Source organism: Bos indicus x Bos taurus, chromosome 10 (assembly GCF_003369695.1).
Source record: "Bos indicus x Bos taurus breed Angus x Brahman F1 hybrid chromosome 10, Bos_hybrid_MaternalHap_v2.0, whole genome shotgun sequence".
NCBI classification, from domain to species: Eukaryota; Metazoa; Chordata; class Mammalia; order Artiodactyla; family Bovidae; genus Bos; species Bos indicus x Bos taurus.
Genome location: NC_040085.1, coordinates 97038369 through 97101432, shown reverse-complemented (window position 1 = coordinate 97101432; position 63064 = coordinate 97038369). Strand labels below are relative to the sequence as shown.

General features: G+C 38.6%; 1 protein-coding gene and 1 pseudogene across 3 annotated transcripts; both read left to right on the top strand.

Annotated features, from left to right (window-relative positions):
- Positions 1 to 2628: 2628 nt before the first annotated feature.
- PGGT1B (protein geranylgeranyltransferase type I subunit beta) lies at positions 2629 to 58894 on the top strand. 2 transcript variants are annotated; one of them, XM_027552624.1, is made up of 9 exons: positions 2629 to 2788; positions 13285 to 13403; positions 29034 to 29101; positions 33046 to 33197; positions 35118 to 35250; positions 43040 to 43085; positions 48051 to 48235; positions 53410 to 53518; positions 56598 to 58894. In XM_027552624.1, exons 1-9 carry the CDS (start codon positions 2649 to 2651, stop codon positions 56777 to 56779), a joined length of 1134 nt encoding a protein of 377 aa, XP_027408425.1. In that variant the 5' UTR covers positions 2629 to 2648; the 3' UTR covers positions 56780 to 58894. The 2 variants fall into 2 exon arrangements, with proteins under 2 accessions (XP_027408425.1, XP_027408426.1); XM_027552625.1 differs by lacking the exons at positions 2629 to 2788; positions 13285 to 13403 and adding an exon at positions 15724 to 16138 and having other exon boundaries at positions 56598 to 57066.
- On the top strand, positions 18403 to 18957 carry LOC113899218 (annotated as a pseudogene). Its single transcript, XR_003512872.1, has one exon. The product of XR_003512872.1 is annotated as a 40S ribosomal protein S20 pseudogene (transcript).
- Positions 58895 to 63064: the final 4170 nt, after the last annotated feature.

Below are 63064 nucleotides of genomic sequence, written 5' to 3'. Positions count from 1 at the left end.
ACAGGTCTTACACTGGATTAAGAAATTGAGGAAAAAACACTAAAGGAAAAATGTTATAAAGCACCCACAGTTCTACTACTCTGAAGGTAACTTCTTCTGAAAATATACCTACATATTTTAAATAGCTATTCTTAGAGTACATTTTAGATACTATACTATTATCACTTAGCATTACAGCACGTACAATTTTTCTATGTTTCTATATAATTCAAACATTATCATTTAATAGCTAAATATTCAATTTTATACATACTCTGTCATTCCTATACTTTGAAGACTTGTGGTCTACATTTTTTAGCTAATAATGTGCAGTAACATTCTATGTGAAGGGTTAGATTCTGTCATATGTATGTCAGAATTCTTGTATGGTCAGAATCACCCATGAAAAAGTGGGTGATTACTTACCTAGGAAGTATATTCTCTCTCAGTGAGTCCACCATAGAAATATTTTCTCCATTTGGATCATATTAGTGGTTCTTGAGCTGAGAATCAGATGAAATATTTGGCTTCCCGCTAAGAGCCAGGTTGAATAGATTGTCTTTCTGTCTGAGCTTTGAATAGCTTCAGCCATTTGGTGGTGTATCTGTGCAAGTGAGAAAAATCTTCATTGTAATCATGGAATGAAAACTCCTTTAGACTGGACATACCTATGGACAATGTCTCTTGGCCTCCATATTTGTGCAGAAGCACCAAGGACAGCCCTCTGCCCATACCTGGCAGTTTGTTAATGTAGTATTTGTTAAAGACATGTAGGAATACCTGAATAATTAGTTACTAGTACCTAACATTATTCAGGGTGCTTTGGATTGGTGAAAACTCCAGCCCACATGGTATGCTTTTTAAGAAATACATTTTCTAAGAAGGCTAACAAAATTATGCTCAAACTTGTATTCAGATCAGATCAGTCGCTCAGTCGTGTCCGACTCTTTGCGACCCCATGAATCGCAGCACTCCAGGCCTCCCTGTCCATCACCAACTCCTGGAGTTCACTCACACTCACATCCATCAAGTCAGTGATGCCATCCAGCCATCTCATCCTCTGTCGTCCCCTTGTCCTCCTGCCCCCAATCCCTCCCAGCATCAGAGTCTTTTCCAGTGAGTCAACTCTTCGCATGAGGTGGCCAAAGTACTGGAGTTTCAGCTTTAGCATCATTCCTTCCAAAGAAATCCCAGGGCTGATCTCCTTCAGAATGGACTGGTTGGATCCCCTTGCAGTCCAAGGGACTCTCTCTCCAACACCACAGTTCAAAGGCATCAATTCTTCGGCGCTCAGCCTTCTTCACAGTCCAAATTTCACATCCATACATGACCACAGGAAAAACCATAGCCTTGAGTAGACGGACCTTTGTTGGCAAAGTAATGTCTCTGCTTTTGAATATGCTATCTAGGTTGGTCATAACTTTCCTTCCAAGGAGTAAGCGTCTTTTAATTTCATGGCTGCAGTCACCATCTGCAGTGATTTTGGAGCCCAGAAAAATAAAGTCTGACACTGTTTCCACTGTTTCCCCATCTATTTCCCATGAAGTGATGGGAACGGATGCCATGATCTTCGTTTTCTGAATGTTGAGCTTTAAGCCAACTTTTTCACTCTCCACTTTCACTTTCATCAAGAGGCTTTTTAGTAAACTTGTATTAGCTGACTGTAAAAACCCGAGTTCAGACCGGATCCTTGTGTGGATATTTTCCCCTAAGACTACCTCATAAACTTTTAAAGGGAAGAATGTATGGCTGAAGCAACTGAAATCCCTCTTTTTGAAGAAAATTAAAAAGAAGCTTATGCTGTTTCATTTTCTAGCATATGCCTATTTGTAGAACACCTAGCATTTATTTGCTGTTGCATATTGATGCATTATTGATGCTGGATTACACACTGACTTAAAGAGTACAATCTCTAGTCTCCTAAAAGAAAATGATACAAACCCTCGTATGCGAATCAGCAGTGGTGTGTGTGCGATACAAACCCTCGTATGCGAATCAACAGTGGTGTGTGTGTGTGCGCGCGCGGGCGCATGCACATGCAATTCCTGGTATTCTAGAGGAGTAGAAACATCTCTTGTGTAGCGCCGATAATGATTTAATGAGCATTTAGTTATCTCTGTATTAGTTTTGTAGATTTTCCCCATTCAGCTTAAAACTGTGGCCCTTCAAAAATGAATCTGTTGGCAACTCTATACTGACCTATTTCGGTTTTCGTATATACCCTCTTCATGTTGTTTAGGGCCCTAATTTTTTCAAAACGACTTTGAAGCTATTGACCTTGCACTTCTTCCCAAAAATCGAACGAAGATAAAAGTTCTGGAAGGATTTGTTGGCTGAATCTTACAGGGTTTAAAAGGTGTTTCCAAAGCTTTGGGCTTAGAGTACAAAAAGGAAAGATCGTGCCCCACCAAAGGGGAAATCTGAGGGAGAAATTGCCGCGTAAGGCCTTCGGTTGACAGCGTGTGGTTTCAATCGCCAGCTGGGGTGGGGGCGGACGCACGCCCCCTCCCCACGCACGCCCCCTCCCCACGCACGCCCCCTCCCCACGCACGCCCCCTCCCCACGCACGCCCCCTCCCCACGCACGCCACCCAGGTGTCGCCCCTCGGTTCCCTTAGAGCCGCGCGCCAACTGCTTCCGGGTCGCCGCAGACGTCGTTTCCGTAGCAGTATGGCGGCTACAGAGGATGAGCGGCCGACGGGGAGCGGAGAGGGAGAGCGGTTGGATTTCCTACGAGACCGGCACGTGCGGTTCTTCCAGCGCTGCCTCCAGGTTTTGCCTGAGCGCTACTCTTCGCTCGAGACCAGCAGGTAATTGGTAGCTCACAGTCAGCGGGGCCGACACGGGGCCCGGCCCCCCGAAAGACGCTGCGGAGCTTGGCGGCTTAGTGGGCGCCCGCAGGGGGCTGCGCCGCCGCCCACTGGGTACTGCCTCGCCTCCCGGGCCGTGGTGCGGTCCCCATTGCTCCCGCGAGCTAAGGCGAGAGGGCTGGGACGAGCTGGAAGTCGCGGGCTTTTGGAATCTTCAGGTTCCGCCCTTTTTCACTTCCCAAACATTTTTTCGTATCAACTCTGAGCTGCTTCCCCGAGCCTGTGAGTCACTTGGCCTCACTTCGGAGTATAAAAAGAGTATTTGTTATCGTATTTTAACTAATAATCTCCAGTGCTTCCCTTGCCTCCGTAAGGTCATTAACTCTTCATTGAATGTCTGTAAGGCATTCAATGTATAGGAGCGGCAGAGAGCCTCTAAGGTTTCCGTAGATAAGAACTTCCAGGATTATAAGTCTGAGGATTGGCGTAAAAGGTGCAGTGTTGGTTGGAGCAGCCTGTTAAAGTTTGATTTGCAGTAGTATTGTGAGTTAGGGTTGTCTGAGGACTGTGATCTGGCAGAGGCTAAGAAACTGAATTAGCCATTCAGAGTAGAAGTCGGGATGAGAAGAACGAGAGGAGGAGGCGATCTTTGCTCTGCATTGCTGTATTTCAAAGTAAGATTCCAAAGATGCCTTGCACTGGCTTGGAAGAGAAGGCAGATTGGTTTTGCTCTGATCTCTTTCCGTGTTTTCTTAACTGAGCCTGGGGTTAAACGGTTTGACCGTTTCATGACTGGGTCAGTTTGGGAAGTTTTATAGATTACTTCTGCATACACGGTCAAGAAATATTGTATAGGTGCTGGAGGACAGCTGAACAAGACACGCAGGCAGTTTCAATAGGGCTTTCAATAGGTTCCTAAACCAGATTTCCTTAGACTTTCCCTAATCACCCTTTCCAAAAGAGACTACTTCCAGTCACCACCTGAAATTATATATTGATTGATTGATTTGTTTAATATCTTTCACACAGGATTGTAGACTTCAGGAAGGCACAGTTTTTGTCTTTCTTGTTTACTTCTATAACACCTGGACTGCTTCATCCAATTTGGTAGCCACATTTGGATATTTAAATTTGAATTAAAGTTAAATAAAACTTAAAAATCACTTCCTCTGTTTGCAGTAGCTACCACACTTCAAGTGCTCAGTCACCACATTGGCATGTGGTTTTTGTGTTTCAATATTTCCGTCATCTCAAAAAGTCCTGCTGGACAGCATTGCACTAGATCCTTGACTAATCTGGCCTAAAGGCAGGCAATAAGTACATAATTTTGTTCAGTAGTCATTCTGAGCTTAGCCCTGAAAGATGAGCAGATTTTTGCTAAAGAAGGAGTGAAGCATCATTTATATTCCTTTCTCCATCCATGTGCATTGACTGACTAGTAGAGCCTATGTTTTGACCTAAATTAAATTAGCATTTCCAAAACTCAGTCAATTGATTGGGATGTTTAGAAATATACTGGTAAATCACAGTTTATGATGATTAATTTTATGTGAATTTAAGGCATTTGAATTAAAAATGTCATCCTGTTTTGACTGTTGAACAGTTGAACTTTGCTTGTAGCTACCACAGGTCTGTGTTGCTTTTTCAAAATGCCACTGTGTTTGATCTCTCTAAAATTCAGCAAGGACAAAACCATATAGACTAATGTATATTGGCAGTAAACTCTAATCTTGCTCGTAGCATAAGTAAAGCAGCAAAAATTATCTTATTAAACAATTAACTTCAATTGATTTAATAACCATATAATCTTAGAATTTACACCAGGCATTGTGTATTAGATAACAGATATGTAATATACTGTGCTAGTAAAGAAATATTAATTATATTCTTTTTATGCTTCATGTTTGTTACCTAATGACTTTGGATTTTTTTAATGGCTCAGTTAATAACCACATTTAAGATACCCTGCACATACTGGTTTTTGTAGTGATTTTTTAGCAGTTTTTCAGTATTTCTTGATTCAAACTTTTTACTCTCCTTAGTTCAGCATTAAATCCTTTTGTGGTGTATGTGATTCATAATTGACTTTAAGATGCTTGTGAAAGAAGCTTCAACTTTTTAAGCAAAGGTACCCAGTCACAAAATTTTTACTTAAGATAAAACAGCGTGTTAACTAAGTCATAACTGTTAGCTGGTATTGTAGTTAAATTTCACAAGCATTTATTGAGGGGCTGCCATATGGCTGGGTATGAGGATATGGTGTAAAGCAGCAGTACCCGAGCTATTTGGCACCAGGGACCAGGTTCGTGGAAGACGATTTTCCGTGGACGGAGAGAAGTGGGGAGGGCGGTGCAGGATTCGAGCACATTACATTTATTGTGCAGTTTATTCCCATTATGATATCAGCTTCAACTCACATCATCAGGCGTTAGATCCTAGAGGTTGGGGACCCCTGGAACCTACGATTCAGGTATTCCTGTGTTCACTTCTTTTTACTGATAGATAGGAAGCAGCTGACTCCTGGGAAGGCTACTATTGAACTAGACATTTAGACTCTCATTTTCTGACACATCATTTTAATAAAATCATTTCTCTCTCTCTTTTAGCCTGACCAATAGAATACTTTTATTTTTATTTTATTTTTCTAATAGTGGCTTTATGAAAATTAAAAGGTTCACTCAGGTTTTTCTTTTATCTTCTGAAAAGTGGTAGTTACTAGTTAACTCAGGTGAATATAGGCCTTGGATTGTGAGCTTTATCAGTGAGCAGGTTTCTTTTCATGAATGGTTTAGAGAGCTTTTTGGTTATGTGATATTGTTGTCATTTGTATTTGGGCAGTGGGCATTAAAATAGGTCTTTTTAAATTGAGAAGCAAAATATTGACCATAGTCTGTTATTTTTACAGATCCAGCTCTTCTAGAAGGGTTTAGACAATTCGTTTTGTTTCTAAGACATTTACAAAGTCTTTCTATCCTGGTGTCCTCCATATCCCCTGTGTATCCTGTGATGTCACCACTTAGCCACCTACAAACTTCTTTGTCCTTTGGTTCCCTCCCTTATCTGAAGTACATCACAGTCTGACAGTGTGTCTCTCAATCAGTGATAATGGGGTGCTTATAAAAAGACATATACCTGAGGCCCCTCCCCAGATCTGCTTCGTCGGACTTTCTTATGGGCTTGGGAGTCTAGCAGCATAGTAAGCATCCCAGGTGGCTCTCATGCCCACTAAAATTTGAGACAGTTTGCCTAATAGAAGAAAGAAAAGTACAAACAGGTGGTTACAGCAGTGCGCCCCAGCTCTAACGTGCATGTGACTCACCTGGGGGTCTTGTCAAAATGCAGATTCTCAGGGTGTAGGTCTGGGCGGGGTCTAAGATGCTGCGGTTGCAACAGGCTCCCAGGTGAGGCTGAGGCTGCCGACCCCTGCTGCCCCTCTGTGAGTTTGTTCACACAAAGGTTGTGATCGTCACAGGGCATTCTGGAAGCACCTGTGTAATTCCACCCAAAGAGAGACTCAGAGAAGAGTCTAGTCTGAGGCTTCTTGGAAAAAGGTAACCCTGGGGCTAAATATTAAATGTGTTGAGTTTTCATGTAGGTGGGTGGATAATAGGCAAAAGGACGATAAAGACAATAAAGATAGATAGGCGAGTGTTGACCAGAGTGTCATCAGTCAGTTCTCTTAATAGTGGTTCAAAATGTTAGGCAGGTATGGTCAGAATTGAGTATGGAGGGGTAGGTATGGACTTTGCCATGTCAAGAAACTGGGAACTAAATATCATGTGAGTAATGGGAAGTTGCCAAGCAGTGGGTCTTCTGGTTAGATAAGCATTTCAGAGTGATCGCTAGACTTTAGATAGGTTATTATGTTAAGTGGGACAAGACCAGAACCAGAGTCATCAATAGTGACTGAAGCTGTTGCAGTCATCCAGGAGCCAGGTCCTGGGATAGCAGAAATAGGAATAGAAAGGAGAGGATGAAGAAGGAAGGAGGAATCCCAGAATTCTAGGGTTGAAACTGCCAACTAGAGAACAAGAGGCAGAAGGATATAGGTACTTTGTAATTTTCCCCACAAATTTAACCTGCTTAAGTTTAGGATGTTTGTCTTATTTATTTTTGTCATGACATCTAGTCTGTAGTGGCAAAGAATCTGACTGCAATGCGGGAGACCTGGGTTCAATCCCTGGGTTAGGAATATCCCCCTGGAGAAGGGAATAGCTACCCATTCCAGTATTCTGGCCTGGAGAATTTCATGGACTGTATATATAGTCCATGGAGTCGCAGAGTCAGACATGAATTTCACTTCTAGTCTGTAGTGGATATTCAGTAAACACTTCTTATTAAAAATTAGTTTGCAGGAGAAATTTTATTTTGCATGTTAATTCCAAAAATGTGTGACTGTTCTTGAAAATATTTATAGGCTGAGCTATTATAGTTATAGGCTATATATCTATAGGCTATATATTTATAGCTATTATATTTATAGGCTGAGCTATTATAGTTATAATAGCTAACTATTATAATTTGTAGTTATAAATTGACCAATATTGACTATAAATAGTCAATTTATAGGCCTATATTTCAGCATAAAATATAGGCTGAAATATTTTAATACCTTGAAAATATTTCAAGATATTTTCAATATCTTGAAAATTACTGTTTCAAGATATTATGAATGAAGAATCAGCTTAAAATTCTGGAAATCACAAATCTTTCTACCATTCATTCATAATTATTTATTGGTGCTTCTATGTACTATGTATTTTAACTTCATGATTCTTTCTAATGTATACTACCAGACTCTCCATTTCCACTGTTAATTTTATCAGCAGTGGTGCTTCTGTTTCTTAATGTAACTGTTCGTTTATAATTAAGAGCTCTTCGGCAGCATGATTTTGGCCATGTTGTTGTCCTCACTAATTTGTGTCTGACTCTTTTGTGACCCCATGGACTCCTGCCTGCCAGGTGCCTCTGTCCATGGGGTTTCCCAGCAAGAGCACTGGAAGGGGTTGCCATTTCCTTCTCCGAGGGATCTTCCCCGACTCAGGGATCGAACCTGAGTCTCCTGCATTGGCAGGCAGGTTCTTTACCACTGAGCCACCAGGAAAGCCCTGGTTTGGCCATAGCCCCACCTTAGATCTAGCCAGGAATGCAGTCTATTGTTGAAGATGCTGGTAGACGTCAGTAAAGAAATTTGTACTATAAAGTAGCAGAGCAAGTGACCCAAAATTTGAGAATCTAGTCAACTCCCGTGAAAAGAAAGTGAAAGTCGCTCGGTCGTGTCCAACTCTTTGCGAACCTGTGGACTATATAGTCCATGAGATTCTCCAGGCCAGAATAATGGAGTAGGTAGCCTTTCCCTCCTCCAGGAGATCTTTCCCAACCCAGGGATCCAATCCAGATCTTCCAGCATTGCAGGTGGATTCTTTACCAGCTGAGCCACAAGGAAAGCCCAAGAATACTGGAGTGGGTAGTCGATCCCTTGTCCAGCAGATCTTCCTGACCCAGGAATAGAACCAGGGTCTCCTGCATTGCAGGCGGATTCTTTACCAACTGAGTTATTAGGGAAGCCCTGATCCATAACTCCCATAAGTGAGTGTTCCTGGTATACCCCAAATGATCGTTCACTTGCTCTGACCTGATGGTACAATACTCAGATAGTAGCATAAGAAAATCATATCACAGCTGATCCTTGAGCAACTTTGGGCTTGGGGCCCAGGGTGTGCAGTGGAATATCAGAGGTCAGGCTCTCCTTACCAGAGGTTCCACAACTTCAGATTGTGTGTAGTACACTGTAGTACGTATTTACTGGGAAAAAAATCAGCATATAAGTGGACCCGTGCAGTTCAAGCTTGTATTCAAGAGTCAAATTATAGTATGGCTAGAATTTTTTTCCCCCCACTGCACAGAATGTTTTTCCTTTTTTCTTTTGGTTTTATTTAATTCTTACTTCTTTTGTGCTGTTTTCTAAGCCTGAAAACAGTTGTTCTTAAGTCTAAAAAATGTGAGGCCTTTTGGAAGCATCATTTAGTTCATGTCTCTTACCTGCAAATTGATCTGCTGGTGAAGGAACTTGATCAGGCTCAGGGGGAGTGGGGTGGAGATGTTACTTCTTCATCCATGTAAGATTAAACTTTTTATATGTAATGTTCAGAGTAGGAGAACGGGCAGGAAGACATGGCTTACTTTGGTTTTTCAGGCTACAGTCTCAGAGTTCAATTCTGGGGGAAAGAAGAAAGGAAGAAAACAGACAGATGCACTCTGAAGAAGTAATAAAGTAAAAAGCACTTTGCTGGCCTCATCTTAGGAACATGTACTGGCACAGTCACCCCTCTAGATGCCTGCACCAAGACAGGTTGCCTGATGGTCTCTACCCCAGGCACCATAAGACCTCACATTATTTCTCCCAGAGGCCCCCAGCCCAGAATTCCTTTTTATTCCCTAGGAATTATTTAATTATCTCGCTCTCAGAGTTTTAGGACTACTTGAGAACTTTAGTATGGTCCCCAAAAGAATATTTTCTTATTATCTTATCTTAGAGGAAGGCTGGATGTTTGCTCCAAAGGCTTCTTGGTTCTATTCTGCCAGCCACTGCTGGATGCTAAATTTGATAAACAGTCTTTTCACTATAGTGCTGTTAATCCTATAAACCTTAGTCTAAAGTGCTATGGGTTGAAAATGCTGGACTTTAAGAAGCCTTTAATAAGTATACAAGGTTTTAAAATAGTTTACCATCAGATGACTGATTTCCATATCATAGTACCAGTATAATTTTAAAAAAGACTCAGTTAACACTTGCATGCAGATAACCGTAAGACTTGAGGGCAGAGTTTCTAGACCTCAGCACTTTTGACATTTTGGTCCAGATAGTTCTTTTCTGAATGGTCCTGTCTTGTGCATCATAGCAGCGTACCCCACTGTACCAACTGGGTAGCAGGAGCACCCTTCTCTAGTGATGAGAACCAAACTGTCTTCAGAATGGCCGCTGGGGAGCAGTGTTGACCCAGTGCACATCACTGTGCTTCTGTAAGCCTTGCTGCCCACTAGAGTCACCTGAGAAGCTCACTGCTTCCCATCCCCACTCACCCAAGCCCCAGGTGCCAGACCCTGCCTTCCGTCTAGGATTTCTGATTTCTTTGCTGTGTAGTGAGGTCTCGGCCTCCAGGTTTTGCTGCTGGTGTGGTGTTTGTCTTTACGCCGATTCCAGTTGCGCCATACTTGAGAAACACGCCTTTGACTCAGAGCCCCTCAGCAGTTTCTGTTGGTGATCCAGCACTGAAATCTGAAGTAAGTTACTTGAGTTCTTTGGATTTTATTATCTTGAGCTAGAAAACGAAAGAGATGGACTGGATGACTTCTGCTTTTAATTTAAAAAATAATACCTACTTATTTTTACAGCCCCTTGTTTACATTTTTCTGTAACATATTTTAGTAACGGGAAGATCATTGTTCTCTCAACGTCTTCACGTTGTCTCTCACTTACATCTCTCTTCATTTTGCTTAAAGACTCCGCCAGCAATGCGGGCTAGGCAGGATCAGTTCCTGGGTCAGGAAGATCCCCTGGAGGAGAGTACGGCAGCCCACTCCAGGAGCCTGGCGGGCTAGATAGTCCATGGGGTCACAAAGAGTTGGACACGACTGAAGTGACTGAGCACATAGTAATGATTTAATAAACTGAATTATTAGATGCCTTATTTTACCTGACTGTAGTCATTCACTTTATAGATTTCAGCAAAACTGAACCCAATGATAGCTCTCCAGGAGGGTCAGATGTAATATTGCAGGTCCTTTATTTGTTAGTTAATTCTGTAAATTATTTGACTGCATATCATGCACAAGGCAGACCTTATCTCATGAAATATAACTTTCATCAAGTGAAGTGACTTTGAAATGTGGGTACTGTTAGGTAGAAATTTTCCCCACGTTTAAAGCATTTGGTTTTAGAGAAGAGTGGTTGGGGGTGGGGGTGGTGGAGATTGCCAACCAGTGAAAAGGCCTGTAGTGTTAAGACCGTGAATGTTAGCGCTGTCCCTTCAGATCAGGAAATACCAATAGCAGTAGCTTCCATTTATTTAGTGCTTGCTTGTGAGCAGGTAAGCACAATAACTGTGTGAAGTACAATGATTTACAGGTAAGGAAGCTGACTTAGAAAAGACTTAGAAAGGGTTAGGTAACTTAACCACATTACAGATGGATGGAAATTGGCCAACCGAGGATTTGAAGCTAGCTCATTTGACTGCAGATCTGAGCTCTCAACTACTGCTTCCCACATAAAGGGGTTCTACTCCCCTTCATGTATTCCTGATCTTACTCAGATAAATCACCTCTCTAATTCAAGTGGATCTCAGTGACTTGTTGGAATTAAACTGAGATAATAATGAGAAATTTTCTAGGTCAGTGCCTGCTGCTGCTGCTAAGTCGCTTTATTCGTGTCTGACTCTGTGCGACCCCATAGACGGCAGCCCACCAGACTCCTCGGTCCCTGGGATTCTCCAGGCAAGAATACTGGAGTGGGTTGCCATTTCCTTCTCCAGGTCAGTGCCTAATACATAATAATAATCTCTCAATGGGCTTCCCTTGTGGCTCAGCTGGTAAAGAATCCACCTGCAATGTGGGAGACCTGGGTTCAAGTCTGGGTTGGGAAGATCCCCTGGAGAAGGGATAAACTACCCACTCCAGTAGTCTGGCCTGGAGAAGTCCATGGACTATATAGTCCATGGGTTCGCAAAGAGTCAGATGCAACTGAGTGGCTTTTACTTTCCACTTTCCAATCTCTAGATAATGTAAGTCTCCCAGAGTGTCTTCTTGAGTATACCAGTATCTCACTAGTTTTAATTTTTTGGTTGGAATTAAAGCTTTGGTTGGAATTAAATTGCTCTCTGATTTCTCCTCCTGTTATCTAATGGATGCCAGCCTTTTCAACCAGGGATTAGAGAGAGAATTATACCCTTTAAAAAAATGAGTGACTGTTTTTCCATTTCTCCTAAAATTAGTAATACCATTCTAAATGCAGAGGAGAGAAGTTAATTATATATAGTGATTGCCTTAGTGCGTTAAGGCTTAATTTTCCCTTGGAATCTCTATAAAAGGTTATAGAATGCATGGAGTGGCTCTGCGAGAAGACTTTAGACCAGATAATTTGAAGTCCTAGTTTGTCAGTGTTAGTCATAGGAATTATTAGAATGTGGAAATGAGATAACCATGTTCAATCAGACAATACCATAGAATGCATCTCAACAGGAAAGGAACTATATATGTAACAAACTATTCATGTAAAAAGCAGCCACTGCGGGGACCAGTTTTTATGTGAGAGTACGGGCTTAGCTTTCTGAGTTAGTGCACAATCTTGGAGGGGAAGGATTTTGCTTTAGAGTGTTGCATTTCTCAAAGACTGTTCATTTCTAGGAAATGGGAGTTACAGTGCATTTGCATTTTTAGTGTTCCTTGTTCCCCCTTTTTTCGCAAGGGGTCACATTATTTATAAACAAATTTGAATAATGATAGATTTATTCTAACATCCTTAAAAATTAAGCACCAGGTATAAGCATAACTGCAGATGGTGACTGCAGCCATGAAATTAAAAGACGCTTGCTCCTTGGAAGGAAAGTTATGACCAACCTAGACAGCATGTTGAAAAGCAGAGACATTACTTTGCCAACAAAGGTCCATCTGGTCAAAGCTATGGTTTTTCCAGTAGTCATGTATGGATATGAGAGCAGGACTATAAAGAAAGCTGAGCACCGAAGAATTGATGCTTTTGAACTGTGGTGTTGGAGAAAACTCTTGAGAGTCCCTTGGACTTCAAGGAGATCAAACCAGTCAATCCTAAAGGAAATCAGTCCTGAATATTCATTGGAAGGACTGATGCTGAAGCTGAAACTCCAATACTTTGGCCACCTTATGTGAAAAACTGACTCCTTGGCAAAGACCCTGATGCTGGGAAAGATTGAAGGCAGGAGGAGAAGGGGATGACAGAGGATGAAATGGTTGGATGGCATCATCAACTCAATGGACATGAATTGAGTAAGCTCCGGGAGTGATGGACAGGGAAGCCTGGCATGCTGCAGCCCATGGGGTGGCGAAGAGTCAGACATGACTGAGCAACTGAACTGATAAATTGCTGTTAGCGAATCAGTGAAAATTGAGATTTGTATATATTTTCCATCCTTTTGGCCTTATATATACTGACTAGGTGCATGGAATTCTTTCTCAATTCTACTTCTAGCCTTTAGGTTGCTCATAACCTGGCTTCAGTGAATTCATGTATACTTCAGATGAGTAGCACTGAGTTCTTAAGCCTTAAACATCCCTTTATTAGAAATTAAAACAAAGATTTGATTGATATTATTAAATTATAAAACTAAATTGGGTTTTTCTGTTTTCACAAGTTGGGGCTATCATTTAAATTATTGTAAAGTTAGAATGAGTTTATTATTTTTCTGAAACAGAAAGACTTCATTGGTTTGATAAGATGGAATTTTATATTTTTTTCTTTTTAGGTTGACTATTGCATTTTTCGCACTCTCTGGGCTGGATATGTTGGACTCCTTAGATGTGGTGAACAAGGATGATATAATAGAGTGGATTTACTCCCTGCAGGTCCTTCCCACAGAAGACAGTGAGTGAGTTTTTAGCATTTTATTTTTAGTGTGACTAGCTGTACCTAGCGTAACACGTGTGTTGGACTCGGAAATCTTCGTGTATTCACAAACCATTATCATATTGGGTTGGCTGAAAAGTTCGTTCGGGTTTTTCGTGACATCCTGCAGAAAAACACGAACAAACTTTTCGGCCAACCCAGTATTTTATTCATCTGCGTTTTCCTTGTAATACGACACTCCCTTTCTGTTTGAGCAAGGTGCTGACCAAGGTAGGCATCGTGCCTTGCGAAGACTGCTCAGAGGTTGAATGGGGATTCGCAGTTGTGCACCATCCTGCTGTGCACGTCCACCCTGACAGCTGCTGCTCGACGACTTGTATTCCACATTTATGTTTGGTTAGTTTTGTAGCATTCACTCTGTTTTTCATTCTCAGCCATTCTTTTTGTCTCTTCACTGAAAAAAAACTTGCCATCAAAAAGTTTCATTCCAGCCTCTTAACCATTTTCCCTGCTAATGTTCCATTAGTGTTTCTTTAATGGTTTCTTAGAACTCTTGGTTATACTTCAGTCATTTTTATGGTTCTTAAAACTTTATGTATTTGATCAATTAGTTATCAGAATTCATAAATTACTGATCAGCTAAATACACACAAGTTTTATAAATTCTGTTGTTCACTCCGTTAAGTTTAAAGTATCGAATATTGATTTAACTTACAAATGTTAGAAATGCTAACATTGAGCTGGATTAGATCAAGCCCAAATAAACTCCCAGAAAGTCATGTACTTCTTATGTATGATCACTGCTTACCTTTCTTTTATAAGTCAGCATTTATAATTTAATGATGTGGTTCATTGGTTGGAATAATCTCACCCAGGTAAGCTTTGGGGAAATAATAAACCAAAGCTTTATTTAGAAAGAAAGAGCTTTGATCTATTAGCAGATGCCATTGGACATAGTTTGAGCTTTCTACTTTATTATTCTTGAAGTTTGTAGTATTTGTTTATAATTTTAAAAAGTCTTTGCCTATTAATGAATTCTTGTTAAAAAATGATTAGGCAGTTTTAGATCTTTCAGAATTCTGATATAAATATCTAATCATTTTTCACCAATGACATAAAGCAGCATATGTGATATCCTGAAGAGTATAGATTCTAACATCTTGCTGAGTAGTATTTATTGAATGTTCTGCTAAGAATACTCTGCTAAACTTGTACAGAGGGACTGTTGTAAACTATGAGATATGGTTCTTGTTCTCTAGGAGCTTGTGGCTAAGGTGAGGTTAATTTCTAGTCACCTGCAAAATGGAAGTAATTTGTATTTTCCTTTTTAATCAGAATTTTTTTTTCACTAGTCTGAGTGAAAGTCTGAAATTTTTTAAAGAGTTAGATATTAATATTAAACAGATGTAAGGTAGTTTTGTTACAGATTATGTGTAATTTTTGTTTGTTTATTAACAGTGCATGTCCTAATTATAAATTGGTGTTTCCTAAATATATTTCACATAATACAGATAGGAAATTATACACTGTGGTATATAGCAAAGCTATTCTATAAGAAGTTTTTGCTAAAATATATTACTTTTAGACATTACTTATGATACTTAATTTTCTTGGAGTAAAATAGCTATGGTTCCTCTAGAAATGTAGGAAACCCATGCTATAGGTTACAATCATCAGAACAGTAGTCATTTTTTTCATTGTGCTTCCTACTTTCTTTTATATTTTTATCTGCCTTTAAAGACTGTTTGCTGGCTTCATGATTGAGCTAATTAATACTATATTCTTTTTGAAGGCTTCTTACTTTTCTCATTATTTGATCTTCTATTGCAAGAGCCTTGCCAACTGTCATCTGAAACTGTCACGTTATCTCTGATAATTATGTTAGCTGTGCACTCACTAGAATGACCAAAATGAGAGAGGTGGAAAATAACAAATGTTGATGAGAATGTTGCACAACTGTAACTATTTTATAGTTACTGTTTGGCAGTATTTACTAAAACACAACAAAGTTACTAAATTTACAAATTTACTAATACGCAACAAATGTGCATTCTGTGACAGCAGTTCTGCTCCCTAGTATGTACCCCAGAGAAGGCAACGGCACCCCACTCCAGTACTCTTGCCTGGAAAATCCCATGGACGGAGGAGCCTGGTGGGCTGCAGTCCATGGGGTCGCTAAGAGTCGGACACGACTGAGTGACTTCACTTTCACTTTTCACTTTCATGCATTGGAGAAGGAAATGGCAACCCACTCCAGTGTTCTTGCCTGGAGAATCCCAGGGACGGGGGAGCCTGGTGGGCTGCTGTCTGTGGGGTCACACAGAGTTGGACACGACTGAAGTGACTTAGCAGCAATAGCAGCAGTATGTACCCAACCAGAAATGAAAAAATGTGTTCTCCAAAAGATATGTACTAGAATGGTCATTCATAGCAGTATTTTTCACAGGAGCCCAGAGTAGGAATATGCAAACTACCCGTCATTGGTGTTGCAGATCAGTGATGTATCGGAATTCACACGCTGGATCACTGTACAGTCATGGGAAAGGACAGTTTAGACCTACATACAAAAATTTGGATGAATGTCGCAAACATATTTTGTGATAAAGAAATATATAGTATATTATTCTATTAATACAAAGTAAAAATGTCAGTAAAGCCAACCTGAGCCTTTGGGGAGTGCCAAGAAGGAAGCAGGATGGGCTTCTTGGGTGCTGGTCATGTACTTTTTCCTGAGCAGAGAGCTGGTTATACAGGTAAGTTTACTTTGAAGAAGTTCATTAAACTGTTTATTATACTTTGATGAAAGTTTAAAAATTTTTTGAATTTGTGTGTATTTACCATCTCTTTTGACATCTGTCAGAATTCTCTTTCCCATTGTACTTTCAACTCCATGTACTTCATAAATTGAAGCCCATTGCTAATTTTTTACTTTTTCAATCATTGCTGCTTAACTGTTGCTTAAAATATTTTTGCTTATGTCTGAATTGTAGACTTCTGGAGGGCAATGAATGAACCTGTCTTAGATTTTTTTTTCTCTTCTCATGTGTAGTGCATCACTGCATATCAGCAATTGTTGGACTGTAAATGACTTATACCTTTTCCTATTTTTTTTCTTTTCTGTATTTTCACATTTAGCCTACAGCATCCTGTAGCTCCTCAAATATTTTCACATTTATAGGGCATTTGCAAGCTGAATAGAATGCTTTCTATAACTCATAACTCTCTATTGGTTCTACTTTGTGATATCACATAAAATCCTAGGGGACTCAAAAATCTTAAAAGTGTTAAACAGAACCCAGAGACCATAAAGGAAAATTTTGGCAGATTTGATTAAATAAATATTTTTAAATGTGACATAGGGAAAGATAAAGTTGGATAAATAACAGACTTGGAGGAAATTGTGCCACTGTATATACTAGACAAAATATTCATACCAAAACTGTAAGAAGTTGTTAAAAGATTGAGGAAAAGATGACACACTGCCACTTAGAAAATGACAAAATTTGTGAATAGGTGCTTCACAAAAGAAGTACATATAGTCATTAAATACATGAAAAGAGGATCGACTGATACTAGAAATTAGGGAGATGCAGTAGAAACAAGAATATTAACATTATTTTTTACCTAACACATCAATTTACTGAAAAGGTTTTAAAAGTTGGTAAGAATGTGGGGAAAGGAGCACTTTAATACTCTGTTGGTGGAAGTAAAAATTGTAACCTTTGGAAGGGCATTTTAGGAGTGTGACTCTTTGCCCTCACCTGTCCTTGTGTGTGTTGTATCTAATTAAATAATGGTCCCCCAAAGGCATATGCACCCAGAACCTCAGAGGGTGACTGCATTTGGAAGCATAATTGGGAAGCATAATTAGGGTAAGGAGCTCAAGAAGAGTGACTGGTGTCCTTCAGAGAGAACGGAAGGGAGCTACTCACGGAGGACGACAGGCCATGTGAAGACAGACGCAGAGCTCAGGGTGGGTCCACCAGAAACTCAGAGCGGGTATACACCGGGCTTTGCCTCAGAGCCCTCGGAAGGAGCCAACCTGCTGACAACTTGATTTTGAACTCCTGGGCTATACGAGAGAATACATTTCTGTTGTTAATACATTTCTGTTGTTTAAAGCCTCCAGGTTAGTGGTAAGTTGTTGCTAACCTCAGGAACCTAGTACATGTGCACAGAACTCTGTGTAGACGGATGTGTTGGCATTGTTTGTTATAGTAATACGTCAGAAACAGTAAGTATCCACCGAAAATGAAACAGTTAAATCAGCTGTAGGCCAGTAAAGAGTACTCCCCCGCAGTACGGTGACTGAGGTAGATCTGTGTATGTTCTTACATGACACTGTTCATCAGATGCAGTTAAATGATAAATACCGGCATGTACAGGGGTGTTTTGTTTTAATAATCTATTAACATCAGTGTATAGGAAAAGCTCCAAAAGCATGCATAGACAGCCTTTGTGGAGGGGGAAGGAGATGAGAACAGAGGTAGGGGATGGCTGGATAAGGTACTTTTGTTTGATTCTATATTTCTGCATTGTTTGAATGCTGACAATAAAAATTCTGTATTTTAAAAATTTGAGTTAAGAAATCTTTATCTCAGCCTCTTTAAAACACAACACAAATAAAAACTAAGCCAATTTATATGACTGTACACAAATATTGACATTTTGCTACTGGCAGGAACAATTCAGTGCATTATTTAATACTTTGTAGTTTTCAAATACACCATCACATTGTTCTTCCCTCAGTCTGCCTTTCCCAGAAGTCGGGCAGACATTGAAAGGAAAAGTGAGTGAGAGGCCTGCCCGAGGTCACACACAGATGTCAGTGACAGAGTCAGACTGGAATCCCTGGCTTCTGACTCCAGGTCCCCATGCTGCTATACTGGGAAAATATATAGTCCCTTGTGGAAACTGTCCTGTGTGGCAATTAAGTACCTTGTAAATATTTAATCACAATTACCCCTGGCCTTCCATTTAATCCTAGGAGTGTAAAGATCCCAGTGGTATCCTAGTAATAAGTGTGCGGTCAGCTCTCTTTGAGGAAGACGCGGTCGCGGCTGCAGCGGACTTGTGTGCCGCCCTCTCCTGCTCCTGACTCACCGCTGTTCGCTCTCGCCGAGGAACAAGTCGGTCAGGAAGCCACGCCGCAGCCATGGCCTTTAAAGACACCGGCAAGACTCCCGTGGAGCCAGAGGTGGCCATTCACCGGATTAGGATCACCCTCACCAGCCGCAACGTGAAGTCTCTGGAGAAGGTGTGTGCTGACCTGATCAGAGGTGCGAAGGAAAAGAATCTCAAAGTGAAAGGACCAGTTCGGATGCCTACCAAGACTCTGAGAATAACTACGAGGAAAACTCCTTGTGGTGAAGGTTCTAAGACTTGGGATCGATTCCAAATGAGGATCCACAAGCAACTCATTGACCTGCACAGTCCTTCTGAAATTGTCAAGCAGATCACTTCCATCAGTATTGAGCCGGGAGTCGAGGTGGAAGTCACCATTGCTGATGCCTAAATCAACCTTTTTAATAAATCGATAATCAGTTGTTAAAAAAAAAAAAAAAAAAAAAAATAAGTGTGCGGTCAGACCATTGGAGGGTTGGGGCCCTTCTCATCAATGTCAGGAAGTATTTAGGAAACACCAGGGATCAGCCTGGCGACTTCGTTACCCTCTCTGACCAGGGGCACAACCAGACAATTTTGGAGCTAGAACAAAACAAGGAATATTATAGTCCATCAGTTTACAAGTAGATGTTAAGATCCAGAGAGAGTATCCAGAGAGAGTAGTCATCTGTCCACGGTAATATAACTAGTTAATGTTAGAAACAAAGTTAGAATACAGCTTTCTGTTTCTCATTTTCAGTTTTCCCTATACTGATCCCATGCGTCGAGTGCTCTTTTTATCATGTGTATTTTTCTGTGAGATAAGAATTTTTTCATGAGAACTCTGAGGCTGTCTTATGTGTTTAAAGGAAAATAAATCTGATACCTCTTCCTTAATAGAGCTCATAAAAATTAGAATTAAGTATTTGGAAATGTAGATAAAGTGGTTTAATATTAAAATGTAAAATGTTCAATGATTTCAATTTTTTAGTAGACTTTCAGTGAGTTTGCTTCCTTTTTTTATTTTAAACAACATGCTGGAAATATAAGTATAGTTTCATGTGGCTAAACTGAGCGTTAGAAATTTTAGAAATTATAGAACAGTTGTTTGGGAGGCATTGTAGATCAAGAATTTTATGTAAAGGTAGTGTCCCAGTCATGGGTTGGTTTATGTCCGCAGCAGCCCTTAGTCACTATCTGGTATGCTATGTCACAGGTCTTTTCACAGCCCACCTGCAGTTCCAAATTCTCAGCTTACTGTTTTGTTGGATGAAATGCTATTAAGTTTCAAATCTCTATGAAAGAAAATCCCCCACCTGCCTTCTCTTTAACTGGTCTAGGTCCTATTCTAAAACTAATCTGTGGAATTTAGGAAATAGATACAAAAAACATTTTTTAAGCTATATAATATTTTATTTACCTTGTGTGGATCTTTCTTGACATCCTGAAACAGGAGTCATATAAGATATGTTCTTTTACTAGGAAATCTTGTGTTTCTTGAGACCTGTGAGAAATTATTTCTATAGCCATACAATGTAAATGTCTACTTTTACGTTAAAAAAATCACCACATTCACTTGAATTCTTTTTGCATAGTGCAATAACATAACTTTGAAAATGAAAATTAGAAAGTTACGAACATAACCAAAACAAGTTTTGGATTATATAAGCAGCGTAACACCACTAGTAATTTGGTGATATTTTAGCTTGAGTTATCTATTATTGGAAGCATTTAAATATAATATTTTATGTATTTTTATTTTGTCTCAATAAAATTTTCTCTTTAAAAGAGGGCAAATGCACTTTCTTATGAAAAGCAAAGTAACTCTCCTGACTAAAATCTTTTTAAACTCTCATTAAAGTTTTACATTCTATGAGTTTCTTTGCTTTTTAGAGAATATCTAAATACATTGTCTTTATGATGCTTGGCATGGCTGGTGTTTCTTTGAGTTTAGTAGTCAAATCCTAAGTTGTAAGTCAGATATGACCCAGTCATCAAGCAGAAGTCAGCTTTGTAGCTGAATACTTATCTTTAATGTGCAAGCATGCAGATAAAGGGATTGTTTTTCTTTATGGTTGATAGCTAAACATGTTTTATTCTTTAATACATCTCTCTACATACTTGGCCTTCCTTGGTGACCAAGTGGTAAAGAACCTACCTGCCAATGCAGGAGACATGGGTTTGATCCCTGGCTCAGGAAGATTCCCTGAAGGAAGAAATGGCAACCCACTCCAATATTCTCACCTGGAGAATCCCAGGGACGGAGGAGCCTGGTGGGCTACAATCCATGGGGTTGCAAAAGAGGTGGACATGACTTAGTGACTAGACAACAACTACATACTCACACATAAATACCCATGTGTATATTACACCCATTCATATGCCCATTTTTGTTGCTGCTCCTTTTTCTTTCTGTTGACCCAGTTTCATTTGTTAAGTAATCTGGGTTTTTATGATGCATAGCTGTCTAAGCTACTTCCATATAACATGGTAAACTAGTCTGACTTTATGGATGTATTCACCAAATCAGTGGTTCTCAATTCTGACTGTGTAATAAGGCAGGGATTATTTTTCTTTCTTATATGTATTATAATGTTCAGGTCCTACTCTGAGGGTTTTGATGTGGGCCGAGGTTATGACCCAAAAGCATCTACATTTTTCCGAACTAGACTTGATAATGTTCATCCGCCAGACCACATTTTATTTGCTAGTACTGAATAGGAACACTGGAGGGCGCTATCTAAAACCCTCCGAAGAAGTTTAAACTTTATCCTGAATATGCACTCAGTTGTAAATTCGGAATAAATTGCATGTTTGTACTTGAATAGTTATCATAAATAAGTAAGCTTACTAGTATTATAAAAGAATTCACAGTAGCAGACAAATCTTGACAGGAGCCAGACAGAATGGCCTGATGAATTTTTTAAGATGATGATGTGTACTCTCTTTTGAAAATGGAAGAAAAGATATTTTTATTTTAAAGAAACGTTGCTTTATTAAGCCCCTACTATACATCAGCCTTGATATGAAACTGACTTAGTGGGGGCTCCAGAAGGTTTCTTAAGGGAAGTATGAACTCTGACCTGAAACATGGAATCAGCTTTCTTTCATCAAAAGTAGAAATAGGATTTGATTTTCATAGAGAACTGTCAGTGGATCAGTAGCTTGAAAAGAACTTTTAAAAAGGCAGTCCAAAGGGAAAAAAGGAAAAGCTGATTGAAAAAGTTTAAATAATAATAGTAAAACATTTTAGGGTTCAGATAAAATATAGGACCTAGGAAAATACATCGTTTGACATTACCCCTCACCCAATTCAAGATGGATTAAAACAAATGACCCTAAAAGGATAAAGGCACTCGTAGCTTGGTAAGGAAGGGATAATTTATTTTTAATTTAAAAAATACAATGTTATATCCAGTTTGGAGTATGGAAAGAGTGTTAGGCAGAATTCTGAAGATGTCACCTCCTCTCCCCCCATAATTCCTGTTCCCTGGTTATTCAGTCAAGCACTAACCTAGGTACTACAGATGCTGCAGATGAAGTTAAGGTTGCTGCTGCCGCTGCTGCTAAGTTGCTTCAGTCGTGTCCAACTCTGTGCGACCCCACAGACGGCAGCCCACCAGGCTCCCCCATCCCTGGGATTCTCCAGGCAAGATTTCTGGAGTGGCTTGCCATTTCCTCCTCCAATGCATGAAAGTGAAAAGTGAAAGTGAAAATGAAGTCGTGTCTGACTTGTAGCGACCCCGTGGACTGCAGCCCACCAGGCTCCTCCGTCCATAGGATTTTCCAGGCAAGAGTACTGGAGTGGGGTGCCATTGCCTTCTCCGGAAGTTAAGGTTACTAATTAGCTAATCTTAAAATATGGAGATTGTCTATGGTTGTTATACATACAGTCACAGTATAATCACATAAACCTTTATTACAGAAGACAAAAGAGAAAAATGCAGGAAAGGAGGACAAGAGAGAGATGCTGCAGAAGGGGAAACTAGAGAGAGTCTAAGCATGAGAAGGATTTGGGCCCCATTGCTGTATTCTGAGATACAGGGGCCCAGATGCGGGAAATGGCAGGAGTGCCCTCTGGGAGGTAAGGGCATGCCCTAGCTGACATCTGGCAAGGGAGTAGAGACCTTAGTCTTACAACTGCAAGGAACTTGCTTCTGCCAAACAACCTTAAATGAACTCAGAGGCAGACTGTTCCCCAGAACCTCCAATAAGGAATGTAGCCCTACAACATAAAACAAGTATTTTAGCCTGGTGAAACCTATCTTGGACTTCTGACCTTACAGAACTGTGGGACAATAAATGAGTGTTGTTTTAAGTTACTAAGTTTGTGGTAATTTGTGACAAAGACAAAATTCAACTTTATTCATGTCCCACAAAATGTTTATTGCCTTTGAAGCCTTGATCATAAGTACAGTTCACCTAATTATAAACATAATACACATATATTTTTGTATCCTGCTTTTCTCTTAACTTGATCATATATATTTCTCTGTGTTACTATTAAGTTTTCCCAAATAATTGCTTTTAATAGAGTAGTAGATGCTTTTAATAGAGTAGAGTAGAGTAGATACATTGCTTTTCTTTGAGTAGCTAAAATACGTTACACATTTAACGCATTGGACTTCTGTGTCACTTCAAAATTTTTATCATCAAAATACTATCTTGAGTGTTTCTGCGCATATAATCATCTCATTTTCGAAGTTACTGGAGTGGATATTCATGTCCATCATTCCCAAGTCAAAGGGTACGAGCCTTTTTATGACTCACGATGTATTCAGTTCAGTTCAGTTCAGTCGCTCAGTCGTGTCCGACTCTTTGCGACCCCATGAATCGCAGCACGCCAGGCCTCCCTGTCCATCACCAACTCCCGGAGTTCACTCACACTCACGTCCATCGAGTCAGTGATGCCATCCGGCCATCTCATCCTCTGTCGTCCCCTTGTCCTCCTGCCCCCAATCCCTCCCAGCATCAGAGTCTTTTCCAATGAGTCAGCTCTTCGCATGAGGTGGCCAAAGTACTGCAGTTTCAGCTTTAGCATCATTCCTTCCAAAGAAATCCCAGGGCTGATCTCCTTCAGAATGGACTGGTTGGATCTCCTTGCAGTCCCAGGGACTCTCAAGAGTCTTCTCCAACATCACAGTTCAAAAGCATCAGTTCTTCGATGCTCAACCTTCTTCACAGTCCAACTCTCACATCCATACATGACCACAGGAAAAACCATGGCCTTGACTAGATGGACCTTTGTTGGCAAAGTAATGTCTCTGCTTTTGAATATGCTATCTATGTTGGTCATAACTTTCCTTCCAAGGGGTAAGCGTCTTTTAATTTCATGGCTGCAGTCACCATCTGCAGTGATTTTGGAGCCCCAAAAAATAAAGTCTGACACTGTTTCCCCATCTATTTGCCATGAAGTGATGGGACCAGATGCCGTGATCTTCGTTTTATGAATGTTGAGTTTTAAGCCAACTTTTTCACTCTCCTCTTTCACCTTCATCAAGAGGCTTTTGAGTTCCTCTTCACTTTGTGCCATAAGGGTGGTGTCATCTGCATAACTGAGGTTATTGATATTTCTCCCGGCAATCTTGATTCCAGCTTGTGCTTCTTCCAGCCCAGCGTTTCTCATGATGTACTCTGCATATAAGATAAATAAGCAGGGTGACAATATACAGCCTTGATGTACTCCTTTTCCTATTTGGAATCAGTCTGTTGTTCCATGTCCAGTTCTAACTGTTGATTCCTGACCTGCATACAAATTTCTCAAGAGGCAGTTCAGGTGGTCTGGTATTCCCATCTTTTTCAGGATTTTCCACAGTTTATTGTGATCCACACAGTCAAAGACTTTGGCATAGTCAATAAAGCAGAATAGATGTTTTTCTGGAACTCTCTTGATTTTTCCATGATCTAGCAGATGTTGGCAATTTGATCTCTGGTTCCTCTGCCTTTTCTAAAACCAGCTTGAACATCAGGAAGTTCACGGTTCACATATTGCTGAAGCCTGGCTTGGAGAATTTTGAGCATTACTTTACTAGCGTGTGAGATGAGTGCAATTGTGCAGTAGTTTGAGCATTCTTTGGCATTGTCTTTCTTTGGGATTGGAATGAAAACTGACCTTTTCCAGTCCTCTGGCCACTGCTGAGTTTTCCAAATTTGCTGGCGTATTGAGGGCTGCACTTTCACAGCATCATCTTTCAAGACTTGAAATCGCTCAACTGGAATTCCATCACCTCCACTAGCTTTGTTCATAGTGATGCTTTCTAAGGCCCACTTGACTTCACATTCCAGGATGTCTGGCTCTAGGTCAGTGATTACACTATCGTGATTATCTGGGTTGTGAAGATCTTTTTTGTACAGTTCTTCTGTGTATTCTTGCCATCTCTTCTTAATATCTTCTGCTTCTGTTAGGTCCATACCATTTCTGTCCTTTATCAACCCATCTTTGCATGAAATCTTCCCTTGGTATCTCTAATTTTCTTGAAGAGATCTCTAGTCTTTCCCATCGTGTTCTTTTCCTCTATTTCTTTGCACTGACCGCCGAGGAAGGCTTTCTTATCACTTCTTGCTATTCTTTGGAACTCTGCATTCAGATACCTATGTCTTTCCTTTTCTCCTTTGCTTTTCACTTCTCTTCTTTTCACAGCTATTTGTAAGGCCTCCCCAGACAGCCATTTTGCTTTTTTGCATTTCTCTTCCATGGGGATGGTCTTGATCCCTGTTTCCTGTACAGCGTCAAGAACTTCATTCCATAGTTCATCAGGCACTCTATCTATCAGATCTAGGCCCTTAAATCTATTTCTCACTTCCACTGTATAATCATAAGGGATTTGATTTAGGTCGTACCTGAATGGTCTAGCAGTTTTCCCTACTTGCTTCAATTTCAGTCACAATGTATTAGCAAGTCTTAAATGGCTTACCAATTTAAAGTGAAAATGAAAATCGCTCAGTCATGTCCACATGGACTGTCCATAGAATTCTCCAAGGCCGAATACTGGGGTGGGTAGCCTTTCCATTCTCCAGGGGGTCTTCCCAACCCAGTGATCAAACCCAGGTCTCCCTCATTGCAGGCGGATTCTTTACCAGCTGAGCCACAAGGGAAGCCTTACCAATTTAAAAGTCTTTAGCAAAAGTAAGAGAACCATGGTCATCAAAATCATTATCACCATTAGATAGTATTCATTTTTAAGTAATTTTTTTTGTTGTTAATGGGGGAAGATTCTTCATGCAGAGTTTTAAGTTTAGGGAAGAAGTTTCCTAGATTACTCAGAGAATTAATGTATAAGCTACTATTCTAAGTATTTCAGGAGATACAAAACTGAATAGTGTGAAAGGTAGAGTCGCTCAGTCGTGTTTGACTCTTTTTGATCCCATGGACTGTATAGTCCATGGAATTCTCCAGGCCAGAATACTGGAGTGGGTAGCCTTTCCCTTCTCCAGGGTTTCAAACCCAGGTCTCCCACATTGCAGGTGGATTCTTCACCCTCTGAGCCACAAGGGAAGCCCAAGAATACTGAAGTGGGCAGCCTATCCCTTCTCCAGCAGATCTTCCCAACCCAGGAATGGGACCGGGGTCTCCTACACTGTAGGTGGATCCTTTACCAGCTGAGCCACAAGGGAAGCCCTGTTACAGTGTCTAGTGCCTGAAGCCAATTATGATTACTCGTGCACCAGTCAGAAGGGGTGTGAAACTAGGTCCTCACCTCAGAACCAGTTTTTAAGTCAGCTTGATTTTTTTCCCGAAACTTATTTTTTTTTAAACTAACTTATTTTTAATTGAAGGAAAATTGCTTCACAATATTGTGTTGGTTTCTGCCATACATCAGCATGAATCAGCCATAGGTATGCATGTGTCCCCTCCCTCTGGAACCTTCCTCCCACCTCCCCACCCTTTCCCACCAGTGTCACAGAGCCCCGGTTTGAGTTCCCTGAGTCATACAGCACATTCCCGTTGGTTATCTACTTTACACGTGGTACTGTATGTGTTTCCACGTTATTCTCTCCATTCGTTTCTCCCTCTCCTCCTCCCCCCAGCCCATGTCCATGAGTCTCTTCTCTGTGTCTGCATCTCCATTGTTGCCCGGTAAATAGGTTCATCAGTGCCATCTTTCTAGACTCCATACATATACATTAATACACGATATTTGTTTTTCTCTATAATAGACTCCAGATTCAGCCACCTCATTAGAACTGACTCAAATGTGTTCCTTTTTATGGCTGAGTATTATTCCATTTTGTATACGTACCACAGCTTCTTTATCCATTCATCTGATGATGGATATCTAGGTTGCTTCCATGTTCCAGCTGTTGTACTAGTGTGTTGGCTTGATTTTTTTTTAAATAACAATACACATACAGTCTGTTAGTACTACATTCCTACCTTCTATTTCTATCATGCTGATTTTCTAATAGTTCTTAAAACCACACTTATCTTTTTAATGTGGGTATGACCACTTTTTTCATTTATATTTTTGAATTTCTTTCCAACATTCTGGAGATATTACTGACGTGTATGTAAGTTTAAGGTATACAGCATGATTATTTGATGTACATATATACTGTGAAATGATTACCACAATAAGGTTAGTTAAAAGCTCCATTCCCCTCACAGAATTACATTTTTGTGTGTGTGGTGATAAAATTTAAGTTCTGCTATTTAAGGTCTTATTAACTTGCAAGGATACAGTATAGTATTGTTCAGTACAGTCACCATGCTGTACATGCATTAGATCCCCAGATCCTATTCACCTTACAGTTCAAAGTTTGTACCCTTTGGCCAGCATCTTCCCTGCCTGCCCTGACAACTCATATTCTCCTCTCTCTGAGTTCAGCTTGTTTGGATTATGACATGTAAGTAACATGCACTGTGTGTCTTTCTCTGTCTGGTTTATTTCACTTAGTGTGATGCCCTTTTCATACTGTCCATGGGGTTCTCAAGGCATTACTTTGCCAACAGGGTCCGTCTAGTCAAGGCTATGGTTTTTCCAGTGGTCATGTGTGGATGTGAGAGTTGGACTATAAAGAACACTTGTATACCTGTGGCGGATTCATTTTGATATTTGGCAAAACTAATACAATTTGTAAAGTTTAAAAAAAAAAAAAAAGCTGAGCATTGAATGCTTTTGAACTGTGGTGTTGGAGAAACTCTTGAGAGTCCGTTGGACTGCAAGGAGATCCAACCAGTCCATCCTAAAGGAAATCAGTCCTGAATATTCATTGAAAGGACTGATGCTGAAGCTGAAACTCCAATACTTTGGCCACCTGATGTGAAGAGCTGACTCCTTTGAAAAGACTCCGATGCTGGGAAAGATTCAAGGCGGGAGGAGAAGGGGACGACAGAGCATGAGATGGTTGGATGGCATCACCGGCTCAATGGGCGTGAGTTTGAGTAAACTCTGGGAGTTGGTGATGGACAGGGAGGCATGGCGTGCTGCAGTCCACAGGGTCGCAAAGAGCCAGACATGACTCAGCAACTGAACTGAACTGAACTGAACTGAATGCCCTTTAGGTTCATCCATATTGTTGCAAGAAGCATAATTTCCATGTTTTGATGGCTGAGTCATAATATCTTTGTGTGTGTGTGTGTGTGTGTGTGTGTGAGACATATATGTTTATAGATACTTCACATGTTTTCTATCCTTTCCTCCATAGTTGGACACTTATGTGGTTTCCATGTCTGGGGTATTGTGAATAGTGCAGTAAACATGGGACTACAGATAATGTTTGATATAATGATGCCATTTTTTTTTTAATATATATACCCAAAAGTGAAATTGCTGGGTCACATGGTGGTTCTAGTCTTAATTCTTTTGAGTGGCTACAACAGTTTACATTCCCATCAGTAGTGCTCAAGAATTCCTTTTCATGGGTGTAGCTATTTCCTTTCTTAGGTTCCCAGTTATATTCCATTGATATCTTGAAAAATGAAAAATTTTAGGTAGGAAAAAATCTTGTGATTAAACATGCTATGAATAAGCAGATACCAGGTTCTAACTAAAGTGTTCTTTTGTACAAAGCATTGTACTTAGAAAGAAGGACTATCTAATACTAAAATATAAAGTACATTTATTTTCTGCAACTGTAGAACAATTTATACCTAAACATTTCTCCTCTGTAAAGAAGCTGTGAGTTAAAGTTAAAAGACACTGGATGGGACTATTTGTGTTGCTAACCAGCTATTACTTTGAACATGTCACTTATTATCAGCACATCTGCTTTCGGTTCTATAGCAAGAGAGGTTGAATATGTTGATCACATGAAAAATCGTCATTTAGAAAAGGTAGGAAAACATTTTTGACTCAGTGACATAGGCTGAAATTAAAAGTATCTGGTAGGAAGTCATATTTTGGTTTGGACTGGTTTGGAAATTAAATGAAGAATCCGCGTAAAGCTCCTAGAGCAGACATTCAGCATTAGGTAGCATGAAAATGGAGATAGTGACAAAGCTTTGGTACTAAAATACACTTTTTCTGAGAGATTGTATAATTGAACTGCATTAGAATCTGTGTGAAAATAAGGTACACTTTAAAAGTACATGTTTTTATTTTCCAGGATCAAATCTAAATCGCTGTGGTTTCCGAGGCTCTTCCTACCTGGGTATTCCATTCAATCCATCAAAGGTTAGTTCTGTTTGGATTAGGAGGAAAGAGGAGGGGGAGTGTAGAGCTTTTTAGTAAGAAAGAAAACCAAGAAAGTATATAGAAAGAACCAGGTTTCCAAGTTTTAGTGTAGCTAAATAAAGTTGTTTTATGAACTGTAACTTTTTAAAGGAAAGCTGTACCCACCTTACTTCCTGAAATAATGCACAATATATAAGCCCACAGGAATTCCTATTGTTAGAAAAATTATGTTTTTGTTGCTATTGCACCTGGGTGTGTGTGTGTGTGTGTGTGTGTGTGTGTGTGTGTGTGTGTGTGTGTGTACAAATTATAGGTGATTTCCTGGAGAAAATGGGAATAAAGTACTCGAGTACGTTTGTTCCCTAAGAAACCTTCCATGTGTTCCAGTAGGACTTTATATGTGGTTCACATTTCTTAGGAATGAAAGAAAACGTTCTTGCCAAGGCACTGGTGCGAGGCCAAGTAGTGATGGATTGTGACGACCTTCATGCAAAGGCAGGTTGTCACCAAGGCTCAGGCAGGACTGTGGCGCTAGTGCGTGCAGGTGCCGAAAAGCCGTAGGTCCTGACAGGAGCTTTGTCCTCTTCAAAGAGGCCCCAAACAACCTTTTGTAGGTGTTTCTTCTGCGTACAAAGTATTTTTCTACAATAGAAAGCAGAGAAAAGTGTCATCATTTTGTGGAAGAAGACCTCACAAAATAGAAACTTTTTCCTAGATGGGATCGGCCTGCGTATATAATGGTTACAAGCCAATATCTGGCTACACTGAGTACATCAAGATTTGTATCTGGTTCCAAACTGAAGGTAAATGGCATGCTACCAGTTTTTCCATACTCTGCTTCAAAATTTTTGAATAAATAGCAGTGATTTTGGAGGAAGTGACGTGATTTGACAGAGGCACCACTTCAGCTTTCTTCCTTTGCCTTAAGCTGTAGACAAGCGTGCCTGTGTGAGTCATATGACTTTGCTACAGTATCTCCAATCACGTATGCCCATTGCTTTTATTAGAGAATCTAGAAAAATCCGTAAAAATTGTTCTTTTTATCTGATGCATAAAATACTTTGCAACTTAAGCCAGTGCTAATTAGAGATAGCTCTGCATTTAGTCATAATGGACAGGATATCTATAAGTCATAACCCTGATAATACTGACCGTTATACAGCACTATACCCTATACAGATGTATACCTACACTTGTTGGAGTAAAACAGTTCTTTGATAACATCACTTTATGGAAACAGCTTCCTTTTTCCCCTCACCCCTCTCCCAAAGCATATTTGAAATAACAAGAATAAAGTTTAGGAAGAAACCTTTTTTGCCTTTGGTTCACAGAGTCTCCTAAAACCCATTTGTGGCCCTAATTCATCGAGACCTAGGCATTTACTGGGGAAGCTGGGTCCCACTCCATTCTGTGTTGCATTAATCTGAATGTTGAATGATAGAAGGAGCTAGAGGCTCTGGTGGAATCATACGGGCCCACGAGGAGTTGTCTGTTAGGGTGGTGGCTGAGAATCCAGGAGAGGGGTGAAACCACGAGAACCTGAGGGAGCAATAAGACTGTCTAATATAGTATGTAAATAACATTGTCAGTTTTTCTTCTAAAACCACCTGTAGGCCATTGACTTAACTGAAAAATGCTCAGGGCCGCTAGTGGCCATAGAACACGTTTTGAGAAACACTGATGGATCCTCTCAACCCCCTTTCTCACTGTTTTTCTTCCAACAAATCCCGTATTCTCTTTGAAACTATGTGCTATCCTTAACACATACTGCATAGCCAGGATTTTTCCTTCTCTGCTTTACTTTTACTTTTCCTCCTGCCTAAAGCCCCCTTTTCATCTGTACCTAACCAAGCTTCTCTCATCCTTCAGAAAAAAATCTTTATCCATGCATTATTGTATTTCCATCATGACACTTACTGCATCCTGATTTGTACTGTACTTAAATAGACTTCTCTTCTACCTTCACGATTAAGGTACACGTTTGATTTATGTTTGGATATGCCACAGTGCTTTTAACGTAGCAGGTACTTAGTTTAAGTAAGCTCCAATACTTTGGCCAACTGATGTGAAGAGCTGGTTCATTGGAAAAGACCCTGATGCTGGGAAAGATTGAGAGCAAGAGGAGGGGGGGCGACGGGATGAGATGGCATCACTGACTTGTGGGCATGAGTTTGAGCAAACTCCAGGAGATGGTGAAGGACAGGGAAGCCTGGCATTCTGCAGTTCGTGGGGTCTCAGAGAGTCAGACATGACTTGGCAGCTGAACAACAACAACAACCAAAAAAGAATTCTAAGAAGTCAGTTATAAATGTGGAGTAGAGTATCCAGGCATATCAGAGCTTAAGTTCTAAGGAGAAACTCAGAATGAAAGAGATACCACAATGAAGAGTTGCTTGTCATATTTGTGAGACCGTATAAGGAGTTGTATATGTAAGACTGGATAGGTGGGGCGAGTTCATATTTAGAGGAAATTTGAACACCTTACAAACACATTCTGTAAAGAACTACGGAAGGTCAGTGAGCAGGTAAGTGTTCTGATTAAGTCACTGGTGGTTCTAAGACCCTTGGGTCATGACTCCAAAGAAGTAGTGGCCCTTTGGATACTTGCCTTGCCCTTGCATTATCATCAGTAAGATAACTAGCATCTGTATAGACAGTAACTTTATTTAATCTTCACAGTAAGCCTGTGAAGTGGACACTAATATCTCCATTTTTCAGAATGAGCAAGCCAATGTGTAATAGAGCCAGGATTTGATGCCTTTCAATAGTGTAGAGGTTAACATTTATTGTAGAAAGCAATGGAGTCTATTTTAACCAAAATCTTTGTATAAGATTCATTTTAACTTTGTAATATTTTGAGCAGTTATTCAGGTATTGAAGTAGTTATTGATGAGCCCAACTAAAACAGAAGGAAAGCCTGTGAGAAAGATGAATTTAAAATGTGCTCTTAGTCTGTCAAAATCAAAACTTTCTTAACAGATAAATTAGTACAATGTAAAATTTTTTTAAGTGAAATTAGCTTTTTAAAATAACTAGTTAATAGGATTGGCTATTTGAAAATAATTATAAAATTTTAAGTGCTTTGTGTATTGTGCAGTCTTAAGTTACTTGGCTTTACATTTTTACTTTTATTTTAAAAAGTTTTTAAGTTAATTTTATCTGTGTCTGTGCCAACTGGAGTCTACAGGGTTTCCTACAAGGAGTCACATATTTTATAAACCTTAAGAGATTTTTGATAACTTTTTGTAGTTTTGTTGGAACCGTCAAATCAGTGAAACTAATTCAGTAAGTATTTTGGTAATATGAGTTTCGTAGTTTGACTCCCCAGCTCTGCCTGGTCAATTACTAGTCTAACAGTCTTCACAAAATACTTTACAGTCAGTACTCATTTGGGATCTAAACTTTAAAAGTTAGATTATTTTATTCCAAAGAATTTTTCAATGTTAGTATCTTAAGCCTTTGCATTTTTTTGTTATTTGCTATTCTAAGTGTTAATGTTATTAGAAAGTCAGATAATTCAACTGTATGAGAATAGGAAAAGATTTTTCAACTATATTGTTTTGTATTATTTTTAAATGGTAATTACTACTGTGGTACTTAATTTGAATTTGTATGGCATAAAATAATTATTTCTACATGCTTTTCTAAATAATTGATGTGGTTGATCAAATAGAAAGTTTAAATAATTTGGTTTATTTGAATATCAGATCTACTTCCATAAAACTTGAGGATAAATTTTAAAATTACGTGCCTGGATAGTATGCAGTAATACTTATGTTGAGACATACATGAAACTGAGTTTTATTTTTCTCTACCAGATGTCTATACAAGTCAGTAAAAACAACATTTGATTTTACTGTTTACTGAAACTTCTTGTCAAATTGTATAATGGAGTAAGATTTCATTCAGTTTTCTAATTAACGTTATATTACTTTTGAATCTAGAATCCCGGAACTGCTCATCCTTATGACAGTGGCCACATAGCAATGACCTACACTGGCCTTTCATGCCTAGTTATTCTTGGAGATGACCTAAGTCGGGTAAATAAAGAAGCTTGCTTAGCAGGCTTGAGAGCCCTTCAGCTAGAAGATGGAAGGTACAGGTCATTTTCTGTTACTTGTCTCTCTCTCTTCTGTTGTTGTTGTTTTTTTTTTTTTTTAAAGAAAAATCTTTTGAAACTAAAAATGAATATAGTAGACCTGTAGAATTTGTCATAAATTCTTATTCCAACCACCTAAAAGTTCACTGTATAATATGGTTGAAATGCCTAATCAATGAAATATTTCTTATGTGAATGAAAATGAAAGTAATCACAATAATAGAACTCCATTTTTATTTCATTTTTTTTTAAGAGGACAGTAAGTGATCCATAAATAAGTGGTTTAATAGTTTCAGGATTAGAATCTACTTTAATTTACCTTCTGGGTAAAAGATTAACATTTTGAAGTAGACATACATTTAGTCTCAATGTTTTAGAAGTTTATTTAATCTAAACTTTTATGCCTTAAGATAGTTATAGGAGGAAAAAGGGATGAATGTTGAATATTATATTCTAGTTTAGGTAGTTTCTGTGATATTTTTAAAGGCTAGAAAAAGAAGTTAGTTCATTAATATTTGATGATCTGAGTCATGGGTCTAACAAAAAAGAGTTTTAAGGTGAAGCATTTTTTTAAGTCTTGGAAGTAATAAAGCAGTAATGATTCTGTCTCAAGAGGAAACTTGGCAGACAAATCCTGCCATGTTATATCTGTGTTCCGTCTACTCTTGTCTGTGTTTTCCTATCATTATTTTAAAAACACTGCTCTTGATGAGGGGAAAATTAATGGAAACATGCGAGATAAATTGACATTGATTAGAAATACTATAATGGAGAAGGTGATGGCACCCCACTCCAGTACTCTTGCCTGGAAAATCCCATGGATGGAGGAGCCTGGTGGGCTACAGTCCATGGGGTCGCCACGAGTCAGTCTCGACTGAGTGACTTCACTTTCACTTTTCACTTTCACGCAATGGAAAAGGAAATGGCAACCCACTCCAGTGTTGTTGCCTGGAGAATCCCAGGGACAGCAGAGCCTGGTGGGCTGCTGTCTATGGGGTCGCACAGAGTTGGACACAACTGAAGCGACTTAGCAGCAGCAGAAATACTATAAAACTAAATACTTAACGCAGCAAGTACATGTCACTAATTTCTCAGTATTTCACTATAGTCTTTGGTTACTGCTATCTTACCCTTGTTTATAAATAAAAGAAATGAAACACCATTATATACTTCTCTAAAACTGTTGCTAAGTCGCTTCAGTCGTGTCCGACTCTGTGCGACCCCATAGACGGCAGCCAACAGGCTCTGCCCTTCCTGGGATTCTCCAGGCAAGAACACTGGAGTGGGTTGCCATTTCCTTCTCCAATGCATGAAAAATGAAAAGTGAAAGTGAAGTCGCTCAGTTGTGTCTGACTCTATGTGACCCCATAGACAGCAGCCTACCAGGCTCCTCTGTCCATGGGATTTTCCAGGCAAGAGTACTGGAGTGGGTTGCCATTGCCTTCTCTGACTCTAAAACTAATTATGGGTAAAAATTAAAACAATATGATCAGTTATCATATTGGTTATTTATATATACATTGAGAAGAAATTTTACATAGGCAAAACCAACAGTTCCCAGGTTTCACCTGGTCCTGTTTCTCTCATGAATTCTCAGACCACTGTGCCACAGCTTTCCATGGCTGAGAGTAGACGAACTTACTCTGGAGTGTTGGCGTCTTGAGAGGAGTAGCTGCAATCGTGGGTTAAGCTACCCAGACACCAGAACTTTGGAGCAGAGTGATGATTTAGGGGTAGTTTTATATCATTCAAGTTAATAGTCCTATTCTCTACTGAATAATACAAGTAGTATATGATTTTTAAATCCATTATTAGTGATAGGTTCTTCTGTGAGTGAAAACATGAAGTGGCTGTCTCTAAACAACCCCCTGTACAAGTGAATTACAGTACAGTAAATCATATTGTTCTTACTTCCAGTTTTTGTGCAGTACCTGAAGGCAGTGAAAATGACATGCGATTTGTATACTGTGCTTCCTGTATCTGCTATATGCTCAACAACTGGTCTGGCATGGATATGAAAAAGGCTATCAACTATATTAGAAGAAGTATGGTGAGTTATGTTGATAGTGACTCCCTCCTTCAGTTATTATTGCTGAAATAGGAGAGCTGGGAGGAGAATGGGCCAACAGAGGATGAGGTGGTTGGATGGCATCACTGACTCGATGGACATGAGTTTGAACACGCATCAGGAGTTGGTGATGGACAGGGAAGCCTGGCACGCTGCAGTCCATGGGGTCGCAAAGAGTCGGACACGACTGATGAGAGCTGGGGCATGCCTCATCTCTTCTATTAATAGCAGTAATTTGGAAATAGGGTAATAAGATTGCTTTCTAGGTACATCAGATATCAGAATAGCCATGTAAAAATAGTCTTCAAGGACAGATTGACTCTTTAGCCATTAAATTTTAAATATAATCGGATTGTATCCAAAGAGACAGTGTCTTTAGTGGAAAGAAATTGGTCAGCCTTGGAAGCAAAAAACAGTAAAATCTCAAAGTAAATGTTGATAGCCTATCGTAGTAAGGCTCCTTGAGAAGTCACAGCCAAACTTAAAGGAGAATTGTGGTGCCCTTGGTGAGGTTATTCCTATATATTGGGTGTGAGATGTTCCTTAAGCCGTTTTAAGTAGCAAGATTGGGCTGACAATAGATTTTTGGATAATTTTTGGTTTCTAAATAGTTTTATGTGTGGGTTGTTTTTTCTTTTTTTTTTTTTAATCTAAGGTTTAAGGAGAGTATCAAGTAGAAATGTTATTCTTTCACACAATATAGTCTTTTTTTTTTTTTATCAACAATAGTAAGGAAATTTTAGTCTCAGCCGGAAATATCATTTGCTCTACTTTTTAGTCTTTTGTATAAAATCAGAGTAATAGAAGTGCTGCTTCCCAGGTTTATTTTACTTACTAAATATGAAATTTTTATTTTATAGATTAAAATATTTTAGGCTGTTAGTTCAGCTTTTACTAGTCCATATTTCAGAGCAGAAATGTAAGTTCCTAGAGGAATAGAGTTATTTTTAATTAAATATATAAATCAGAATTTACAGAATATCAGATCAGATCAGATCAGATCAGTCGCTGTCCGACTCTTTGCAACCCCATGAATCACAGCACTCCAGGCCTCCCTGTCCATCACCAACTCCCGGAGTTCACTCAGACTCACGTCCATCGAGTCAGTGATGCCATCCAGCCACCTCATCCTCTGTCGTCCCCTTCTCCTCCTGCCCCCAATCCCTCCCAGCATCAGAGTCTTTTCCAATGAGTCAGCTCTTCGCATGAGGTAGCCAAAGTACTGGAGTTTCAGCTTTAGCATCATTCCTTCCAAAGAAATCCCAGGGCTGATCTCCTTCAGAATGGACTGGTTGGATCTCCTTGCAGTCCGAGGGAATCTCAAGAGTCTTCTCCAACACCACAGTTCAAAAGCATCAATTCTTCGGCATTTAGCCTTCTTCACAGTCCAACTCTCACATCCATACATGACCACAGGAAAAACCATAGCCTTGACTAGACGGACCTTTGTTGGCAAAGTAATGTCTCTGCTATTGAATATGCTATCTAGGTTGGTCATAACTTTCCTTCCAAGGGGTAAGCGTCTTTTAATTTCATGGCTGCAGTCACCATCTGTAGTGATTTTGTACAATAGTACAAATTTTTAAAAGCCTCGGGAGGCAGAAAGAACAAACCTTTAAAGAAGTTTTAAGACAAAAGGAGTTTGATGTTATAGACAAAGATCGGTGATTGTTTTGCCAAAAGTTTTACTTTTGTTTTCCATTCAAAGGATTCGTTAGCCAAAGAAACCATTGTTACACACGTAAACAATTTCAATTTTTTATAGAAGAAAGATAATTTGAAAAGAAATATAAATATATAAAAAACAGAAGTAACAGTGTATACATCACCAAATTGGGCTGAGCTACATCCAGACTTTCACAGCGCTAGGAAGTCCCTTATTAACAGCAATCTGGAGGCTCAATTGAGAAGGGTCCAGGGGAGGTGCGTCCACCCCCCAGTGAGACTTCAAATCGCAGTTTCAGGGGCTCCTGCTCATAATCCTAGGCCACAAGCTGATATCATTATCAGTTTGTGTGCAAAAATGCGGGTATGGTTTTACTTTAATCTTTCTACAACATGGAAAGATTTGTTTCACCTTATGAGTTTCATTAAACCCTCCAGAGATGGGGCAGGGGTTGCCCAGACCATCAGGGGCTCAAGAATTTCAAGATGAACTCCCTTTCTAATCTGAAGTGCTGCCTGACTTGCTGTGCTCGCCAGCAGGCGTGGAATCCAGGCAGTGTCCACGCAGGTCAGAGCAGGTCAGAGGGCTGCTCTCCTGCTTCTGAAGCCTGAACAAGACTTTCCCCTATTTCCCTAACAGTGATAGGTATTGTGATAGGCATGATTATTGCAGAAATAATATCATGTTCTTCTTAGTGCATTGTATTTGGAGGTACAACTTGTTGATATGCCTTATTATTGGTGATGTTAACTTCGATCACTTGGTTAAGGTGGTGTATGACAGATGTTTCTCTGTAAAGTTAGCATTTTTTCCCTTTGTGATTATATTTATTATCTCATGGTGAGATACTTGGAGACTATGTAAATTTCCTGTCCCTCATCAAACTTTTATCCTCTAGTGTTAGCATGCATTGATGATTTTCCAGCTCTACCATTCATTCTATAATTATCAGTTAAAATTCTGCTGCTACAAAAAGCTTTCCTTTTACCTTTATATATTTATTTATTTAATTTCAACAGGAACTCCAGATTCTTGTTTGATTCAATGGGTTATTATCTGTAACTATCACTCATTTAAAAAGACCCTGATGCTGGGAAAGACTGAGGGCAGGAGGAGAAGGGGACGACAGAGGATGAGATGGTTGGATTGCATCACTGACTCAATGGACTTGGGTTTGGACGGACTCCGGGAGTTGGTGATGGACAGGGAGGCCTGGCGTGCTTTGGTTCATGGGGTCACAAAGAGTCGGACACGACTGAGCGACTGAACTGAACTGAACTGATCATTTATTTTGATACTGTCCCAGATTGAGCCAGCAAAAACCCCTTCATGCAGGCTCTTATGCCCTTTTGACGTGTCCCATTCATTTTTGAGCACGTCCTTGCTCTCTGGCACAAAATATTCTGGGTTCATAGTTTAATTTCCCAGCCTCAGTTCTAAAATTGGTCATTTCTTCAAGAAGTTCTGGTTCTTCTTTTTGAAGGCTGGTGTTTAGAAACCAGGATTTGGGCACAAAATGTGCTCATTGGTACTAGGATGTCATTGCTTCTAGCCCCTCTCTTAGAGGTAGGAAATGTATATATGTATACACAGACATTCCCTTATACACATCCACACGTTTATATCTATTTACCAAAAACCATGAATTCATGCTAATGGAATGATGAAAGCGCTTAGTCATGTCTGACTCTTTCTGATCCCATGGGCTGTAGCCTGCCAGGCTCCTCTGTCCATGGAATTCTCCAGGCAAGAATACAGGAGTGGGTACCCATTCCCTTCTCCAGGAGATCTTCCCCACCCAGGACTTGAACCCGGGTCCCCTGCATTGCAGGCAGATTCTTGACCATCTGAGCCACCAAGGAAGCCCGAGTTCATACTAATTTTAATCCAACACCATTTGTTCAGTCGCTGACTCTTTGCAACCCATGGACTGTACGTGCCAGGTTCCTCTGTCCTCCGGTATCACCCAGAGTTTGCTCAAATTCATATCCATTGAGCCACTGATGCTGTCTAACCATCTCATTCTCTGCTGCCCTCTTCTTTTGCCTTCAGTCTTTCCCAGCATCAGAATCTTTTCCAGTGAGTCTGCTTTTCTCATCAGGTGGCCAAAATAATGGAGCTTCAGCTTCAGCATGAGTCCAACAAATATTCAGGGTTGATTTCCTTTAGGATTGACTGGTTTGATCTCCTTGCATTCTGAGGGACTCTCAAGAGTCTTCTCCAGCACCACAGTTCAAAAGCATCAATTCCTTGGCATTCAGCCTTGTTTATGTCCAACTCTCACATCCTTACATGACTCCTGGAAAAAGCATAGCTTTGATTATACAGACCTTTGTAGGCAAAGTGATGTCTCTGCTTTTTTACATACTTATCTAGGTTTGTCATTAGCTTTTCTTCCAAGGAGCAAGTGTGTTTTAATTTTGTGGCTGCAGTAACCATCCTCAGTGATTCTTGTGGGCCCCAAAAAAAGAAAATCTGTCACAGCTTTCACTTTTCCCCCTTCTATTTGCCATGAAGTAATGGACCGGATGCCATGATCTTTGTTTTTTTAACTCCATTCAGTTCATTTTAATCTTCCTCTTTTCATTTGTAACTTCCTTCTTGGACAGTGACAAAGCTGACTCCTATTATCCAGAATGCATTGGTTCTTGTTGCTTAGAGCCCACAGGTATAGTGTCAGAATGTTATATTTAAAAAACACTTGGGTTTTTTTTTTTATTCCCTCCACCACCACCTTACCCCCAACCTTTAGTGTGTTTATGTCATTTATTTGAAATAGAGTTGTTTGTTTGGATTCTACTTTAGGATCACCCCCCCCAACTTTGTTGATTTTATTTCCTTAATATGTTATATATTAACTTGCTTCTGAAAGTCAGAATTTTAGGTTCAAAACTGTGTAACTCACAAGGGCCTCCCTTATCTTCGGTCTCCTTCCTCTGCTTAACTCCCGTGTTTTCCGCCATGTTCCCATTCACTCTGTAGGTAAATGTTCTCTTTAGTTTCTGGTTCACCCTCCTCTCTCACTCGAGAGGACTTTTTTGCATTTTGCTTTTTTCACTTAACAGTATAGCTTGAAAACCACCCTGTATCAGGTCAAAAAATTATCCTCATTCTTTGATTTTCTTTTTTTGCAGTTTTGTAGTACTCCATTATGTGTACATCATGGTTTTTTCCAACTATTCTGTATATAGGGTATGTATTTTCCTAAGGCGAACAGTGTTGAAACTAATCCTTTCTGCATGTATGCTTATGTATTCTTGGGAATATATTTTCAAAATAAATTCCTAGACGTGGAATTGCTTGATCAAATAGTAAATTCACTCCAAAAATAGGAACCAGTGTGTATTCCCACCAGTGTGTGAGCGTGCCTCTGTCTACACAGACTCACCAATAGAATGTTGTTGCAGTATTTTTATTTTTACCAATCTGGTGGGTGAAAAATGATACCTTGGTGTGTTTCAAAATTTGCATTTATTTTATCAGGATTGAGATCGACTGTTTTCTTAACTTCAGGGCTACAGAAAACCAGCCTCAGGCCAGATTTAGCCTGCAGGCTCCAGATTGCTGACCCCTACTTGTAGTCCATTGTTTTTCCTTTTCCTTTAGATATTGCAGTTTTGTGTAATTTTCTTTCTTTGCTCATCTTTCATTTCAACCACTTTCTCTTCAACTCCTTTTACTTACTTCTTTATCTCATTTTTATTCTGTTGGTTGTTTTCAGCCTTTCTTACATGCTCCTTAGTGTCTTTTCCTGAAATCATTTAATTTTCTTTATTTCTTCCTACTGTTTATCCTTTTCATTTTTTAACTTTAAATCTCTTTTCACTTCCCAAGTGCTATTTGAGGGTATACAGTTGAGTTTGGGGTGCTTTACTACAGTTTTCTTTTGCTTTCACCATACTTTGGAGGTGAAGGCAGATTTTCCTATATGGAGATATTTTCATCCTGATAGCCGTGTTTCCATCTCAGAGACTCAGAGTTCCTTTTGTAGATCTGTCTTTTTCTGTTTAGTCATTAGTGGATTTGTTTTTTCTTACAAGAATTCCTAGTTTAGTAAGAGTGTCATCTTTTCAGTGCAGAGAAACAAAGTATGATTTTTTAAATTTAGATTGTGTTTTTGTTTGTGTAGTTAGTGATTGGGGAAGGGTAGTGAGTTCTATGATTTTCTGCTAGGAGAGAGTTCTTTTTTGTTTCCTGGGTTTTTAAAGTTTGCTCCTGGGAGTTTTCCTTTATTATCTGATCTTCAAAGGGCCCTTCTTTCTTCCTTTTTCTTCTTCTTCTGTCTTCACCAGAGTTATGCCCTTTGAACGCTGCCACCTTGACTTGCATGCCCTCCTCAGCCCCTTTCCTGTGGTCAGTGCTCACTATAGGCATCCTTGCTTTAACTGGTAGCCCCAGACTATAATGATGGTTGTGCTGGCTGAAACCATACAAAATGATCTTAATCACCAGTGGGAAAAATGACACTTGTTCTGTGACTTTTATAAATTTTTTGCCAGAACATTTAAAACTATTAATGTTACTGTCAGTTATAAATGTATAGAGAAATTTTAATGGTAAACCAATATTTGTTAGTACACTGTAATTAAAACATTAGCAATATTGAAAAAGTTTAGAAAATTCATAAGGAGTAGTTTGAACAGCATTCTTTGTCTTCTCATTATATAACTTACAGTATGGAACAGGCATCTTTTCTGTCTTGGTAAATGATTATACTCTTTTCTAAGTTTGTATCAACTTCCATCATTTTGTCCTTTGCATTGTCATTGTTGTGAAATACCTGAGAATTCCTTTTACGTGAAGTTTTTGCCAACATCACTTCTCTAGAACATCTTCCTTTTCATGATAGCCACTTTCTTCATTCATGTAGATATTTCACCTTTCCTTAATTTTTCTGACTTCATATCTAGTCTCAAACAGCCATCACTATCATGATAACTATCTCTTCTATTACTCTGTTTGATCTCAGTTTCACTTTCAGTGCTACTGCTTTTCATTTCTTTACTGCACTTTTATCTTTGGTGGCCAGTCTCTTCCTTGGTTTTGGCTTTTTGCAAACATCACGTTGGTTATTCATTAAAATACAAAGAAACAGCACAACCACATACGTTGCTGTGCTGAATAACGTGCAGTGACCAGTTACAGACAGACAATGAAAAAGGTGATGTGAATGTTCATAGCTCATGATACACATCTGTTATTTATGTAGTCGTTTGTGGACTGAGGAACTAGCAGCAAGTTTGCACTTCTTGCAGTTGCTCATAGTTACTATACTGTTATTACTGAAATGTGAGGCATACTGTGTTATTGGAATTAGTGTATATTGGAAGAGTGCAAAACAAGGATTTCCTATAATTTCACACTTAAGGAGGCCTTTCCTTTTGAGACAGTAATTTTAGGTAATCTTAGACAGCCCCCCTCCTCTCTCTTCCTCACGATTTTTCATGAATTGCCCTTACTCTCTGCAAAAGTGTATCAGGAGTGTGAGATTTGATGTTTCTTTTTCTGTAGACAGATAATTTGAAGCTTCAGCATGTCTTCTAGCTTTGATAGAGTTTAAGTTCTATGTAGTTGTATTATTCTTTTTTAAAAATACTTATTTATTTTTAATTGAAGGATAATTGCTTAGTTGTATTATTCTTATCCTGTTTTGATTTTGTGGGATATGTGGGGAAATTCAAATTTTAGGTAGGACACCATTATCCTCAGCTAACCACAAGCCTCAAAACAGATTTGTTTTATATTTATAATGTTATATATATGAGTATGAAATCCTTACGTTTTCCTTAAAATCATACCTCTTGCAAGTGGGAGAGGAATAAAGGTTGAGGCTTTTTATTGGGTGAAGATTAAATATGTAAAGTGCCATCTTTGAACAATCTATTCTCAGAATGTGCCTAGTGTATACATTTACTGATTCAGCTTGGTGAATAAGACAAGATCAGGTATTTGAAAATGCCTAGATGTATTTTATTGTGGGAAAAAATACATATTTTGAAAGATAAAAGGGAGACATAAAATTATATCAAGAAGAAAAATTGCATCATGACACCATATTTATTTATTATTATTTCAGTATTAACTGAATATGTTTTTCTTTTTCAGTCCTATGACAATGGGTTGGCACAGGGAGCAGGACTTGAATCTCATGGTAAGGCATCTTAAATAAGTGGATGTGTGGTTTCTTTTGTCTTTAAATAACATCATGGTATCTTCAACATGTAGGACCTCAGAAGTTTGTCTCAACTCTTGATGCAGCCTGATTATCTTCTTTCCTACTTCTCCCTGTTGACACTGTTGTGCCAACTTGAGCCTCTTCTAGGTCAGTAATCATTCAGAGATTATTCAGACCAGAATGTTCAAACAGTATTTTCTAGTAATCTTTTCAACTGTTAGCTGCATGAAAGCATCTTGGGAGGATTTAAGAAATTGTTAGAAAAGAGCAAGTTTTCTTTTTTGGTGTAATACTAAAAAGCTAGATACAGAATAATGAACATGAATCAATGAATTTGTGAAGAAAAAAATTTTTTTTACCTTCTTTAATGTAATTGTACTAAGTCATAGTGATAAAACATTTTTGTGTATGGCATATGTTCACTACACACACTAATACAAGTCTCTCACATTTTCCCTCAATTTTGGGAGAACCAGAGAGTGAGCAATAGTCAGTCTGTCAGCGTATCAATAGCCTGAACTCTTCACGTGGAAAATTTTCATGTAGAAGAAAATATACTTCCATGCTCCTTAAAAAAAAAAAAGAGCTCAGATCAGGGAGGCTTTCTGAATGAACCCCGTATTTCCTCTTTCTGACAGCCGTGTTTTTGTGCTCCCTTGGCGTGTCCATCCCCCTGCTAGCACGAGGGAGTGGACGGAACACATTGGTATTCAGGTCTCAGCCCTAACACTCGCTGTGCAGCTTAGGCTCCTCACTGAGTCGCTCAGAGGCGTTCTTCTTTCTTTGTTAGAGATATGAGGGAAACTGGTTTGTAAACCGCAGGACAGGTATGAAAGTTTTTTGAACGTAATGCTTGTGCTTCCCCTAGGGCCCGGCCTCTTCGGTCACTCCTCCTCTCTCATGCTCTCACGCCCTCCTTCAGTGGTGTTCGTAGAGCGTGTGCCAATGAGGGGCATAGAGAACACTGTCTGGGATTTTCCTCTGAAGCCATCCTGTAATGAGGACATCTTAATTCTTGTGTGTGCCTGAGTCTCTATGAGACTGGGGTGGCAATAGCGATCGTGTCACTGGTCATCACCCCTTGGTAAGGAGGAATATGCTCACAGTTGCACAGAGAGGAAATCTGGCATCTGTAAAAATGTCTGAGGAGACGGGGTCTGAGCTCTCTACTAAAGGATGTTAGTAGCACCCTGGCTGAGGAGATACTTAGCAGTGCAGGAGACTTGTGGAACAGATAGCAGAAAATGGTATTACGTTCTCTAGGATGTGAAGCAGAGAGGGCTGCTCAAAGCTGATACTCTCTGATGGGAAAAAAAAAAGTCTTGCTGAATCACACAAGTAGTGATTTTGAGTCCATTTGACTCAAGTAGGCTCTTACCCAGCAAGACCATCATTGATGGACTGTGGTTCATGCCGAAAAGCTTACATATTCTTTTTACCTCTCTTTTTGGGTTGATAGGTTTCAAGACTAAAGCTGTAGAGGGGAGGGCTTCCTTCTCAGGGTGCCAAGGTACAGGATACGCTGCAGAAGGGTTATAGGCCTGCCAAGCTATTGCTCACTTGCTCCTTGCTCACTCAGCTTTTGGGGCAGCCAGGACCTGGGTGTCTAGAGCTCCTTGGCACCACTGAGTGTCCTACAAATGTCACATGTGTTCATGTTCTTGTGTGCTGTGAGGTTAGACAGGCTGAGAAGTACTGTTCTGGAAGGCTTTGGTATAGGCTCCCTTCTTTGTCTTACCCCTGTCTGCACTGGCAAGAGAGACCTCTTTCTAAACACGAGCACTGCAGTTCGGGCAGTCTGTGAAGTCGTCGTGTTTGTTCTCCTTTCTTTCCATCAGCAAGGATCAGATTTGAGCGGCCCTGGGAAATGGCAACCCACTCCAGTGTTCTTGCCTGGAGAATCCCAGAGACGGGGGAGCCTGGTGGGCTGCCATCTATGGGGTCGCACAGAGTCGGACACGACTAAAGCGACTTAGCAGCGGCTCTCCTTCACATCCCAGAGAACATAGTCTCATTTTCTGGTGTCTGTTCCACAAGTCTCCTGCACTGCTCAGTATCTCCTCACCCAGGGTGCCCACTAACATTCTTTACAATAGTGAGCTCAGACCCCATCTTCTCAGACATTCTTACAGGTGCCAGATTTCCTCTTTGTGCAGCTGTAAGTGTATTCCACTTACTAAGTGCTGATGACCAGTGACACAGTTGCTATTGCCACCCAATCTTCACATCCTCCAGGTATTGGCTCAAATGATATTTTTGGATAAGCCCCCTATTTAAAATTGCAAACTAACGACAAACACAACTCATTTTTAGAATTGGAAACCAACCATATATACATATCCCATTCTCTATCTGGAAACCTTCCTCTTACTTGTATGTGCCTTAATATTCTCTTACTGCCTTCGATAAAGAAGGTCATTTATTTACATAACCTTCTTCAACTGAGGCATAATGAACAAAGATTAGAATTTGGATCATTATTATGAGAAGCAGTTCTTAAATTGTAATTTAATATAATGATGGGATGTTCTCGAAATTTTTTGATGCTTGTAGAAATCATTGACCTAATCCTATTAATATTTAGCCTTAAAAGCATATTGTAGTTGAGTTCTCGTGCCTGCTCTGTTAGTAATGTTTTTTAATGTACTACGCTGTCAGAATGTTACCTGTCTTTTGCTGTTTTTATGTCTGCCTCTTACACTCTTCTACCATGCTACTTTTAATCCAATTTTAAGAACTGGTTTTTTAGAATTGTTTAGATAGGAACCTCTTAGGAATAAATGTTGATAAGTGAGTTTTAGCTTAAAGCATAGACTTTGTAATAACTGTTTGGCTCTTCAGAGTCCAAGCTTACTTCAGAAGTTGTTATTTTCAAAATCTGGTTGTTTGGGCAAAGTAAAGAGTATTTTTATTTTGAATTGTTCTGGCTTGCTTTAAAAAATTCCAACAATTATTTTTGAGAGTAGCAATTAAATACCTCTTTATTTCTTGGTGCAGTTAGTTTTAAAAATTATGTACTTTTTGTTAGAGGCTTTATATTTAATTATCTATAATACTTGAAGTCATGGGCAGCTTCATAAAAGAGAAATTGAAACTAGTAGGTCATTGAAGGAGGAATAAGATTGATAGTTGCTGAATAGAAATTAATCTAAAAGGTTATGATATATTTGTTTTACTTTTGTTTTAATATACTTATTGCTAACATAGATCTTCCTCTTTTTTTTTTCCATTGGGAAAAAAAATCTGAAGACTAAATAGTTCTTACAGTGACTCTTTATTTATTTGTTTGTTTTTATTTTTTGACAGTGACCATTTTAGTGTGATAGCTGCCTTACATTTCCTAGAGCGAATGCTCACTTTTCCTTTGCCAGAGAATATAACCAAGATTTGTAACACCAAAAGGAGAATTGCAAAATGAGGCATATTAGGAACAATCTATTTAAAGAGCTAGAACTAATAAAAATCTGTAATTGAAGTTGTAATAAATTGGAAATATGGAGTATTTTCAGATTGTTTGGAGTTGACAACAGATAGTGCCAATGGAAAGTGGTGGAATTTTTTTGTTTGTTTTTTCCTATGTGGAAAAATACTGACTTTTCATTTCCTGAGGAAAGTAGTTACCTTTGTGACTGTATTGGTTCCTTTGATGCTATAACATTTTAATAAACTTAGGGGTGTAAGACAATGCAAATTTGTTCTCATAGCTCCAGAGTCCAGAAGTCCAAACTGCATCTTACAGGGCTTCAGATCAAGATGTCAGCAGGGTGGGTTCTTTCTGGAGGTTCCAGGAGGTCTGTCCCTTTGCCTCTTTCAGCTTCTGGGGACTGCTGACGTTCTTTGGTTTGCCGTCACATCACTTGAGTCTCTGCTTCCATTGCCTCCTTTTTGATTGTAGTTTAGTCTCTCTCTGTCCCTCTCTTACAGGGACACTTGAGGTTGCATTTAGGGTGTCTCCCACCCAGGATAATCTCCCCATCTCAAATCCTTAACTTCCATCACGTTTTCATAGTCCATTTTGCCATATAAGAAAACATGCCCATGTTCCAGGGATTAGGACCTGGGTATCACTGGGCAGTGGTGGAAGGTGGGGTGGGGTGGGGCATTTTTCAATCTAGCATAGTGAGCATCGATACGTATTGTGCATCTACTTCCAGATAGTTTTCTTCTCCACCCCCAACACACATATACTCTTTCCCTTTCCTATTCCTTTGTTTAAGGAACTTTTCTTCCTTAAGATAACTTTTGCTAAAGAAAACACACCTGCAATGTGGGAGACCTGGGTTTGATCCCTGGGTTGGGAAGATCCCCTGGAGAAGGGAAAGGCTACCCACTCTGGTATTCTGGCCTAGAGAATTTCATGAACTATATATAGTCCATGGGGTTGCAGAGTCGAACAGGACTGAGCGACTTTCACTTTCACTTTTTCTTCCTTAAATTTCTGAAGCTGAGTGCATATAAGCCTCTAGTTTATGTTATATGTAAAAATTAGCCTGTAGCTTAGGCAGATGGGACCTTAGTTATAAACAGTACACTGTCATTTTTAAGGGAATTAAAATCAGACTCAGGTGTTTAAGAGTGGTATACAGGAAACAGTAGTCCTAGACTTTAGTTTCAGCCCTCCCATTAGCCATAAAATTTTGAACTACTTTATAAATCTTATGTTTTTCATTTAAAAAAATGATTCTTATACTTTTAAATTATTTTAAACTTTTTTCTGTTTCTTAAGTGCATATTGAAGACCTCAGTGCCTAGTGGTTATTTTAAATAGTGAGATTTAAGTAAATAAAATAGTAATATAAAAGTAAAATTATATTTCTTTTAATTTTACCTTTCTTTCACTGCTTTCTAGAATTACTTAACCATTTTTTTTTCTTCAATCATTTCATATTACTTCCCTAGACATCTAATAAGTTTAAAGTACTGTGTGGTTTTAATTAACAGGAGGATCAACTTTTTGTGGCATTGCATCACTGTGCCTGATGGGTAAACTAGAAGAAGTTTTTTCAGAAAAAGAACTGAACCGGATAAAAAGGTGGTGCATAATGAGACAACAGAACGGTTATCATGGAAGGCCTAATAAGCCTGTTGACACCTGTTACTCTTTTTGGGTGGGAGCAACTCTAAAGGTAAGAGAAATAATAAAAATGAGAAACTTTTACTCTTTGTTAATAAAAAACTGTGCTTAAAGGGTTTGGTCTTTTAGTGTTCATTAAATATTGTTAGGTTAAAGCCAAAAAGGTTTTCCTGTTGCTCTGGCAAAGCTGGTTTCTTGCGGAGGTCCAGCCCCGGCTGATCCAGGGTATTCGAAGGGGAGACGGTGTCGGCGACTATTTACATATTTATCAAAGATATAAAGAGTAATAGAATGAGGATAGCTCAGTAGGAAAATTCAGTGGAGAAAAGAAGCTGAGTAGCTTGGTTTACACAGAAAATCAATATAACCCATGACACCAGGTTAGTTCTGACCACGGAGGCCGCAGGCGCCCTCTTGAATAGCGGAAGGTGCCCCACCTTAGACACGTTCTCGAGTGGGTCTTAGAAGCCCAGGCAAATAAATGGTTGCAGAGGATATCCGCGCTCCAGATGGAGACTCAGCTGGAAATTGAGGGGAAAAATGACATGGGGAGACCAAGCGTTGGTGAGCAAGGCCCGTAGCTTTATTTTCAACAGGGGCTTTTATACCCTAAGTTACACATAGAGGATAATAGGGGATGCAAAGTCAGCAGTCTTTGATCCTTATCAAAAACCAGGGTTTCTTTCCTGCAAATTTATCGTATACAAATGGTTTAGGTGATTCATTTATCCAGGGGGACTCCTGAGGCTCGATCCCGCCTTTGCGTATGCCGAGCCTCCTTCCTCATGACCTTTGTCACGAGTGGAATGTCTCTCGCCGGCTCCTGGCAGTTTCTGTATGGTTTTTCCACAGAATTCAGTTACCTGTTCTACTACTTAAAAATTTTTATTCTTATAGGACTCTAGTGTCCAGAACCTATATAAGAAACTAGGTGTAGTGCTATAAAAAGCTCGTAACTGAAACTTACCAGTAGTCCACCTAGATGGAACATGTCTGAACATACCAGTAAAGGATTTATGGGAAAATACCTTAAAAGATAAACCACGGGGTAATTCCTTTAAAAACCATTTAAAGTTTTCTGTTTTTTATTCATTTATTTGTGTAAGCCTTCTGAAATGTATTCATTTATATGATCATACATTTTCCCCATCTCTGCTACCTTTTGATTTGTGTAAATCCATAAGATTATTAGCCATTGAGTACCCACAAGTTTTCTATATCCTAAAATTGCAAGTATCACCTAGGCCTGATATTCTGGAATCTAACAAAAGTATATTCATCATCTATATAACATGTTAATTTTTTTCTCTTAAAATTTATACATGTGGTTGAAGTAAATAAAGAAAATAGAATGTTTTTTCTATTCTCCTCACTTCTAGTACCATTTATCTGGTGCACCATTTTAATTTTTTTAATTATGGAAAATTTCAAACATAGTGAAAAGAGAAAATGCTGTATAATGAACACTTAATATGTTCAGTAGCCAATTTCAACAGTTCTCATCTCAAAGCCAGCCTTCATTCATTCATACAGCTGCTCACTTTCCTCCTCACTGTATTATTTTAAAGCAATTCCTAGATAACCCCTTTTTACTTTATCTGGAAATTCTTCAGTACAGTCATTAAACAAAGATAGCTTTTTAAAGAATGGAGATGTAATATTCTGTCTTCTAAAAATTCAGCCATAACTCCTTATTATCATTAAATATTAAATCAGGATGATGTATATTTCCTATTGCATCACATCAAGAGGAATATAATATAATCAGTCTCTGGTTGTCTCTGCTTTTTGATCTAAGGGCTCCAGAGTTGTCAAAGCTGATTTATCCATTATAAAATTCCCCATCAACCTGTTTTTCTTCACCTTTTTTTATGGTGGTAAAATATATGTAATGTAATATTTATCAGTTTAACTGTTTGTAAGTGTATGGATCAGTGTTGTATAATCATTACCATTATCTATACCCCAAACATTTCCATCACCCTAAACATAAACTCTGCTCATTAAACAATAGCACCCTTTCTCCCATTCCTCCAGCCCCTGGTAACCTCTTTCCTGCTTCCTGTCTCTCTGAATTTGCTTATTCTAGGTCCATCATATAAGTAGAATTATGTAATATGTGTCCTGTGTCTGGCTTATATTTCTCAAGATCCATCAATATTGTCATATATATCACAATTTTATTCCTTTTTATGATTGAGTAATACTCTACTGTAGGTATATACCACATTATGTTTATCTGTTCATCTGCTGGTGGACACTTGGATTGGTTCCACCTTTTGGCTATTATGAATAAGGTGGTTATGAGCATTGGTATAAAATATCTGTTCAAGTCCCTGCTTTCATTTTTTCCAGGTAATTAACTAGGAGTGGAATTGCTGGATTATATGGTAGTTATGTGTTCAACCTTTTGAGGCACCAACAAACTGTTTTTCACAAAGGCTGCACCATTTTACATCCCCCCTGGTGATGTATAAGGGCTCCAGTTTCTCCACATCTTCACCAATGCTTGTTTCTTCCATTTTTTTATAATAGCCATCCTGATGGGTATGGACATGAATTTGAGCAAGTTCTGGGAGATGGTGAAGGGCAGGGAAGCCTGGCATGCTGCAGTCCATGGGGTCGCAAAGAGTCGGACACGACTGAGCAACTGAACTGAACTGAACAATGAGCGATATCAAGCATCTTTTGATGTGCTTATTGACCATCTGTATATCTTCTTTGGAGAAATGTCTGATTTATCTGTTTTTTCTTTTGTTGCTGGGGCTTTTGGTTGTTGTTCCATGAAATCATTGCCAAATCCAATATTATGAAGATTTTCCCCAGTGTTTTATTACAGCAGTTTTTAGTTTTAACTCTTAAGTTTAGGTCTTTGATCCACTTTGAGTTAATTTTTATAATGGTGTAAATCAAGGACTTCAGCTTCATCTTTTTACATGTGGATATCCAGCTTTCCTAGTACTATTTATTGTAAAGACAGTTCTTTACCCATTAAGTGATCTTGGCACCTTTGTTGAAAGTCATCTGATGTTGTATGTGAGAGTTTATTTCTGTGCTCTCCATAGTAAGCATTGGTCCTTACTATTTTAATTATTGTAGCATTGTAAGTATCGTTATCAAGCAGTATGAGTCCTCAACATTTTCCTTTTTAAAGATTGTTTTTGCAATTTCACACGAATTTTAGGATTGGCTTTCCCATTTCTTAGGAAAAAGGCTGTTCACATTTGTATGGAGATTGCATTGAATTTACAGATTGCTTGGGTAGTGTTGACATCTTAACAGTGTCTTCCTATCCATGATGATGGGATGCTTTTCCATTTATTTAGATCTTTAATCTCGTTCACCAGTGTTTTATAGTATTTTGCGTACAAAGCTTTTACCTCCTTGGATAAATGTATTCTCAAGTATTTAGTGGCTTCTTTTAGAAGCCATTATAAGTAGAATTGCTTTCTTAGTTTCCTTTTGGATTGTTTGTTGCTGGTGTGTAAAAGCTTTATCATCTTCTTACAGAATGGTTTTAGCAGCTATTGACGATCATTTCTTAAATCCATTATGTCATTGGGGGTTGTTAAATGGTGATATTCTACCATTCCCTGTAAATTTACTAACTAGTATCCTTTTGTAAAGAAGTTCACTTTAACTTAAGATGTGGTTATACAGAGAAAGACAGATGATTATTTATTTTAACTTTAATAATGTTCATTCCATCCATTGAGTTGGTTCTCTAGCATCCTCTACAGTTTTCCAATAAAATAATTGGATTTTAGGGTTTTTTTTCTTTTTTACCCTTTGAGTGCCATTGTGAACCCATAGATTTTAATGTTTTATCTGTTTTAGTCCATTACATTGTTCTTGTTAATGCTCAGATTGTCCCATCTCTGACCAGTACAAGCCCCTTCAAGTTCATTCTTGAGTCTCTTTGTATGATTTTGGTGGCCTTTGACAACTTTCTAGAGGCAACTTTTAAAATTTTTAATTCTTATAGATAACTTTAAATAACTTTAAACATGCTGATTGCTTGAGTTGACTCATTTAGACATTATCTTTGATTCCCAGTTGTGAAAAATGAAAATTTGGTCTCCCTTTTTTCCAGCAAATTGTTACTGGGTTTTTTTTTTTTTTTTTCCTTAAGTTCTGAACCTTTTCTCTTCCTCTTCCTTCTAAATCTGTCAGTTTGCCTTTTTTGTATAACGTCAAGTTAGGTAACATTCATATTTTGCTCAGTAACAATGGTCAAATATTTTATGCTTTGCCTATAGGTTGATTTTAAAATTTGAAAACTAATAATCACTTACTAGAATTGTGTAAATATTCTTTATTGCTTAACCAAGTACGATTATAGTTTCTTCTCTATGTAATGACCCATGTGCCACTTGATACTAGAAAGCATTTCTAGTATCAGGAGTCTAAAGAGTCTCTGCTTATATTCTATTAGTTAAATAAAAATGAATGAATAAGTTTGCTTCTTATTAGTACCGTAACTTTCTAATTGGTTTTATTTTGCTTTTTGAGACATGATGCTGCTTTGTTAGTCTTTAATACTTTCTGTGGCTCTCTGATTCATATTATTAGCACACCTTCAGCTGCTTTGTGACACTTGAGCTTTCCACCATCCCCTGACCCTGTTCTCTTCACAATTTGATTTATCCTTTGTTTTTTCTATTTAATAGGATCTTGGGGAAAAGAACAATACATGTCCTGAATCTTTAAGCTACTTAATCTTTTATGCTAAAATTGTATTTGTCTCACCTTTTATCTTTCTTAATTAAAGAGCTTTAATTTTTTACTATTCTCAAAATTGTCTTTAGCGTGTGGTTAATAATTTTTATTGTCCTTTTTTTTGAAGTATTTTTACTTATCATTACTATAGTTCATAACAGTTCAGAAATCTATTATAAGAGTTAGAATATGGGTAAATAAATTGCCCTTGTAAAAATAACTGGTGAAGTTGAACACATTGGCAAGTTGTGTTTTGAATATGTTGCAGAGAAGTCATTTGGATCTGTTTCAAAAGAAAGAAATAGTGAATGGGTCACGAAAATGAGAGTAGATGATTTTTAAAAAGTTAATGTGGTTGATAATTTTAAATGTTCAAATCCCTTAGGCTTGCTTTGAGAGCCTTAACTAGAGAAAAGCATTTTAAAATTATATATATCTGAAAATTGAGCCACAGGTTGATATGAAAGTTTTATGTCAATAAATTTATATTTGTTACTGTCGTTTCAGCTTCTGAAAATTTTCCAGTATACTAACTTTGAGAAAAATAGAAATTACATCTTATCAACTCAAGATCGCCTCGTTGGGGGATTTGCCAAGTGGCCGGATAGTCATCCAGGTAGTTTATTTTTTGTGTAAATCCAGAGCAACCTTTGTTTTATTTATTGAATAATCTTTAAGCATTTGTCAGAAAGGGTATGTGATAGAAAATATAGCCACAGTTATAAACTTAACTTTAAGTAAGGTTTTTAAGAAGGTAAATTGTTTCAGTTTACAGTAGATTTAGGATATTCAGGGTATAAAGGAAGGGTTTGATTATCAAGATACTGGTATAGTTTGCCTTTTTTCCCAAATATTTCACTTAGCAATGTATTATGTTATTGCAGACAATAAGACAGGTGGTCTGAATGGTCCCAGTTCAAATGGTCCCAGGTTTTTATAGAATAATTTGGTTCAAATGGTCCCAGGTTTTTATAGAATAATTTGGTTCATCCAAAATCTTTAGGAGTATTAGCTGTCACTTGAGCTATGTGTAGAATAAATTACTCTTAAATCCAAAAGAGAACTAATTCTTACTCTTTTCAGAAGTCATTCTCCAAGCTACTTCCTCCTCCCTCTTAGGTTTCACCTCCAGTAAATGATATATTTACAGCCTCCATAATCTCAATTCAAGAGTTTGTTAAAAATAAGTCAGAACTCTGACACTTTTGATAAGCAGAATGACAAAGTATTAGCTATAAATACATGAAACTAGATTCAAGAAATGATTGCTTTTGCAGCATTGCAATAATATCATGGTTTTTATTGTTAGCCTAGAACCTCTTTACCTCATCTCTTGTCATAGAACTGTTACAGTCAGAATATGTACCTGAATTGAAATACAAATAAAGGGCTCATGAAATCATATTTTTGTACCTGAAGAAAGCAGGAATATTTCCTTATATCCATATTTACTTGTTTTTTTCATGCAAAATATGCTTCTTTAAAAAAAAAAAAAGTGCAATGCTTTTTATTTCTACGTGTTAGAAAGTGTTAGTTGCTCAGTCACATCCAACTTTTTGTGACCCCATGGACTGTGTAGCCCATCAGGCTTCTCTGTCCATGGGATTTTCCAGGCAAGAATACTGGAGTGGGTTGCCATTTCCTACTCCAGGGGATCGTCTCAAGCCAGGGATCAAACCCATGTCTCTTGCATCTCCTGCGTTGGCAGGTGGATTCTTTACTACTAGCACCATCTGGGAATATTTAGAAATTTTGGCATCTGTAACCCATAGCTGTAAATATGTTTTAAAAGTCCCTCAAGAAAACAATTGTTTTGGTATCAATTCCATTGTTTTCAACCAGTACATGGTACTGTTTTTAACAAATAATGAGAATAGGGAAATGACATTCTTGAAAAGCATTTCTTATGTAAACATATTGAGATACATTTTGGTTTTTTACAATAGCTTTTTTAAAAGAAAATTCTTGGAGCTTTTTTGTAGAGAGGTCAATTGCTAAGTTTAATATTTGTGTAAATGCTTGGTTGTGATATTCTTTATAGAAATGTTGCAGTGTCTTCCGATTCTATACATTACAGAGCATAGAAATCGTTGTATGATAAATTGAATTTATGTGGAAAAGATTTGTTTCCAGAGCTGTTATAAAAATTATTTTAATAGGATTTTTTAAAATTAGCTTATGCTTGGTTCTAATAAATCAATCTTTTGACACAAAGAGATTTTATATACATTAACAGGAAAAATTGATTAAAGGAATTAAGTTTTACTATGAAGAAAATGTATATTTCTACATCTAAAGTGCTCGAATACATCACCACCTACAGATGAGATTATTATTTATTTTTAAGGTTTGAAATGTTTAACTTCTATTTCATTAGCTTTTATAAAAAATCCTTTTGAGGAATAAAAATTTTACATTACCTGGAACGTGTAAGATCCTATTTTACATTATTATGAGTGTATTTTCTGTTGCATTTTTTTCCTAGAAAAGTTTTCTCATTTCTAGACAATAAAATTTAATGTTGCTTTGTGCCTTTTGTAATTTAACATAACTGCAAGAAAAATAAAATAGGAAAAATCAAATTTTTTTTTTTTTTGGTGTGAAAATTAGAGGAAAGTGAGCTAGAAGAAGTCATAAGCATTCTCTGAAAAAAACATAAAAGGGGATTAACATGGGCCTAACTGGTGAAATAACTTTTTCACAAATAACACTGAATAGGTACAACTGTCTGTCATTCCTGTTGTGAAAACTAAATGATATTTATTTAAGTCAACCTTTCTCTTTCATTCTTTTGATACACTTTGACTTGGTAAGATGTTTTGAACCTTAATAGCCCATGAAGCTATAAATAATAACCAACTCAAAAATAGAAAAATATTTTGACTAGTACAAAATCTATTTTTTGTAAGTGTTCCCATAACGGCAGAACTCTGAGCACTTTTACGACTCCATATAAGGCTGCCATGCAGGCAACAGCCATGTGATTTCAGTGGTCATTTAATGGAAGAAAGTTACTGCCCCCGAAAGATGGGAAACTATAGTGAGGTCAGTGCAGAATCGTTCTGGTGTGAACAGTCACATTATTACAACCAAACAGAATGTCTGAGTTTGTTTTTACTTTCAGGTTGGATATTTTTAGAGTGACTGACATTACTTCAAATAGGAAAATTAAATATAGTACAGGATTCCAGAATGAGTTATTTTGCTCAGCCTTCTTTCATTTAACACAGAGTTGGCATTGTGTGGTTTAGGAGTTGTCAGAGTTAAAACTTAGCAGGGAATGCAGTGCTACTTAGATTCCGAGGTTTATTTATTTTCATTTTTAAGAAGAAAAGTTCCTTTTATAATAGAAACATCTTTGTTTCCATATTCTGTTGTCAGCAAAAGAGAAAACCCATTAAAGTGAGGAGTCTTTGCTAGTACTCTTCCTGTTTATTCTTCAGTCACAGAAGATGTTGGTGGACTCACTTCTTAAGCTAGGAACTGTTTTCCTTGTTAGTGATATTTTCTTGAATATCATCTGATTTTGATCATCTAGTTTTTAAAAATTTGAGGTTTGAGACTCTGAGAAAGCAAATATTTCAAAACTAGTATTTTTCTAAATTTATTTTTAATGTACTGATGGGCTGATAAGTAGCTAAATATTTTGTACAAATAATAATGCCTGTTGTGATGAAAAAATGTCTTATTTTCAGATGCTTTGCATGCATACTTTGGAATTTGTGGCCTGTCACTAATGGAGGAAAGCGGCATTTGTAAGGTTCATCCTGCCCTGAACGTAAGCACACGGACTTCTGAGCGCCTTCGAGATCTCCATCAGAGCTGGAAAACCAAGGACTCTGAACAGTGCTCAGAGAATGTGCACATCTCCACATGACTAACTTTAGCCGGGGGCGGCGGGGAGGGTTTGTAGCCTAACTGTAGCTCAAGGTTAAAAGCCATGGATAACCACATGTGCTCTTTTTTTAAGAGGTAGTCTTACAATCGAATCTTGTGCCGATGTCACTTTGGGATATGGTCTTGAGCCAGTAACCTTTGTACTAGGTTTCAAGAAAATCTTTGTTGAAGTTTGAACCACAGTGGACTTCGTCGTGGTTCTTAAATGTTTATACTGTATTTCTAAGTTCTTTGAGGCAAATTAACTGTATGTATGTAGGTTATCTTAAAAAAAAAAAAACTTGAGTACAGAATTGTATCATATTATAAAATGGACACGAATCTTCAAAAGAAGTTCACATAGCAGTGGTAATCTTCGGGTGAGCACTTAGTGATCATTTAAAAAGCTTGACTGCTTATGGTGGAACATTGCTTTAATGAATTAAGTATCTGGGGTTATTCTTTGAAAACAGATGATCCCATAATTTTTTAAAAAAGAATGACTTATTTTGTGTTGTTTTTAAGTAAAATGTGCCAATTAAACTTTTGTGGCCTATATAAATGAAATTAACTTCATAGCAAGAATGAATAGGCTTAACTAATACAGTAATTTCCTAAAGGGAGATTGTTATACAAAGACTCTTATGTAGCTGAGGAGAAAGTAATTTAACTGTGTGCGATTGTGAATGGGAAAGTTTCGTGCTGTGTGGGTCATCTATTTTAGATGTTGTTGGGGTAAATAACAGTTACGTTTGCTTTTAATCTCGAATCATTAGTCATTTTTTTTTTTCTCCTTTCTCCAGGGAAAGCCGTCTTACCTAGAGGGAAAAACATTTAGTGGTTTTGTTTCTTTTTCTGAGATAAATTTTAAACTGTATTTTTATAACTGAGTTATTTTTAGCCATTTGGTTTTTTGTTGTTCTTGCTTCCAGTGTTTTAGCTTTTCTGATTTCAAAGTGATGATTTTCTAATTTTTTGAAGTTAAATAAGTAAACATTTAAGTGAAAAAAAATAACACCTCTCAATTAAACTTAATGGTATAGCTCCATACACAGTCATTCATATTTTTGTAATATTTTCAGGTAAGTGGGAAGGTAATGTATCCCTTAGAGGTTAAGGACTGGGGTTTGCTTTTCATTGGTCTGTTTTCTTCATTTTGTGACCTACCTGAATTGTATAAGGAGTGGTGTAAAAACTTCCCTTTATTAGTAATCAGTTTATCAATGAATCACACCCATCACCATTTGCTCAGTGACAAAGTTACGAGAGTAGTTCTGAAACGGAGAAGGAAATCATTTCACCAGAGGGACTAGGTTTAAGTTAAAATCTTGGTGAAAATAAATGTTGGATTTTTAGGTTTACAAGTATCAGGATAAAAACTAAATTACTGGTATCACTGTTTAGGTATTGTAATATCTAAATTTTTATTTTTTAGTGGTGAAAAAAAGTACCCTTAAATAATGATCCCAGGGAAAACCTAGTATATACATGACAAAATGATTCATTTATTATTCGCATGCTTAGTTTAAACCTCAATTTGCCAAAGTCAACTCTTTTTTTTTTAATAGAAATAAAATCAGAGAACTGATGGTGGGGAAAAAATAAACCTGACAACAGGTGTCATCCTTCCATGAATTTTTCCAGTTTGCACTGGTTTAAATCCTGACAAATTAAGATACCTGCATCTCAAACTAAGACATTTCTTAGACATCAGGAGTTAAAATGACATATATGTAATAGCTTTAGAACTATATGAAAAGCCCCCGATTTTTTTTATTCTGAATTGCCATTAGTGGTTGAAAGTGTAAAAAAGTTAGTATCTGTATTCGTAAGATGTAGAATTCCAAGGTCAAATTATTTCATAAAACTGCTAAATATTTTCTAACTCCTTGTGTAATTTAATTGCATAAGATTACATATGTCAGTGCGATTCTAATTAGCATGCTCTTGAGAGGCATTCTTAAGAAACTGTTGGCCAGTGAATGTTCAATTCCACAACAGCATATTGACCAAAAAAACCACCAGGCCATTGTGAATTGTGGAGAAGCTATTCCGAACTTTTTCTAAATAGTTACTTACAGGAAAGTATGAATAAAATAAATTATAAGCACTGTTTCATATGTATACTTGATCTTTAGCAGTGGTAATAGAACGAGAAGGTGGATTATGAAGTCTCAATCTGTTCCCTATGCTCTTTCCCCACCTCCAGTATGGTATTTTTTTAAACTGTGGTAGGAGAATCCTTGTTTTGGACATCTGCATGAAAACAAGGTTGATCAGGTCGTTACAACACGATTCAACCTATTTATCATCTACAAGTGCTTTTAGACTTGACCTATGTGTACATTTTAATTAGATCTTTAAATAATCATTTATAAATATTTAAACTCAAATAGAAATTTTTTCCAACGGGGTACATCGTTTGAAACTGTGGTTTGTTGGGTCTGATAATATTTCAGTGTCATTATCGTAAAGAGGTACTCTGGAGTCAGATGACTGGGGTTTAAGTCCCACATCTGCCAGTTCACCAGTGTCATACTGGACCCTAGCTCCCCCTTTGATAAAGTGAGGTGAGGGGATCTCACAAGGTTTTCTGAAGGTCACATGCATGCATTGCTAAGTCGCTTCAGTCGTGTCCAACTCTGTGACCCTCCTGGACTGTAGCCTGCCAGGCTCCTCTGTCCAGGGGATTCTCCAGGCAAGAATACTGGAGTGGGTTGCCACTTCCTTCTCCAGAAGGTCAGATGAGATAATACATATTAAGTACTTAGCATACTACCTGAATACAGTGAACTCCTAATTATAATTTCTGTTATAACCATCTTCAAATTGTTTTTAAAACCTCTCTTTTCTATAATAGAGATCCCACAGAATTTAAACTCTAGGAAGATGATGGCAGCAGTGTAGTTTCTGAGTCTTCCCATTCGACCCTAGAGTAACTAGGATCACCACAGACCCCATTCTACAAAACCAGGTGACAGGGTGTCCCTGTGAACTTCAAAATACAGTGTTGGACAACCCACTGACCAGCGTAGTTTCAGCATCTGTGTGGGAGGAAGTGAAAGGCAGGCAGCTGGTTTCTGTTGGCCTTGAGAACAGAGCTATCACACTGCCCACAGTTTTCTCACTAGAAAGTGCAGCGGGCCAGTCCGAGAGCAAAAGCTGGAACTGGAAGGGGTCGCACAGGTCCCCACGTGCACCTAAGTGTTAGATCAGTATAGTGTGGTCTGATCGTTGTGCGGGAGCAGCCTGGGCCCTGGCCTGTTTGCATCTTAAACCTAATGAGACAAAGCCCTGCTCAAGTTAGAATCCAAAGTGGCCCAGATAGGTACCACAGGACCAAGGGAAGAGAGAGGCCAGATACATAGAAAGAAAGGGCAGCATACATAGACACGATACGTGGACATGGGTGATCACTTTGTGGAAGTGAAACAGGAGCTTACAGGGCCAGAGAACAAAGAAGAGGCGTCCTAGGGCACCGCTCCCCCGTAAGAGTAAAGGAAAACTCATTTTGCCAGAAACAACCTGAGAAGGATTACTGTCAAGTCCTATTAAAACTGTCTTAAGGAATAGAAGGAGAGCCCAGCGTCCCTCAGACAGCGAAAGCACTCCAGAAGGACATGACTACGAGACTATGAAAAACTATTACGACAGGAAATGTATAGTTTCAGAACAAGATCAATAAAAATGGGAAAAGCTAAGAATTACATAATCAAGTCTTAAAAGCTGGAGGAAAAAGCAAACCCAAAGGAAGTAGAAGGAAGGGATTAATAGAAATGGGGAAGGGGGAAGATGCGATAAGACAAACAGCCAGACTTTCTAACAGAAAAAGGATAAGTTTCAGTAGCAAGAGAAATAACCATAAACCAGGAAATTTTTCAAAATTACAACGTAATTTTATGTGATAAATTAGAAAATAATAGCTTTTCTTAGAAAAATGCCAATTGCCAAGATTACCCTAGTTGATACAGAAATTTGAAAACAAATGGGCTTTTTACCAAAACAGTATCAGGCCCAGATTGTTTCAAGGGTATTTCTACCAGACTGTCATGAAATAATCCTAATATTGTTTAAACAATTCCAGGGGCTATTAAGAGACTCTTGAACCCCAAAGGGGTAAGAAAATAGAAACAAAAAAAGACTTCTAAATTCATTTTGTAAAGTGAACATGATGGCGTTGTTTTTTAAAACCTAACAAAGATTGTACCAAAGAGAAAATTATGGATGGCTCTTACATGAATATATCAGTGCATGTATTGCACTGATAACATTAGCAAATAATTAAAAAGCACTATTAAGTCATGACTAATTTGGGTTCATTATAGGAATGCAAGAATAATATTAGTACATTATGTTAAAGAGTTAAGGAGAAAATAATGATTATCTCCATCTTTGCAGAAAAGATATTTGACAGAATTGAGCATTCATTTATGTTAAGTATACTCAATAAGCAGAACCTGTTGAGTAATTCATTTCACACTGTACTTCTCCATAGAAGCCAGCATGTTGCTGTTGATACAAGAGGCTTTCCAACTAAAGTCAGGGACAAGGCCTACCCCTCCTCTACTACTTCATTTTGTGTTGGGAGGTTTTAGTCTATGAAATTAGATGAAATAAATGTGAACTGAAAAGGTATAGGCACACTATTTGCAAGTTTGATTTTGTATCTGGAAAACCTAAAGGAATTTGTTGGAAAGCCATGAGAACTTAGTAAAGTATCAGTTGCACACAGCTAATAGGTAAATATCAGTAGCTTTCACCAGGCATAGAGTGCATGCTCTGATGCCATTTAGATGAAGTTCAGGATGGGCAGAATTGATCATGAATGGTGTCAGAAATCAGTGCCCTTGTTTAGTCACCGCCTCACTTCTCAAATGTAAGCAGTCATGACTTAAATCACCGTCAGTTTTTGAACTTTCTCTGAGTGGAGTCATAACCAACACGTTAGTTTCCATCTGGTTTCTTTTGCCCCACAGGGCCTGGAAGAGCACACGGCGTGGCAGAGCCTGTGGTGCTGGTGATGTTCTGTGTTCTGGGCGCTGGTCACATCGGTGCATTCACTTTATGAATATCAAGCTGGACACTTAAGACTTGTGCAGTTTTCTGTATGTGTAATTTTAGTTCTAGAAAAATGTCTACTAAAAAGAATAAAAAACTTTACATATAAACCTAAACTAGTTAGAAGGTGTGCTTAAAGAGAAGATTCGTCTTAATGATTACAGAAAAACAAACAGAAACCACCTATCTGTAAACTTAAAATGCCCAAATCCTGTATGGAGAAAATTGTAGAACTCTTAAAAGCCCTCCAGGTGGCTCTGGTGCACTTAGAAACTTGAGAACCAATCACTGATTTAGAAAAAGTACCTTGGGAGGAGGAAAAAGTAAGAACCCCATAATTATTTGCAAATTTAAATTGTAAAAAGTTTTAGGTGACGAGTGTGATTCAACAATGTGATCTTTGCTCCCACCCTAAAAAGGTTAGTATGACCTTAGTCTGTGGTAGTAGGGTTGAAATGTAATGAAGGTGCAGTGGCGATAAGAAGATGCAGATTTTCTCAAATGGACCCAGGCTTCATTTGCCCACGTCTTTGGCTGTCAAAGGGTAGAGGAGGTTAAGGAGCAGGACCATTTACATTTGTCAGCTACTCTTCTGATACCAGTGTTGTGTTTTGTTTTTTCCTTCTGCTCCTTGTTGTCTGTGTGTATGTGCCCCCTGGCAGTCTGTGGCGGGGAGTGGGGGACTCTTGTAGGTTGCTGGCCTGATGTGGTGCCTACTGGGCGTCTGCCCCTGGTCTAGTGTGGCCTTTCCGGGTGGGTTTCTGCCCTTTGCTTCTGATTACACAGTCCCATGGCTATGGCCTTTTTGCTCTAATCCCAGGCCACCACCAGTATCCCTGATTTTAGTGAGACTCTTCTCTGTACCCACAAGTCCCCTACACACACCATGCCATCTCTTTGGCCTATGCAGAAACTCCTGGGTCTTTATTCCAGAAACATGGTCTTCATTTCATATATCTAGTATATATATCCCCTCCCACGTCAGTGTTCCTGAGCCACCCTGGGCGTAGAGGTAAGCGAAAACTGTTTCTCCTGGGACTTCAGGTCACAGCACATAAACTATGTGTGTACATATTTTAAGAGTTGGAATTCATGCGAGGGAATTACATTCTATTGTGGCTCAGCTGGTAAAGAATCTGCCTGCAATGTGGGAGACCTGGGTTTGATGCTTGGGTTGGGAAGATCCTCTGGAGAAGGGAAAGGCTACCGCCTCCAGTATTCTGGCTTG

Bases quoted from the DNA above. Each gene is read 5' to 3' on its own strand.
- PGGT1B (XM_027552624.1), top strand. From the start codon at position 2,649: ATGGCGGCTACAGAGGATGAGCGGCCGACGGGGAGCGGAGAGGGAGAG. The intron at 13,404-29,033 runs GTGAGTGAGTTT...TTTATTTTCCAG, and splicing joins GGTCCTTCCCACAGAAGACA to GATCAAATCTAAATCGCTGT. The intron at 29,102-33,045 runs GTTAGTTCTGTT...TTTTGAATCTAG, and splicing joins TTCCATTCAATCCATCAAAG to AATCCCGGAACTGCTCATCC.